This window comes from Leopardus geoffroyi, chromosome C3 (genome assembly GCF_018350155.1).
Source record: "Leopardus geoffroyi isolate Oge1 chromosome C3, O.geoffroyi_Oge1_pat1.0, whole genome shotgun sequence".
Lineage (NCBI taxonomy): Eukaryota > Metazoa > Chordata > Mammalia > Carnivora > Felidae > Leopardus > Leopardus geoffroyi.
In genome coordinates, this window is record NC_059338.1 from 33,723,502 (window position 1) to 33,792,720 (window position 69,219).

The 69,219-nt window shown below is 48.9% G+C and overlaps 4 protein-coding genes across 7 annotated transcripts in view; 1 reads left to right on the top strand and 3 right to left on the bottom strand.

Moving 5' to 3' along the window:
- Positions 1 to 9,469: 9,469 nt before the first annotated feature.
- Positions 9,470 to 13,517, top strand: IL24 (interleukin 24). Its single transcript, XM_045456693.1, has 5 exons — positions 9,470 to 9,727; positions 10,855 to 10,917; positions 11,570 to 11,728; positions 12,421 to 12,495; positions 13,434 to 13,517. Exons 1-5 carry the CDS (start codon positions 9,470 to 9,472, stop codon positions 13,515 to 13,517), a joined length of 639 nt encoding a protein of 212 aa, XP_045312649.1.
- Positions 13,518 to 15,201: 1,684 nt separating this feature from the next.
- Positions 15,202 to 30,137, bottom strand: FCMR (Fc mu receptor). Of its 2 annotated transcripts, XM_045456691.1 has the most exons (8): positions 29,972 to 30,137; positions 22,691 to 23,026; positions 21,807 to 21,938; positions 20,632 to 20,854; positions 19,063 to 19,193; positions 18,525 to 18,691; positions 18,235 to 18,282; positions 15,202 to 15,920 (listed from the first exon to the last, which is right to left on the bottom strand). In XM_045456691.1, exons 1-8 carry the CDS (start codon positions 30,006 to 30,008, stop codon positions 15,744 to 15,746), a joined length of 1,251 nt encoding a protein of 416 aa, XP_045312647.1. In that variant the 5' UTR covers positions 30,009 to 30,137; the 3' UTR covers positions 15,202 to 15,743. The 2 variants fall into 2 exon arrangements, with proteins under 2 accessions (XP_045312647.1, XP_045312648.1); XM_045456692.1 differs by lacking the exon at positions 22,691 to 23,026.
- Positions 30,138 to 35,599: 5,462 nt separating this feature from the next.
- Positions 35,600 to 54,568, bottom strand: PIGR (polymeric immunoglobulin receptor). The gene is made up of 11 exons (XM_045456694.1): positions 54,424 to 54,568; positions 45,802 to 45,898; positions 44,748 to 45,092; positions 42,724 to 43,377; positions 41,112 to 41,444; positions 40,223 to 40,546; positions 39,113 to 39,287; positions 38,644 to 38,765; positions 37,864 to 37,995; positions 37,682 to 37,740; positions 35,600 to 36,654 (listed from the first exon to the last, which is right to left on the bottom strand). Exons 2-11 carry the CDS (start codon positions 45,842 to 45,844, stop codon positions 36,559 to 36,561), a joined length of 2,283 nt encoding a protein of 760 aa, XP_045312650.1. The 5' UTR covers positions 45,845 to 45,898; positions 54,424 to 54,568; the 3' UTR covers positions 35,600 to 36,558.
- Positions 54,569 to 64,392: 9,824 nt separating this feature from the next.
- Positions 64,393 to 69,219, bottom strand: part of FCAMR (Fc alpha and mu receptor) — a 13,383-nt gene continuing 8,556 nt past the window's right edge. For 2 of the 3 annotated variants that reach the window (XM_045456696.1, XM_045456695.1), the window contains exons 5-7: positions 67,459 to 68,218; positions 66,709 to 66,827; positions 64,393 to 66,102 (exon numbers count right to left, since the gene is read on the bottom strand). In XM_045456696.1, coding sequence (XP_045312652.1) covers positions 65,921 to 66,102; positions 66,709 to 66,827; positions 67,459 to 68,218 — 1,061 coding nt within the window. In that variant the 3' untranslated portion in view covers positions 64,393 to 65,920. The remainder of the gene's footprint in view (positions 66,103 to 66,708; positions 66,828 to 67,458; positions 68,219 to 69,219) is intronic. The other variant, XM_045456697.1, reaches the window with a different exon arrangement.

Consider the following 69,219-nt stretch of genomic DNA (forward strand, 5'->3'; position numbering starts at 1 on the left):
GGCCATCTTTCTATCATCTTTCTATGTCAAGGTGATAGGTGGTGGTTAGGGTTTGGCAGGTGGTAAGGACATCCCAGATTGTGAACAGAGAGGTGGAAGCCAGACGTAGGGATGAGCAGCTCAGTTGGGCTGGGATCACAGGGTGCAGAGGTGTGGGAAAACGAATGGACCAGGTCTCAGAGATTGTACATTTCCAGGTCAGGGAATTTCAGTAATTTTCAGTGAGCAATGGTGAAACTAATGATTTATTTAAATTAAAAATAACTTTAAAGTTTCTTTAATATTTATTTTTGAAAGAGACAGAGCACGAGCAGGGGAGGGGCAGAGAGAGGGAGACACAGAATCCGAAGCAGACTCCAGGCTCTGAGCTATCAGCACAGAGCCCAACGTGGGGCTCAAACTCACGAACCATAAGATCATGACCTGAGCTGAATGAAGTCAGATGCTCAACCGACTAAACCACCCAGGAACCCGCAAAATAACTCTTAAAGAACCTTGCACTTATATTCAGCTTGTACAAACTTGGAAAATACAGAAAAGCTATAGAGAAGAAAAGCACCCATTATCTCACCACTCAAAGATAATTCTGTTAACATCTTTGTATTTATAGCTCTTGGTCATTTTCAACATATATGCCCACTTTTTTGTAAAAAAAATGGGATCATACTGCATATATCATTCTGTTTTTAAACCTAAAATGTTATAAAAATTTTTAAGATGGTAAATATAAATTATTAGTGGCTGAACAAGCATTCCATTACATGGACTTTTACCCATAAATAATCAGTTGAGAATCACACAACAGTTAAAAATCAATTTAATTTAATTTATCCCCCCCGCCTTAAATGCATTCCATTTACCTGATTTTGAAATTAATAATTGATTATAGAACAATCACATTTACTGGATGCTCAGTAAGTGGAAGTGCTAGGCACCTGATGGGATACAGAAATGGAAAAGAAGAGTGATGGGTGAGAGTGGGGAAGGGAGAGCGTTCTTACCAGAAACCAAAGATGATTTGAGGAGGAATACAATCAACTTGTGCATTTAGAAGGATCTCCTAGAGTAGCAAGCATTCTACCTGCATTTAGAAGGATCTCCTAGAGTAGCAAGCATTCTACTTGCTTTTTACTTGCATTTTACTTGCATTTTACAAGCATTCTACTTGCATTTTAAAGAGGAATGAGACAGGAAAAGTCTGTAAGACTCCCTTTTTCCTCACTTTCTTTTTCCCTTCCCTTCCTCCCTCCTTCCTGCTTCCCTCCTTTCCTTCCTTTCTTAAAACAAAAAACAAAAAAACACCTCCATTTGGAAAAGCCACTGGGGATATGTGAAAGACAGAGTGACACAGGAGAAAGGACAATCCGACACCTGGATCTATTCAAGAGACCGTAACTATCATTTTTCCCAACCTGTGTACTGTCATGTCTTTAAAGTATTCACATCTTTGGGACTCAAAGTTGATGTTTTGCAGGCTGTGGGAGGGTACAGGAGTCTGGCTTCTGGGAAGCAGGGGCAGTTCTCAGGATTGGATGTCTCCTGTGGTTCTGTTTCCTGTGGTTGGCCAAAAACCTTGGCTTAGAAAGTGAGGACCTCCCTCTTCCTCCCACTTGTCCATTCTTGCCTGAAGCTCTGAGGGATCAGCAGCACCCCAGGCCCCTTTTCATGCTCTTAAGTGGTATTGAGATTGCTGTTCCCCGTTGATTTCCATGAATCATTAACCAAAAGAACTATCTGTGGTGGTACCTCTTCTAGCAGCTTCCAGATCCTTCTTTTCCTTGGTCCCCTACAGTAGTTGTATGGCCATGGGATTTGTGAGGGTCACAATGGTCTCAGGCAGGTACCCTCCCTTTGTTTTTTGCTGATAAACTCCTGCTCAAGCTTCAAGCCTCAGATGAAACATCACCCCTACTGGAAAGACGCTCCACCCCTTCCAGCACTGTTCCAAGACTGTGGGAGATTCTGCCTCATGTGACATGATGTGTCCATGAGGTCCATCCTTCTGTTCAGGGCACCCAAGACACAGTGTGACAGTTATTCTGCTTGGTAGTGTACCTCCACTTTACTGATACATTAGAGCCCAGAGGACTTCATCTGAATTTATTTTTTAGCAGCTTTATTGAGATATAATTTATACAACCCTAGAGCTCACCTATTGAAAGTGTACAATTCAACGGCTTGTAGAGCGTAACTCCATAATCAAACTTTAGAATATTTTCTTTACCGCCCAAAAGAAACCTCGAACTCGTTAGCAGTCACATCCATTCCTCCTATCCACCCAGAAGCCAAATCCAAACCCTAGGCAACCAGAACTCTCTTTACTGTCTCTATAGATTTGTCTCTTCTGGACATTTTTATAGAAATATTGTTATGGTAATTCTTTTTTTTTTTTTTTTTTTTTTGTATAGCCTCTTCTGGCACTCAGGAGTGGTTAGGAAATGTTCGTTCGGTAAATGAATGCACGACTGTGTGATTGAGAAGTTGCACGGAAGGGTGGTACAGGGCAAGGAGTTGTAGACTAAAAGCCAGAAGACCTCTAATCCAGTCTGGTTCTGTTGTTTATTTACATGTCCTAGGGAAAATCATTTGACTCTTCTGACTCTTAGTTTTCTTTTTTTTCTTATGTCTATTTATTTATTTTGAGACAGAGACAGCACATGAGCATGAGAGGAGCAGAGAGAGAGGGAGAGAGAGAATCCCAAGAAGGCTCTGTGCTGTCAGTGCAGAGCCCAATATGGGGCTCCATCTCATGGACCCGTGAGATCATGACCTGAGCTGAAATCAAAAGTCAGATGTGTAACCAACTGAGCCACCCAGGCACCCTCTGACTCTCAGTTTTCTAATCCACAGAGAAATAATACCTGTCCTCCTTATCTCAAAAGGTTACGGCGAATGTCAGATGAGAACATTCATTTGGCAGTATTTTGTAGATCTATGCATGCTGTATAGATGTAAAAAGAATTTGCTTTTACTTTAATCTCTTGAAATGTCTATAATAATAAATCATTTACTCCATCAACTAAAAAGGGGAAGGTAGAATGGCAGAGTGCCAGTCTAAGGGGATTAACCCGTGGACACCCATGTTTCATCTCTGTGTCTGGAATGGTAGCAGCTGAGACAGAGAAAGAGCTGACAAAGTGCCCAGGTATCCCACATGTATTACTGCATAAGTTTCCCAGCCAAATAGGGAGATAAGAATCATCTGAAGAGCAAAGATTAAACTCAATTCACTGGAAGAAAAATGGTGATGTAACTTTCTTTTAGCTCCTGTTTATCAAGAAATCCTAGTCCGGGGGCTCATCACTTCTCTCCTGCAGGGCATTTCCACCGATCAGAAAGAGGGGGTATTCAGGTGTAAGAGTGAGTTCTTTATTGCTTCACCTGGGAGTGTTGATGGGACCCTTCTCCATCCCAGTTCAGTCCCTTTCTCTCCCTATAGATGTAGAGGAATTTATGGGAGATGTGCGGTAGGCGTAAATTTATTTCTCAAACATAATATTGAAACTCTGCGGAGAGATATACATGACAGAGGTGATACGAGACAAACAGAATACACCCTCTAAATCTAATACAGAATTTTTTGGGGCGGGGGAGTGGCCTTGTAAGTCAAAGTTTATTCTCAAAGGACCTTTTCTCCCACCCAATGTTTTTGTAAAAGAAATTCCCCAAGTTCCAGAGAGTATGGAGGTTAGAGAGATTAGAAGAACCTCTGGTCCTAGTCTGGTCCAGGATGGAGTTTGGGTAAAAATACATGGATCTAGACCAAAGGACCAGTCCCACTTTCTCCAACCTTTTGAAGTCTGACACTTGGAGCTTCCCCAGGGGTGAGCCAGTGGGCCAGCCCTTGCCCATCTGCTCCCTCCCAGGAGCCTTGGGGCTCTGCCATCCAAGTCGCCATCTTGCTTTCTCCACATCCCTGACCATGTTATCTCTCCACTCCCCCTGCTCCAGTAAGGGCTCCCTTCTTATCCTTCTTTGGTGTTATTTCAGCTGTTTCCCACACAGCCACTACTTTCCTCTGATCCGGATTTCTTAGCCTCAGCATTGTTGGCATTTGGGGCCACATAATTCTTTGTGGTGAGGGGCCGTAGGATGTTCAGCAGCATCCCTGGCCCATTCTACTCCATGTCTGTAGCACCTCCACATCCCATACTTCCCAGTTAGGACACCCCAAAAATGTCTCCAGACGTTGTCAAATGTCCCCTAGGGACAAAATTGTACCATTGAGAATCACTGCTCTAATCCTTCTGCTTTCACTTGAAAACCCTTGTTTGGGGGCGCCTGGGTGGCGCAGTCGGTTAAGCGTCCGACTTCAGCCAGGTCACGATCTCTCGGTCCGTGAGTTCGAGCCCCGCGTCGGGCTCTGGGCTGATGGCTCAGAGCCTGGAGCCTGTTTCCGATTCTGTGTCTCCCTCTCTCTCTGCCCCTCCCCTGTTCATGCTCTGTCTCTCTCTGTCCCAAAAATAAATAAACGTTGAAAAAAAAAATTAAAAACAAAACAAAACAAAAAACCCTTGTTTGTTATGCATTTACTACATGGAAGTATATATTTATTTTAATCTATTTTAATATATTTAAGAATCACCTCGGAGGGGCACCTGGGTGGCTCAGTTGGTTGAGCATCCGACTTCGGCTCAGGTCATGATCTCACGGTCTGTGAGTTCGAGCCCCGCGTCGGGCTCTGTCCTGACAGCTCGGAGCCTGGAGCCTGCTTCCGATTCTGTGTCTCCCTCTCTCTCTGCCCCTCCCCATCTCATGCTCTGTCTCTCTCTGTCAAAAATAAATAAACATTAAAAAAAATTTAAAGAATCACCTCGGAGTTTCTTAAAATGCACATTTTGGTTCAGTAGTCTGGGGGGAAGGGTTTGAGATTCTGCATTTCTTTCTTTTCTTTTTTTTTTTTTTTAGTGGGGAGAGAGAGAGAGAGAGAGAGAGAGAGAGAGAACATGAGCAGGGGAAGGGCAGAGAGAGAGAGGGAGAGAGAGAATCTCAAGCAGGCTCCAACCTATCAGTGTGGAGCTTGACAGGGGGCTTGATCCCACGACTCAGATCATGACCTGAGCCAAAATTAAGAATCAGATTCTTAACCCACTGAGCCACCCAGGCACCCAATATTTTTCATTTCTAATGAGCTTCCAGATACCGCTGTTGCTGTTGGTCCACAGACCACACTTAACAGGCTGTACGTCATTGTGTCTTTGTGGCCCTAGATAGGACTTGACTTTATAGATAAGGAAAGTGAAACACAGACAGCTCGGAGGCGACTCAATCATGTTTTGAACCCGAGTGTGTCCGTGTGCAAAGCTCACGCAACTCAGCAACCTGAGTTGACATTGGGCCGAGGTCCCTGAGTTCTCTCTTTGTCCTCTTTGCCCAGGTAATCGCGCTATGTTAAGCTCTGGCACGTGTTTGCCTGGAATGTCCATATTATACGATTCCTTCCTTAGACAGAATTAGCTACTCATGACCCCAGGTGGATATCCTGGAACTAGCGTGGTATATTCCATGACCTCACGCCTCTGTTCTAGCCTGCCCTGCTAACAGCTCATCCCTCCTGCCCCCCTGCCTCTCAGCAGACAGTCGGCTAGCGCTGTCTAGTGAGCCCCGGGGCTCACTTTCTCTCTCCGCTTCCTGCTCAGCTGTCTGTCTCTCCAGTCCTCTCCTGTCTCCCCCCTCCCCCTTGTCTACGGTTGCTGCACTTTAACTTTGTGTTCTTTTCTGTCTCTTGAACGCCCCTGGGCATCTTCTTCCCGTAGTAGGGAGGAATTTTTAGTAATGCTCTGGATCCTGGAAGGGGAGGAAAGGGCGTGGTGTGGGCTCCTGCCCAGGACCAGAGGGCAAGATGTAGGTCCTCCAGGAGCGAAGGACTCAAGCTTGGTCCTCCTACAGGCAGCAGCAGCAGACCAGGGATTGCAGAAAGGATTTTGTCTGCTTAAGGAAATAAACACCGTTGCACGTGTGATGAAGGGAAGGGGTGCCGGTGTCGGAGAGATCGGGAAGGGTCTGCCAACTGGAGAGATGGGGAAGGGCCAAGTCCCCCAAGGCCCCCTCTTCTTCCTTCTCCACTGAGCTGTGGAAAATTTTCCCGCCCCTCATGTCACATCCTATGCCCATGTCTCTTGCCTGAACCCGGGTTTAAAGCTGTTTGTGCAGCCGGGTGTTGTATGTAAGCGATGAATCACTAAATCCTGAACTCAAGTTACTCCTGAAACCAATTTTGCACTGTATGTGAACTAATTTAAATAAAAATTTGAAAAGAAAAAAAAAAAACAGATAAAGCGGTTTGTGTGGGAAGGCAATTTAGAGCAGGGCTCGGCAGGCTCTCTCTGCAAAGGGCGAGAGCGTAAATATTTTGGGCTTTGTGGGCCATAGGATCTCAGCCACAACTATTGGTCTCTGTCACTGAGCACGAAAGCAGCCATAGAAAATATGTAAGCAAATTGGGTGTGGCCGTGTCCCAACAAAACTTCGTTATTCATGGACACCGAAATTTGAATTTCACATTCTTTTCATTGCTCAGTTTTTTTTTCAATCATTAAAAAATGTAAAAACCATTCTTAGGTCACAGGTCAGCTGTTCTAGGCTCATTCTTTGTCTGCAGTTTGTCATTCCCTGGTGCAAGGTCCAGTGTTGCCTACAACGTGTCCCAAGGACATGGTCAAATACCCATGGGAACTGCTGCATAAAACAAAGTTCAGCGCGGGTCCCTGCCTGCCCCCACCCCTCCCAGCCCTCACGGGAGCTCTCAGTGTCCCCTACTCTCAGGAGCGAGCCACGTTTCTGAGAGGGGCTGGCAAGTGCCTGCCTTCTCTAACTTACTCACTATGAAGTCTCTTGTCCCTCAGGACCAGATTCGGTGCAACATGCTTTGGGAACACCGCTCCAGTCTACCCATCACTTAAACACGGACTAACTGATGTCTGAACGCCTTGCTAGCTGGACATAAGGTTGGGTTTCTTGACTGTGCTGGTGTTCCGGACATCTCACACTGTCACATGCCCTGGGTGATCCCCGGCCAAGCAGCACAGGCCGTCGCTAACCCACCAGGACACCAGGGCCCCTCAGCTTTCCAGACCTGGCCGTGCACACACTTCTTTTTTTTTTTTTTTTTTTTAATTTTTTTTTTCAACGTTTATTTATTTTTGGGACAGAGAGAGAGAGACAGAGCATGAACGGGGGAGGGGCAGAAAGAGAGGGAGACACAGAATCGGAAACAGGCTCCAGGCTCCGAGCCATCAGCCCAGAGCCTGACGCGGGGCTCGAACTCCCGGACCGCGAGATCGTGACCTGGCTGAAGTCGGACGCTTAACCGACTGCGCCACCCAGGTGCCCCATACACACACTTCTTTATTCTTCCTGCACCGGAGAAGGGACCATCGGTGGCCACATGTCAGGAAACACTCTGAGATTCCTGGCCCTGAGCTATCCTGAGTCTCTAGGTTACTATCCCATCATTAATAGGGCATAATTCCCGAAAGAGTTTGGAGTAAGGAGACTGGGGTACTCTGCGTAGCAATAACGTATTTACATGTGTATGGAATTTACAAAGCATCCTGTCATTTTCCCCGTTTCCTCCTTGCACCTGCCCTCTAGGAGAGGTGGGACAGGTTTTTGTTTGTGTGTTTTAATTTTATAGATGCAGAAACTGAGGTTCAGGGTAGTTGGGAGACTTGCCCCTGGTCACAGAGCTGGTGGCACAGCCAGAACTCAGCCCGAGGTCTCATCTCACCTCAGGGGCTGTTTTTCCCCACCTCCCCATTGTCTTCAAATGAAGGGTGAGTAGGCGGTGAAGTAATTCTCTAGGAGAGCATGACCAATTTCCCTTTCTCCACCTCCCCTTTTTCCTCTGCCCCTCCCCCCAGCCCCCATATATATGATCTCCACCAAGCCTTGCTAGCCTGCACATCTTTACTTTTGAAACGGCTTTCGGGGCTGGGAGAAGAACCTTCCACCCACAGTCGCACCCCGGTCGGTGAACGGTGAGGGTGCCTGTCCAGCTTGCCCCTCCATAACAGGAGCCAGCCACCCCCAAACAGCGAGCCCTCAAACTTCCAGGACCTGGGGTGAGTGATGAGGGGTGGGGGTGGTTCCTGAGTACTTCGCTTCGAAGCATTAGACCGCTGCCTCACTGGGAATGGGTCCTGGGGGATGGTGAGGAGCTGCGTTCTCCTGCTTTAACACCAAGAAGGATCTGGGCTGGATGGAAGGAAGGCCGGGAGGATTGTGAGGTCCAGAGACGAACTGTCAAGAGAGGCTGCAAAACCTGCGGTGTTTGAAGGAACAGACTTTGAGGGAGACACTGAGGCACCGACCTGCATAGCGGAGGATATCGGGCATTCGTCCTGGGCACGTGTTAGTCGTCATTCCAGACACAGGTCGGCTCTCACCTTCCTGCGCAGTCTAGGGCTAGAACTGAGTGGCTTCAGGTTTGAGACCAGTGCCCGGAGTAAGATAGGTTCTTAAATGTTTGTGGAAGGAAGTGAGAAAGAGAAAGAAAGAAAGAAAGAAAGAAAGAAAGAAAGAAAGAAAGAAAGAAAGAAGAAAGAAAGGAAGAAGGAAGAAAAGAAAAGAAAGGAAAAGAAAAAAAAAAGAAAAGAAAAGAGAGAAAAGAAAAGAAAAGAAAAGAAAAGAAAAGCAGGAAGGAAGGGAGGGAGGGAGGGAAAAAGCGGGGAGGAAAGAAGGAAGGAAGAAAAGCAAAAGGCAAAGGAAGCAGGGAGAAGAAACTCCGTGCGTTCGGTTATGATAAACAGATAATGGGTCACCATCGTCTAGCTTGGGGCCTCTACACAGTCATCCCAAATAGAGCTTCAGTGGGAGGTTTTAACGGTGATTCACCTGGAGATCTGATTCCTCCCTCTCATTCAGTTACCTGAAAAGTTAATTCTTAGAGTCAGGGCTGAGTCGCACATTCGAGGTGGCAGAGTCAACGTGTGCCCCTAACCTGCTGTCTGTGCCCCATCCTACAGGCCAGGGTCAATCCCTGGACTCCCCCCATCATGGGGAGCAAGGATGACCTTCTCCTGGGGGAGGAGTAAAGACCCGCCCAAGTGTGCCTCGTGACTTTGGGCAGAGCTCAGACAAACAAATGCCTAGTTAAGGTCCCTTTCCTTCAGAGTTCAGGCTCACATGTTCTTTGGCACGTTAAATACCACCACCACTTGGTCAAATTCTGACGGGCTGGTTGTTGGCTGGAGAGAACTGTCATGGGGTGAGGAAGGAGGTGCTGGGTGTGTGTGTGGCATGGGTGGGCATGGTGGGGGAGGGCAGAGAGAGAGAGAGAGAGAGAGTGAGACCAGAGGGTACGAGATGGAGGGACAGAAAGACCCTCGCCCCACCCCAGCGCACAGCAAGGCCACATGTTTAGAATATTCTAACACTAGGAACTTACCCTGGTCTCAGATTTCACATCTGTGACATCTGTGTGTCCCCAAAGCTGGCCAAGGTAGAGCCAAGGGACATTACTCTGGGAATGCTGCTGCTGGGCAGAAGTCCTTCCTCAGTGGGATGCCTCCCTTTCTTCCAGCAGGATCCACACCTGGTCCTTCCTTCACTGCAGATGGGCTTTCCAGTGCTGAGGACTTCCCTCCTCTGTCTGAGTCTGATTCTACATCTTTGGAGCCAGGGGCCAGGCATCCAGGGCCAAGAGTTCCAATTCGGACCCTGCCGGGTGGAGGGAGTCGTCCTCCAGGAACTGTGGGAGGCCTTCTGGGCCATGAAGGACATTGTGGTGAGTGAAGTGTTGTTCTGGACCCAGCCACAGGGGTTGCCGTGAGCGCCGGACGATATCTTATGACTATGGAGCCCTTTGTAACTCACTTATTATTTTCCTATATGATAACTCAAAGTCAGATGCATCGCAAGCCCACATTCGCTCTTGCACATAAGGAAACAGAGGCTCAGAAAGATGTGGTCAATGTCTAGGAAAATAAACACAGCCCAAGGGGGATAGAGAAGGGAGCCGGATTCATCTGGGCGTCATCTACGGCCCAGGGGGACAGGGGACTTCACCAACCAGCAGTCGTGGGAAATTCTTTGAGACCCACTGAAGTTTTTATCTGCCAGGCTCCTGCTAGTCTGTTCCCATCTGCCAAGGCTTTGGCTAAAGGTAGAAAGAATGGCAAATGCTGAGACGGGAGGGGGTGGCTTGTGAAATGTGACTGTGAATTTCACCAAGTCCCAAAAGTGACCCAGTACTCACACTGGCAAATGTGCTCCTTAAACAATGATTTGGATTCCAGGTAGAAAGAGGGAGCTCAATGAGGCAGCCTGGGGGAGGGGAGAGTGAGGACTGGGGACAGAACACCTAGGTGTGATCTTGACCTTGAAACTGGGCACAGTGCCCCTCCCCCATCAGGTTCCTTGTTTGCACATTGAGGAGGCGGGAAGATGAGCTCTAAAACTCCTTTCTCGCAAGGATGATTTGACTATAATCCAAGATCTGGAGCGGGAGGCGGGGCTTCGGAGGAAGCTCCAAGGGCAAGAGGCAGCTCGAAGGTGCAGCCCCCACCCATGCCAACCCCTATGGAATATGGAGGCAAAACCCTGCCCCTAAGTCATTCATAAACCAAAGAGGCTTATTTCTTCCTGACCAAAGGAATCCAACAAGTTCCTGGGCTGTGAGAGCTCCTGGGATTCCATCCACCCCTGGGGATTAAGCATAGTGATTTTTGTGGCTAGAAATTTGTACCCTCACCCCAGGGGCCAACTCAGCACAGCCCTTCTTCGGTCCTCCCGTGATCCTTCTGGCCTCTGAGATTTCAGACTGGATAGATTTGGGGGGTCAGCGTGCATTCGCAAGGTTGGTGTCTGTGCTGCCTCCGAAGCTGGACACATCTTTTCTTTCTATTCCCAAAGCAAGCTAAGGATAACATCACGAATGTCCGGCTACTACGGAAGGAGGTTCTGCAGAACGTCTCGGTAATCAGACGCTGGGGAAAGACGATGCCTCTGTCTCATGACTTGTCTTCTATAGGTAGTGGTGAGGGGTGGTCTAGGGGAGGCTGACAGAAACTTCTCTTCTGCCTGGGCGTCCGCTTAGGTCTCTTTGGTTCCCATCCTTCTCCCCCACTTTCTTCCCCTCACCCGACTGGGCGGTCAGTGAGCACATGTACTGAGTCCTGATCCCTGCGAGGTGTTGAGCTCCACTCTGGAGCTCACGGGGGCTGGAGTGCAATTCCCGTGTTCCAGGGTGTCAGTTTTGTTTTCTCACTTCTCTTTCCAGTCCTTTCCCTGGACTCTCAACACTGAACCACCACGTGTCTTTCAGGGTCCATCACTCCCCCCTACAGCATTAGAGAGGCCATGTGGTGTAGAGGAAAGAATATTAACCAGATGGGGAGTCAGCGGTCCTGGGACCTAGGTCTGGGTCTGTGGTTCCTGCTGTAAATCAAAGGCACCACTCTGCATGCCCCCGAAGACTCCTTCAGATCTAATGTTTACTAACATCTCCTAGAAGATCTCTTTCTCTCTGTGCTTACCTTGCCTCATGTGGCGCGTGGGTTGTGCATCCAGGGCCCGGGGCGGGGCGGGGTGTGTGCAGAGGGCTCTTAGTGACTGAGACCCTCCCCAGAACGCTGAGAGCTGTTACCTTATCCGTGCCCTGCTGAAGTTCTACCTGAATACCGTTTTCAAAAACTACCAGGATAAGGCAGCTGACTTCAGGGTCCGGAAGTCATTCTCCACTCTGGCCAACAACTTCGTTGTCATCGTGTCAAAACTACAGCCCAGTGTGAGTAGAACAAAGCTGGGACCCGGTGCCCAGAGGAAATGGTGTATTTTGAAAAGATGCCCTCCCTCCCCTCATCTTTTTTTTTTTTTAATTTTTAAATGTTTATTTATTTTTGAAAGAGAGAGAGAGAGAGAGCAGGGGAGAAGCAGACAGAGAAGACACAGAATCCGAAGCAGGATCCAGGCTCTGAGCTGTCAGCACAGAGCCTGACTCGGGGCTCAAACTCACAGAACCGTGAGATCACGGCCTGAGCCGAAGGCAGACACTTATCTGATTGAGCCACCCGGGCGCCCCTCCCTCCCCGCACCTAGTCCTATTTATTCCATAACAGGGATTGAGTGCTGTGGTGGAAAAGGGTGCAGGTTCTGGACACTACTAGTTCTGGGTTCCAGTTCAGATCTGCTTCTAACCAGCTGGATGACTCTTTGCAAAGAAGTCAACCTCTCTGAGTTTCACTTTTCTTACCTATAAAATGTAGATGATCACCCCTACATGGCAAGATGGCTGTGAAAAAGAGAGGAGTCAGCCCCCACCATGGGTGGGAGTTCGGCAGTGGCGTGGCTACCTTGAGAATGTGGGACTCAGGGCCTGCCTTGGCAACCCCTCTGGCATCACTGGGAAGGAGTGGGAGGGGCTTGCCTCTGCTGCTATCCAACACTTGAACTTGACACAATTTGTTTTCTATTATCTAGCAGGAAAATGAGATGTTTTCTGTCAGTGACAGTGCACGCAGGCGGTTTCTGCTGTTCCAGAGAGCATTTAAACAGGTAATCGACGCCAGAATCTGAGAGCCTGCCTATCCACGAGTAGACTAGACAGAACCGTCACACGAGGGTGCCTCAGAGGCCTAATGCGGAATTCACTGCAGGTGTCTCCACCCGCCGTGCCCGAAATCTACCTAATTTAGCACAAGCACAGGCGTATTTGCATTAGTTATCACGTACTTTGCCCAAGCTCCACAAGCTACCTGGTCCATGTTTGTGCCACTTGTCACGTTAACATGCTTTTCTGTCACCCTACAAGATGATTTCATTATCAAGGACTCTCCCTGTGCATTTTATGAATACCTGAGCTAGGCAATTGGAGTCGGAAGGAGGCCCCCTATTCCCCCAAACACAGACTTCCAATCTCCAGTATTTTCCATAATGCTCAAAAGGTCTAGTTTGTGAGGAAAAAAAAAAAAAAAAAAAAAAAAAAAAAAGGCATGGGAAAATCTATTCCTGTCTCCCAAATAAAGATTACAAAGAAAATCCAAATTTCATCCCCAGACCCCTGCTCCCAAAATATGATTTTGATCACTTTTTTGAGGAACAGATATATCAGCCTAAAAATAAATGGTGAAGAGGAATAACATACAGAGGAAAGGGGCCACCAGGGCCTCAGTTTCTTCATCTGCAGTTAGACTCAGGAGGGTATCGAGATCCGCCCTGCACTGGGGTTCTAGAGTTCTTATTATCAGGAACTCCAGTGTTTCTCCCTCGTTCCTTACCCATTGCTACGCACTGGTCCGTTGGTACTCACTGCCTCCCCCACCCCACCCCTGCCAAGGAACAAATGACGGGGCAGGGAGTGAGCTCAGCAGAGGCTATCCCAAAGGTGATACAGCCCATGACTCGGGGTCAGGCCAGCTCCAGGAGTGGTGTGTGGGAAAGAAATGTATTCTTGTGGCTAATATGGTAGATCTTCAAATGTCCTTTCTCTTCAGTTGGACATAGAAGCGGCCCAGACCAAAGCCTTTGGAGAAGTGGACATCCTCTTGACCTGGATGGAAAAATTCTACCAGCTCTGAATGCCGAGACCAGGAAGGCGCCTTGTTCTCCATGTCATTTCAAACGTTCCATGTCCCTTCATGTGATAATATTCTCTGGGCACATCATACCCTTGATGACGGGTTGCATTCTTGGCCAGGCTTATCTTCAAATACTTCATTCTTTAAGTGGCCCCAAAGATAGCCATGGAAGGTTCCCTTGGATGCTATGAGTAATCTACAAAGTAGACTCCTATATTTATTACAACTCTATTTAATTCCAGTCAGTGTTTTAACTGATGCCATATTTATTTGTCAGACTGTAAGTTCTGTGTAGGCAGCAGGGACTGTGTCCCATGCTTCTTTTTTATCCCCCACGATCCTTGACACTGTGGAGCAGTAGATGAGCGCTCAGTAAATGCTTAATAAACTGGATATTTTGTCTGTCTTTGAATTGTTGAGGAGCAATGAGGGGAGCTGGGATATGAAGTTGAACTTCAGGGCATGGAAATCATATATTTTTTTAATGTTTCTTTATTTTTGAGAAAGAGAGACAGAGAGAGAGAGAGAGAGAGAGAGAGAGAGAGAGAGAGAGAGTGTGTGTGTGTGCGCGCGCACATAGGGAAGGAGAGGGGCAGAGAGGGAGACAGAGGATTCGCAGGGGCTCTGTGCTGATACAGCAGGGTTCAAGCACACAAACCTTGAGATCATGACCTGAGCTGAAACTGCAGATTTAACCGCTGAGCCACCCAGACACCCTGGAAATCATATTGTCATGAAATGTGCAGGAACACAGCACTGGAGAGTGGTGAGGAGCACCAGTCTGAAATGTCAACGATGAAAGATACAAGGCAGGCTAAGTGCCCCGCACAAAGTAGGCTCTCCCTAAACATTTCAGTTCTCCCAATTTCACCCCCACCCATCCCTTCTCTTTGGGGACCCTCCTTCCATATCCTACTCATTCTTATCCACCGCTTGAGAGGGTGCCATTATCAAGCTGACCTTGCTTAGATGCTGATGGCGTCATCACACCTGAATATACTGCCCAATCTTTGATGACACTCCCTGTTGATTAAAAAGCAGGGAACTCAATTCTAGCAGCCTCTTCTTTCTAACTGTGGGCAAGTGTCCAGTGAGGCTGTGTTATGCATCCAGGAAAGCTCTTCTTAATAGCAAGACTGTGTGTTCTCTAGCCTCAACCTCTAGCTGAACTTTGTAGTGGACTTTAATCCAAAGATACAATGTCTGCCTATGCCCTTGCCAGAAAAACTTAGGAGAAAGTATATATAGGAGGGGAGATATGTCTTCTTTCACGACATTAAGTGCTATTACACAGCGCCTGGCCCCTTAAGAATCCATTCTCCTGACCCACCTTGCTATAAGCTACCTGGCAAAGAAATGAGATGCGTTTCTGAAAGCAGAGAGATGTAATGGTTTGGGATGGCCAAACTAGCCCAGCACTAAAGAAAGTGCACAAATATCAGTGCTAGGCCATGGAAGAAAGATAAGGAGATGATGACACAAACTATCCTATTTTCAAAAGAGGAAAGACACTGATCAGGGTACTTATGGGCATCAAAGGAGGGAGACAGTAAAGAGGATAGATAGGTAGGTAGGTAGGTAGGTAGGTAGGTAGATGGATGGATGGATGGATGGGTGGGTGGATGGATGGATGGATGGATAGATGGATAGATAGATGGATGGTCACTAACACTAACAAGCATGGTTCTGAAAATTTATAACCCTTTATTGTCATCTCAAAATGAAATGTCCTTATCATAGGACTCAAGATGAATAGAAGCTCACTAGTAAGAGCCAGCCCTACGATCAGGGCAAAGATGTTGCCAGGGGCATTTCATACCAGGCCCCTTCCTAGCTCACAGGCCTGAGGCATGCCCTCATGAGGCGGTCTGGGGGCCTTTGGCTGGTATGAGGCCCAAGACTGAGAAAGTCGCCCGAAGCAACACTTATGTGTATCCTCCAGTCTGATGCCATGTGTCTGGAGCCAGGGCAGCAAAGACCCTGTGATCAAAGACACTCTGCAAATCCCATTGGCTTGGAAGGGAAGCAGGTAGCATGGGAACAAATACTCTGCCTGCCCAGAACCCACCTGAAAACCACAGAGGGCTGTAGAGGTGTGCAAGAAGAAACAGGAGGGGGTACAGAGCTATGTTCAGGAGAGACAGGAACAAGACGTAAGGTTAGTGTGGGAGGTAATAAGGGCTCCAAAAACAGAGGAGGTATTGGAAACCAGCAGATAGACAAGACTCATTGGCACCAAGGTCTGGGCCCAGGGGGACAGTGGGACAGGTGAGTCAGGCAGGGAATATTGACATAGTCATCTGAATCAGTGTCCTCTGCTTTGGCAACAGGCTTGTAGTAGAGGCTCACGTATTCACAGCTGGTCTTCAGAGATGGGGCATGGAGCCAGAGAGTTTCCATTACCTGGGAACAACCAAAGAAGCATCACTGAATCTGGGTAGGGTGATTTTGGTATCTCTCCAGACAGATTTCCACAGTGGGCAATGGGGGGGGGGGGGCGCGGAGTATGTACATGGTTGCTGATTTCTCAAAGACAAAGACACAGAAGTGGCTGAGCTTCGCCAAGTGGCTTAACCTTGGGGAGTTTCAGGGTGGCGTCTCACCTCAGGTAACTGGAAAACACTTAGCTCTGATATGGGCAAGAAATGCCTTAAATGGGGCTCAGGCTAAAATCACACGGTTAAGCCTGGGGCTGAAGGAGACTCAGCTGCCAGAGGAGTTTCCCTTCTAGGATTAGACGGTGTGACTTGTGGAATAAATATGCATCTTCTTAGGGAGTTATTCAAGAGTAGGGTGAGTCATCCCCTGCAGCTCCGTAAGGACTCGGAGGAGCCGTGATGTGGCCTAACAGTGCATTCCAGGAAAGGGCTGGGTACTGAAGAGGAAGAAGGAAGCGTGCCACCTGGGCACAGTGCTGCTCCTCTTCCCCGGACAGAAACTTCAGGATCCTCTGCCTTCAGGATGGGTCAGTTCTTGGGAGGACAGGGTTGTGCCATGACCCCGCACTGTGCCATTATTGTAGCATCCACCCATGAAGGCTTCAGTAGGGAGAGTCACCTATTGCAATACAAGTCCTAGAACCAGGAGTCCGGCCCCATGAACATAGGAGGCGCCCAGGAAGTTCTAATGGGAAGGAACTATAACTTTGCGTACTTTACCAGAGAGGGAATGAGCTGCAGTGTGCTTCAAAAATTTATCTCCTAAGGCGTGTTACAGTTCACCGTTCGAGATTAATTTATTCTGCTTGAATAATTAAGATACTCCTTCTGAAAGCTGAAATATTGAGCCATTAACCCTACACACCTCGTTGTGGACTTGTTTGGTCAAGATTTTGTCCCTAATAGTGGGACTGAGAGTCCCAAGCAGGGAGGAAGGATACGATTTGAGCAAAATACAGACCCAGGGAAGGGTGTGTGTGGCCACAGGGAAGTTCAAGGAAAAGGGCTAATGTAAGGGAAGATGGGTGCTGCTGGATCATACCTAAACTACTGTGAACCTTCTCTAGGAGTGGGTAAGGGCAAGGGCAAGGGCAAGGGCAAGAAGCTAGAGGTAACTGTGGCAGAGCAGTTGCTTGTTGCTGGGTATCACTGTCCCTTCTTAGCAAAGCACACAATTGCTCAATTAGGGACTCTATTTCTCGGTCTCCCTTGAAGACAGGTGTGGCTACATGACTAAGTTATGCCCAATGGGATATGACTGGAAGTGATGTGTGACACCTCAGGTCTTAGGGAAGCACCTTTCTCTTTCTGCCTCCTATGGGCTGGAATGGAGACATAATGCTGGTGGTCGAGCATTGACTACGGACCAGTCAAGACTCCAGAGGATGGCAGAGCAACAAGACAGAAGATGTTTGAGTCCCTGGATGACCCGGTGGCTCTGGCCACCTCTTCCTGGCCCCTGCCTTAACTTGGGAGGAAAATAGCCTTCCATCTCGTGAGCCCTGTGGGTTAGGGTCTGTCGCATTGGCTTAGTCTACACCCTAATTAAAACAGGAACATTTGCCACACTTATTTTTTTCCTGGTTCCTGAGGCAGTAGTATTTTTGACTACTACGGGCCACTCCAGAGAAGAAAATATTTTCTCTTCTTAATTTGGATAAACAAAGATGAATAGACAGTTTAAACACCTTTTACCCATCTGCCAATGGCCCATCAATAGAAAACAGTAGTTCCCTACGTCCCTCCCTAGATTTCCACAGCAATCCTCCTCACCCAAGGGTTGAACCCTATGTACGTCTTGACATCTGCCAAGTCATCCTCGAGGCCAGGCTTCCTGCCTCCAGTGATGGGCAAACTACCTCCTCTCATCCTAGAAAGTTTACTAGAAAGCCCTCCCTCATATTAAGGTAAAACTGGGTAGATTCCACTCCCTTAAGACCTCCTGGAAATCGGAGCTCTTCCACACCAAAGCCCTCCTCTGCAGGAGTTGCCATCTGTCGCCTCTACTAAGCATCCATTTATACCCCCACGGTCATGCTTAGCTAGATAAGCCAGGTAATGAAGTCCACGACCGTTGTTGGGCAGTCAGTCTACTCACACCACCAAAGGACGAAAGTCTTCCCAGACTGGGGGCCCAGGAGCTGCTGGGAAAGCCACGCCCTTCAGCTAACAGGCAGCTCGAGGAACCGCCCCCCTCCTCCTCCTCCCCGGGCCAGACCCGGGTCTGGGGCCGCCCTCAGGGCAGCGGCTACCAATCAGGGGTGGGGGGCGGAGCTTACCTGCGGCGCGGCCGGGGGTGCTGACGCTCCAGGGCCTGCCGGAGGAGCCTCCCGCTCACCTAAAGACCCGGGGAGACAGAGGTGAGGGCGTGGCCGCGGGTCCGGCCCGCCCCCGCCCCGCCCCGCCCCCAGGCCCGCCGGAAACCCCGGGCTTGGGGCGTTCCCGGAGGCGCGGCGCTCGGGGCGCAAACTCGGCATCTGGGCGGTTTCCGCCGCTGCACCGGGCCCGCGGGTCCCGCTCTGCCCGGCACCTGCCCCACCCGGCGGTCGCCCTCCCCAGCTCGCCCCGCCTCCGGCTCACCTGCAGCGTCCGCCGCCCGAGCACGCCGCGGGCAGGCGCTGTAGATGTTCTGGGAGCGTGGCGGCTGCGACGCGCGGCGCCGCTGCTGCGGGGGCCGCTGGGACGCCTCCAGGGCGCGCATCCTCACCGCCACTCGGCGGACCCGCCTGGAGAGGGCTGCCCGGCAGAGCCGCGGGGAAAGAGGAGAAAGGCGTCAGAGGCCCGTGGCCACCCCTCCCGGCCCTCGGGTCTCAGGAAACTAAAGGCGGTCTCTCTCCGCGGTGCTTGGCCGTGTCTGACGCGGAGATGCTCTGAGTGCTTGGGCACAGCCTTGTCCCCCACTGAAGACCAAAGGGCCCAGGCCACCCTCCTCGTTCTCATTTCCAGACATTGACCCCTCATCCCACATTCCTCACGCCCCTGGCTGCTCAACTAAAGCTCCTGCGTTTCCAGGCCGGGGGGCGGGGGGGGGGGGGTTCCAGCGGAATCTGAAGCTCAGGGCCCTTCGGGAAGCTCACCTCGCCCTAACCGAGCCCCGAGCCGCTCACCTTTCCTCCTTTGAATGGCCCTTTTCACCAACAGTCCAACAAGCGCCAGCAGGATGAGGCTCAGGGCGGTGGGCACCAGGATATGAAATCCTTGGTCTTCCATCCCAGACACCGGGCCTTGGTGGAAGGCTCTGAGGAAGGAAGGAGAGGGAGAGAGACAGTAGAGGTCTGGGAGTCTGGGAGGGAGAGAGGTTTAAGGCAGCACTCCTCAGTAGCCAACTTTTGGGGAGATGTCTCACAGATTTGTCCCTTTTTTTTAACACCCCCCCCCCCCCCCCGCCCCGCCATCTGCCCCAAAGAGTCTTGTCTATGGAGTCAAGAAATTTGGATTCAAATTCAGGTTCAGCTTTCCACTGGCTGTGTGATCTTGAACCAGTCTCCCAACCTCTCTGAGCCTCCCATTTCCTGGGAAATGGGTACAGTAAAGCCTATTTCACAGAAGTGTTTAAGGCTGAAACAAAATTGTAGATATAAAGAAGTTAGAACACCTGGTCTAAGCAGCAGTTAGTAAATGTCAGTTCCCTTCTAAGCTTTTGCACCTCTGTTTCCTCACAAGATTATTGCAAATACTAAACGAGTTAAATTTCTTGTAAGTGGAAGAGACACTGTTCTCATAATGCTCCCTCTTGCTTATAAGGTCTTTCCTCCGTTTCCTCTACAAATTGAAACCTTACTTTCCTTAAAGGGTCAGCACATAAGTTCTCTTTTCTTCTCCAGTCATGGCAAACTAGAGTCAACTTTTTCTGTCTGTCCTCAATTCTTGTGTTTATACTGGTTACAACCCTTTTCACAGTCAGACTTGTATTAGTTAGTAAGATAAGACCTGGATATTGCATGTTTTCATCTTTCTTACATTTTCAATGCCCAACACATGGTAGAAAGTAAGAGAATGTTGGTTGAATTGACTTGAATTCTCCACTGGTAGGCTGGTGTAGTTTACTGAGCCAGGAATCAGGAGTCCTGGTTCCATTTGAAACGACAACGTTCTCATGACTTCAGTTGCCTCATCTGTAAAGTCCAAATGATGCTCGAGGTCCCTTTTCTCACTAACATATTTGTCTTTGGTTAGGCAAAATAATTCCAATTATTATAGGTTTTCTTTGGCGTTCTGCTCTAATGCTGCCCCCTAGTGGTCCATTGTCGCACTTTCCTAGGTGCGCCCCAGGCTTTAGACCCGCGCTGTCCTATACAAATACAATGTGGTCACATATGTAATTTTAAATACTCTAGAAGCCACACTGAAAAAGTAAAACAGTGAAGCTAAATTTAGTAGCTAACAGTTTTATTGTTAATTTTATTCTTATTTAGTTCCCCATCAAAATAGATTTGAATGAACGCTGAATGACTAAAAGATTTGGGTCTCATTTCTACAGGGTGTCCTGCTGGGGCATTGACAAGTGGGTTCTTGTTATTGGACTAATAAGTTAATGCGCTACACTCATAGGTAGCCTAGACACAAGAAGGGTCTCTGTTGGTGGACACTGCAGGAAGATTTCAATGGATCTCCTAACTCTAGACTACTTTGCCTGACCTCTAGCCCATCCTGGATGGTGGAGACCTCTTACTTACCTCTGCCTGTGAAGCCTGCTGTGGTAGTTGTAGCTGGCCGTCTGGAGCCTACGAAGCACCCCCGGAGTTGAGGTCTTTGAGGTTGTGGTAGATGGCAGGAAGGTTGGGGGCTTGGTAACTGCTACTGAAGATGCTCTGGAAACTCGAAGGTGGTGAGAGATTTGGGTGGTGGGGGAGGGGTGGGTTGCTGGAGGAGCCTCAGTCCTTTGAGCTGGTGGGGTAGCTGCAGGAGATGGCGGGAAAGAGTGACCTTCCATATATACATTCTAGTCACCAGTAGGATGGGGTCACCCTCTCTCTCTTGAACACACTCTCCTTTCCCCTAGACTCCCTCTATTGCAGTCCTCATGGCCTGAAATGCCTTCTTAGCATGGCCTCTCCACCTAGTACCTTCTATGTATATTTGCTCCAAATGTCATTTCCTCCAAGAAGCCTTCCCTGACTTTCCAGGCAGAAGAGCTTGCTCTCCTCTGATCGTGGGAAAAGGCCTGTTTGCAGTTCCATCCCCACTCTGCTTTATGCTGTAGTTGTGTGCTTGCCTGGTCTCTTCCATCCCACAACCTTGGGTATAAGATATGCTCAGTTAAACGATCCCTCTTGGCACCCAGAAAAGTCCTGTAGTGTCACAATGTTCAATTGATGTATCTACCTCACAAGATAGATGTGAAGATATGATGTAGATAATTGCATGTTAAAGATGCATTTAAAACAAGAAAAAGGTATGGAAATGTAAAAGTACCATTAGTATAATCATCCGACTTTTTATTGCAAAAGAGAGTTGTTAAAATCACTGTATGCCAGAAAATGAAGACAGCCCTGTGGGGAACAGGAGGCATGACCATCTCTGGCTGGAAAAGATCTGCCCAGTCTTGGTTCCCCAAGTCATTCATAAAAGAGGTGGGTTTTGTGAATGGAGCATTACTTGTGGTGCCACCTGGTGGTGATGTGTAAGTTCTGCAATTCGTGCCAAGTGACCAGGCTTTGGGATGGGCTTGAAGGACATAGGACGCTAATCTCCGGGAAGTACCGTCTCCCAAGACAAGGAAATACACATCTGAGACTCAGCTGTGCTTTGCCAACCATTCCATGAACTGAACACATATTCCCCCCTCCACTGTCACAATGCCCCCACATCATCGCCCCCACCTCTCCTACCTCAGCTTTGGTGAACTGACCTTTAGGTATGAATTCAAGAGAATCGGCATGTACAGGCATCTGGAACCAAGGGGGCATCGGTCTATGTAAAAATTTATGAAACCATCTTGGAGGGTCAGGCATCAGCTCGTCTTCCCAGAATGGGTCATACTCTATCAAGGCAAAGGGAATAAATACACTGAGGGGGGGGGGCTCTCGGAAGAGACTGAGACCCCAGGAAGGGATGTTGGTATGAGTTGAAGCTGACTCAGCCAGGGTGGATGGCAGTAGGAGGACAAGGCCAGAGTCCACCAGGAAGAGCAGAAAAAGAATGGGCTGGAGACTTCCCTGAAAGAAATGCTCTTTCACCCTTGCTCAGTGGCCACTGGGATTTTAGAATGGCTGTTGAATTAGTGGTTGCATAGGAGTTAAGAAGTCAGTAGAGGAATGGAGAAAGGTGGGATTTGGGAGACATATGGAAAGGATCAGATCATAAAATACCAAGTTTGACCTACAAATGTGACTTGAAAAATGACTGTCTTTCTTTGATAGTTATCCCTGCTATGTCTCATGGGACAGCTATGTAAGGCAGTTATGTCCTTTTGCTTCCAATTTCCTCCCATCTCAGAGCCTCTCCTTTACCTTAAACCCTCATTCCCCTCAGACCTTGGGGAGTGCGGATAGAATACAACGCAAGGAGAGCGTTAATTTGTTCCTTTCAAATGGTTTGGGTCGGAAATTTGGGGGACTGTGAAGTTAATTCACTGTATGAGGTTTCAACTATGCAAATCCCAATTATCTTTGGACTGGCTAGCATGGTAATAGCATGACAGTCTGTAGGACTTCTGTAGTTCAGTGGTTCTCCCAGCCTTCCCGGGTGGTGACATTTGCTAGGTGCACTGAGCCTCCATGGGGGGGCACCTACCACTGTGGACACTCAGGGTGACCTGCTGGGTCTTGCCCCGGTCTGTGTTCATGCCTGTCCCACAGGCATAGACTCCGCTGTCACTCTTGGTCAGCTCTGTCACCTCCACTAGGAACACATTCAGATCTGGATATGGCTTCAGGGTGACTCGGTGCTTGTATTCTTCCTTGACGAAATTCTTGCTGGACACGACGGTGGAACATACTCCAGATTCAGCCACTTCCCGGCACAGATACAACCTCACATGCTTTTGAGGAAGCGGGCACTCAATGGTAATGGAGCTACCCAGAATTCCCTCCAGCTTTACTTCTGGGAGGTTCCTCAGAGCCCCAGCCACTGCAGGGAGAGGGAGTTAATGTACAGGAAGCCCCATGTCCAGCCACATCCCCAACTCCAGCCCTATTTCCAACCCAGGCCCCGGCCCAGTCTCACACTCATCTCTCTAGCTTCAGCCTTATCCCCGTCATCAGCCCAAGCCTCAGATCACCTTAGCCTCGACCTTCTCCTGATCTCTAGCCCTAGCCTCATCCTCAACCTCCTCCTATCCCTAACCCTATGTACCTCCTCAGTCTGGCTCCATGTTCTTCCCTAGCCCTTTGCCCAAGCCTGACTCCGAGCTGGACCTCTCTCAGCCCAAACCTTAACATAACCCTCACCCTCATTCGAACCCAAACCCCTAAGATCTCAGTTACCAAACTTCTAAGAAGTCAAAACTACTCAAAACTTCTGTCCCACGCCGAGGAGAGATGATATGCCATAGCAACCCCAATCAGCACATAGCACCCAACTGATTTCAGGGCGGTGTTGGGAGGCACAGTGCGATTTTGCTGCAACAGCTTTCCTGTCTAGTTTTGTTTTGCTCAGATCCATTCAGCCAAAACGACTGCTCACCCTCGGTTTTGTTTGTTAAATCATTTTTTTTTAAAGCATTTGTTGAATGCTTTTTATGTGGCAGGAAGATGGCTGGCATCCCTCCCTGCACAGAATGAATCATTTAGTGGGCGGTACAAATGGACACTCACTACAGAGTCATGCGATACACCCCACAACCGAGATATACAGGGAGGCTTGGAAGCAGTGAGCAGAGAAACTGGATCCAGGCTGCTGCCAAGGGATGGTGTAGTTTGAGGAAGGGTTTCTGGAAGAAGTGATGTCTAAGTTGTGACCTGAAAGACTGAGTGTGGAGGGCAACTGAGAGAATGATGGTCTTCACTGAATGAGGGAACGCAGATGGAATGCAAGAGTGTGTGTGTGTGTGTGTTTGTGTGTGTGTGCACGTGTGCACAGGTGTATACACATTGTATGTGTGTTGGGGAGGGTGGGAGCAGGGAGGAATAGAATAGAACAGAATACAATACAATACAATACAATACAATACAATACAATACAAGTTTATGCTTTGGCTGAGAGAAGGCAGATCTAACACAGTTGAGTCGGATGGAAAAAGACGGTAAGTCCAAATATGATTAATTATCAACTAAATGGGTCCCAATAAGTGTCTGCATATTTCTCGAAGGAGGGGCAGAGGGTGAAGTATGTGTGTGGGAGTGGGGCCAGGGAACTTGGGTAGAGGAAGAAAAGACTCTTCCAGGCAATAAGCACAGCGCTCAAAGAGGCTGGGATATGAGAGAGAACATGGCATGGTCATGGAGAGAAGTTGACAGACTTCTTGAAATTCATCCCCTGACCACACATTAAGAATAGCTCCAAGGAGTTTAGTAAGATAAGGAAAGTCAAAGAAAGAAGCAGGGCTTGAGGTTTCTGGACAAGCAGAGAGAGCTGAAGAGGACATTCTGGGGGGAGCAGAGAGTGCGGACACCAGTGAAGAGGTAGAAACAACCATGGGAGTATGAGAATGGGGGATAGGGGCTGGAAGGGGGAACGTTTACAGGAGTGTGTTCAAGTCTAAGAGTGTAACTGGTGTTAACTTGGTAGGGATAAGAGGAGGGTCCAGCCAGAACATGTAACATCTAACATGGAAACTTTCACACAAATAATCCAATGCTGTTTCAAATCTGCTGGAAACCTAGGTGTGTGAGGCAGCCTCATGACTGGAACGTGGCAATGGAAGAGTGACCCATTCAAAAGACAAAGACCCAATCAAGGGGGTGGGGGAATTACCCTGTGTGTCCAGACAGCCCACACCTGTGTGTAAAGCCCAGCATCTGAGAGTGAGCATGTATTTTTGGACCAACCCAGCCAGAAAGGGGCATGAATGCTGCTTTCCCAAGAGCAAGATGCTACAATATGGGCAGGAGCAAGATAGGGCAAAGAGAGGTCATCACCTATGCAGACACCTCAAGTGACCTCACTCTGCTCAGGAATGAGCTTCTGGTAAACCCTTGGCTTACCCAGATCCCCTGCAGTGGGCTGCATGTTTGTGTTCCCCTAGTATTCGCGTGTTGAAGCCCTAACCTTCAATGTGATGGTAGTAGGAGATGAGTCCTTTGGGAAGTAATTAGGGTTAGGTGAGGTTAGTAGAGCCCTCATAATGGGATTAGTGTCCCTCTTCTCTCCATGTACACAAGAAGAAGCCATGTAAGGACCCAGGGAGATGGTGGCTGTCTGTAAGCCAGGAAGAGGACCCTTACCAAGGATAGTATTTGTCGGCACCTTGATCTTGGGCTTCTAGTTTCCAGAACTGTGAGAAATGAACTCTATTGTTTAAGCCACACTATGATGTTTTATTAAAGCAGCCAGAAGAGACAAAGCAAGGCATCCTTATTGTGTAAACCCTGGACAGATGAAGCACAAGAGAAGCTGCTGGGTACACTGAGCTCTGGTCCCAAGGAAGCACTAGTTGGTGAGATGAAAGGACAAGACCCCAGCTCTCCTTGGAGTTCACAGTAGCTTCTACCCGCAACCAGGGTTTAGAAAAACAGATTTCCCAAAGAGAGAAAAGATAGATGTAATTTCCTGGTTTCGAATTTATGCCCAGTGTGCATATGAGGCATGTTGGAGGAATTTAGTAGGATGCTGGTGACCTGATCTTACCCTTTGGCATGGTGATTACATCTGTCTAGGGTGGGGCCTATGAATTTGCATTTTAAAATAAGCTTCCCAGGTGTCCTTGAATTTTTGCAATTCTGAACTACATAACTATATTTCCATATGATTCTGGGGAATAAAAGGAGGGGTGGAAGTAGGTGTCTAAGGGACCCAACCCCTTTAATATTGGTGTTTTAAAGAGGCTACTTAGTAAGTGACATTAATCTCTAACTTGGTGACTTGATTTTCAGTGGCGATGGTAGAGGACAGGGGTATAGGTGATTTAAAAGGTCACTCTCGATATATAGTTAGATATAAATGCATATGTTTAGAACATGGGAGAAAAACACATCATTTCCATGATGGAAATTATGGTAAATGCTCCAAAGGCCTTGGCTGGGGTGGTGCCTTGAAGATGGACTTCGGATTCTGTTGAGCAGTGGTTTTCCGGCTGATGAGAACCCTCGCAACTCAAGTCACAGCAGAATTCTTTCTGGAAGAAGGAAGCTGGCCTGCAACTTTTTTTTAGTGTTTATTTATTTTTGAGGGAGAGAGCATGAGGGAGGGGCAGAGAGAGAATCCCAAGCAGGATCCACACTGTCAGCACAGAGGCCAATGCGGGGCTCGAACTCGTGAACCGTGAGATCATGACCTGAGCCCAAACCAAGGGACAGACGTTTAACTGACTGAGCCATCCAGGCGCTCCTGAGACTTTTATGTTTACCAGATGGAGTGTGAACTTTTTTAAAAGATGAGAAACATTCTACTCAACTTCCTACTCCCACATACACCAACATGTGTGTCCAGGCAGACTGTCTGCTTTTTGTCCTGTCGCAATGAATAGAGTGTCTCCCCTCCTCCCCAAAGCCAGTTCTTCTTCCTGTGTCCTGAGTCCAACCTGCTCACCTTCTTTAGAACTTCTCTTCCACACCGATCCCTCTCTCCTCGCCGTGTCGTTTGGTTTCTTCTCTGCTATCATTGCCATGGCTTACACACTTGCTCTGATATTGGCCATATTGAAAACCTCCTCCATCTACCTTTTGCCTCCCCTTCAGATGCCACCCCTCTTCTGTTCTCTTTCTCAAATGAGTCATCAAGGTCACAGAATCCACTTTCATACCTCCCACTCTTTCTTCCACCTATGCCTGTCAGAATTGTGTCTCCAACATTCCACTAGAACTGCTAGTCAAGGTCAGCAAAAATTTCCTAGCTTCCACATTTGATGTCTTTGTCTTCATTTACTTGCCCTCTTGGCAGCATGTAAGGGAATTGAGCCCTCCCACCTTGAAATGCTTACTTTTCATGGCTTCCCTAACACCACACTCACAATGACTGCTCCTTTTCAATCTCCTTACTTTCCTCTCCTTCTCTATCCATCTCTCAGTATTGGGTTGCCCTAAGGCCTGGTACTTATGCCTGGTCTCTTCTCAGTCTTCCCTTCCTCTCCCCACATTAGTTCATTTACTCCCATGGCTTGTAATGCCAACTGTATGTAGTTTTTTCCAGAACATTTATCTCTAGTCTTGTCTTTTTTACCTCTAAACTCTAGAATCACCTTTCTGATATCGCCACTTGGACTCTACTTGAATATCTAAGATGTATTTCAAACTTACCATGGCAAAACAAATAGACGAACAAAAAAAGAATTCTTGATTTCTCTTCCAAAACCTGTTCTGTCTAAGCTCTTCCTGTTTCAGAAGAGAGTACCGGCATCCACCCAACTGCTGAAACCCAAAACTCATTCCCATATTATATTAAATAATCAAGAATAAATTTTAGGGGTGTGTGTGTGTGTGTGTGTGTGTGTGTGTGTGTACTGGGTCACAACATCACGTATATGAATTATTACTTTTATGGGTCAAGGTGAAAAAGCCTACATCATGTAATACTTTTTTGCTTTATTGTGGAACTTCCCCTAAGGCCATGTGGTCTATGGTTTGTGCCCCATGCACTGGGCTCTTGGAACAAGGACTGTTCCAATATTTGTACAACCTGGGGAAGAAATACAAATAAAGACCCCAATATCATATGTCTAAATATTTTAAAATCATAAATCAAGATAATAAACCGATGAGTAAAGTATGTCCTATGACCCATCTTGACAAATTCACACACCTTAGATGTCCACTCAGAAATATTTCTGTGTTGGGGGCACCTGGGTGGCTTAGTAGGTTAAGCGTCCGACTTTAGCCCAGGTCATGATCTCATGGTTCATAAGTTTCATCCCGGTTTCAGGCTCTCTGCTGACAGCTCAGAACCTGGAGCCTGCTTTGGATTCTGTGTCTTCCTCTCTTTCTGCCCGGCTCCCCCTCATGCTCTGTCTTTCTGTCTCTCAAAAATAAATAAACATTAAAAATTTTTAATAAAAATAAAAATAAATAAAACATTTCTATGTGGGAAGAATGTCTCCAAGTTTCCTACTCCTAGCATCTGTCCTATCTCCCCTTCTTTTCTCATCCCAACTCCTGCCAACACCACAAGGGTCCTAGTATATGTATAGCAGATAATCCAGGTTTCATGTATTAGCTCCACCCATCTCATTCCAAACAGCCTTTTATAGAATAAGATAGAATTCTAGGATAGAAGACCCAGTATGGAGGCTTATATGATCATTGAAAGTGGGCCCAGAGTCATCTGGACAAGGAGCTCAAGGTCTAGAAGAGGGGATATGAGTGTAGGCTTGAGGAGGACAATCCCCTTGGGCCTGTGAACTCCTCACTCTCTGAGGATGGGCACAAAGGGAGATGGACTGGATCCAGAGCAGGGACCCCTCTGGCCCAGCTAGAATGGTGGTATTGCTCCGGACAGACTACAGTGCTGCAGTTCAAGTACCCTTAACTCTTAGAGATCTTCTACCCCCACTGAACCACTCTTTCTTCTCAAGCTTAAGTTTAGTTAACCATCCACTGTGTTGACATAAGTCCTCTCACAGAGTCTGACATTTCATTAAAACTGCATTTCCTTGGACTTTTAGGGTGTTTCAAACTTTGACTCAACAAATATTTGACTTTCTTCCATATTCAAGCCATTAGAAATAAAGCAAATATGAATAAAAAATCATTTGACCTTCAAGGAGCTCACCAATTAATCAACAAAATAAAGTGAATACATGCCAAGTCACAATATAAGGCAGAATGAAGTCAGCTCTTGGGATTCAGAACACAGGGCTCTGGAAAGCGTACAAGGAGGTGGAGGTTGAAGTGAATTCTGAAGGGCTCATAAAAGGTGGAGAGGAGAGGAAGGATGTTATCAGCAGAAGGAATGGCATGAGTAAGAACATGGTGACAGGAATGTCCAGCACATGTTTAAGGAGGAGTCCTCTTTGGCTGGAGGTTAGGGAAGCACAGGGGAGTGTGGTAAGCTCAGAGGGTAAAAGGGGAGCACAAGGTAGGAGTTTGTAGGCAGTGGGAGCCATTGAAGGTTTCTAGGAAGGGCGATCCTATGATTAGAGTCAAGCATTAGAGAGAGTAATCTGGATTCACCAGTGGGTCAGTTTGGAGGAAGTGGGATAGTTATGAGATGACTTTGAGTTCTGTTCCTTTCCATTCCCTCTGTTACCTCTCTAGTAGAGGCTGCTTATCCCGGTCATGCAAATCCAGAAATTACATGAACTGGCCATTAATTGGGTCAAAGTCAGGGTGGGAATAAGTGGTAAGAGGTGGTAAAAAAAAAAAAATCATTCTGGCATTTGCACCTGATATCAGAGATAGTTAAGATGGATAGAATAGCTTGTTTGGATGGGGGCCAAAAAGGAACTTGAATTATGGTGCTAGGTATGTTGCATTTCAGCTCTTGGTGGGAGACTAAAGTGGGGGTTCCCAGAAGGCAGCTATTGGGATTCAGAAGACAGGGCTGAAGATATTAAACTTGAGGAATGGATTAGGGTTACTGAACTGATGAAGGAGTCCTCGTTTAAAGCTGAAAGTTGAAAATCAGCAGTGAAAGAGATTCAAAGAAAGAGAATGTGGAGGTAAGAAGAAAGAAATTTGGAGGCACTTGCTTTATGATCCCATATTATCAAACTAATATGCCTAGGAGAGGTAATGCCTTCAACACTAGTGGGTCAACACCTGAGCCTCACAGGAGATGTGTCTGGAGTGGAGAGCGGGGCACTCACAGAGAGTGGGGAGGACGTCCAGAACTTCACATGGTCTCTATCCTTATCCTGCCCTGAGTACTTATCTGCAAATAAATCCATCCAGGAACATCAGGGCTAGAGATGGCCAGCAACTCCCCTACCTGTGGACAATTCAACCTCATAAAACGTCCAAGGTGTTTTCCCAGGGCACTTACCTGGCAGGAAGCAAAGTGACCAAAGCCAGAGGTCCATGGCTCCTTCCAGAGCAACGTCCCATCCAAAAGCCCCTGGAGATGGGGACAGGGACCCACTGCTCACCCAGGAACCCTTTACAATCTGGAGCTTGAAAGAGATTTCTGGCCCCCACGAGGAGCAAGACTTGAAAATGAGGAAATGACAACTTGTTTTGTTTGCTAACTAGTTTTAGACTAAAAAAGAAAATACCAGCAAACCACAGCGGAAGTTAGGAATTGAGAAAATATGTTATGTTGAGCACGAATGGGTCACCAGGGTTCAAAGGGCCTCTAGGTAGGTAGCTCCAAAAAGCTATTAGAAGCTCTCAGGCATGATATTTCTTAGCCTTGGGCATGTTTTCTTGGAAGGGCCTCCCATGCATTATGAATATTCATTGACTTCTGAGACAGAGTCACTTGCCTTATCCCTGTTTTCAGGATAAAAGAGACTTGTCACCAATTTTCTCCATCTGAGGAGGACTGTATGGGTAGAAACTTAGTCCTGAAGTCAGAAGATACTGGTTGTAGCCCTTGAATTTACTTGGCAAATAATTTTGTGCACCTACCATGTGGGAATACTAACCATTGGTTTTGAGGAATTCACTCCCTTTCTCTGAGCCTAGATCTCCTTATCTAGAAAAGGAAGGTGGGACTCAATGAGCCTGGCATTCCCTCCTGTAGGTTACTGTTCCTGGAGTCTTAATTAACCACAGTTTGCCCAGAACCTCAGATCAACCACCCTTCATCTCTCCCAGTTCTGCCCCTGAAGGTGCTGCCCTCTGGCAGAGTCCCAGGCAACCTCCCAGTGGCCACAGAGGCATGCCAGACGATCACGTGACAGTGTCTGAAGTCACAGCAACCTGGCAGAGCTAGTCTCCAAGCCCCCCAAGGGTCTATGGGAAAGGGCCAGTGACTGATGGAGACGGGAGATATGCTGAGGCCATCAGTCACAAGGTATCACAGAAAGAGCTCTGGGTTCCCGTCCAAAGACATGGCTTCTGGTCCTGGTTTGGTGCTTCCTAGCTTCGGGCCTCAGTTTCCTCATTAATAAATAGGGGTGGTCCCTGCCCTGCCTACATCACAGGGCTTTCATGAGGCCCAGCAGAAACCATGGCCATGGAAGGGCTTGAAGGGCTTTTAAATGTGGAGGTGCAGCATGGAGCGGTTACTTAATCAGAGGATCCCTAGGGCTTCATTCCCTATGGTTATATTGTAGGCACCTGGCCAGCATCCTCATTTCCAGGGCTGCAGCCTCTCAGGGGCACTGAGGACTGAGGCCATTTCCACCCCCTTTCTTACCAGACTGGTCACATGCTCTCCAAAACACAAAACGACAACATCCGCAGTAGAAGTCAAACGCGAGGCTCAGGGCAGGTGCAGAGGAAGTGGGGGGGGGGAGGGCGGGCAGCCTGTCCTGCCCACCCCTATCTGGGTTTCCATCAGCGCAGGGCCGCTGCACTTCTGATTTCCTCCAGCCACCAACTGGGCCAAGGTGTCCGGGGGCAGCCTCAGGCCTCTGGTTAGAGTGAGTGACTGCCAGAGGCCTCGGTTCTGGTCAGCCTCCACCCTTCCTACTTGGAGGGCTCGTCCCAATTCCTCACAGCTGTCCCCCAGCTGGGCTCTGCCATCTGCTGGGCTCAAGACCTGGGACTGCCTTGGCGAGAGAGGGAATAAATGACTGTGGTGGGTGGGTGTGTGACTGTGGGTGTAAGAATGTGGGAGTAAGATGGGTAGGTGTGTGTGTGTGTGGCTTGTGAGTGTGAACATGCTGTGTGCGTGCACACGTGCATCTATGGAGACGTGGGCTGGATGTGCTGTGGCTGCAGTGCTGGGAATGTGTGGAATGAGATATTTTCACATCGCGGGTGGCCCAGATGAAACCCTTAGTAACATCACACTGGGGTTGTTACGAGCGGGAATTGGGGGGTCTCAGAACTCCTGGGTAGGAAGTGAACGCTTGAAATCTGAGGAATCAAAACTCCCAGACCTAGGCGATCCAGTCTCTACCTCCAGTCTCTACCCCAAGGTCTCAGGGTAGGCTGGGTCCCCAAGGGAAGGCTGAACCCTGGCTAAGTGGAGGAGTTTACTGTCTTCATTCTCTTCTCCCTCTTTTTTCACCAACCAAATTTTATTTCTCTTTTCTGACTCACAGGGCGGCGGTGTTGCCCTGGTGTTCCCACGTGGGAAAAGATACGGAAAGCTGAAGCCCACTGACAGGCAGGGGACTCAGTGGCCTAACATCCTCTGGGGCCAACGCTTGACCAGAAGGGAAGAATGCAATGGGAAAAAATTCAGAGTCTGATGACAGGGAAGTGGATATAATAAATAATGCCAGATACACTGGGAACTGTCCTAAGTCCTTCAGGTGAATTCATTTAGTCCCCATAATGACTTGGGTTTTTATTATCCTCCCTATGTTACAGATGGGATAAGAAAAATATTTCTCATAAGGTTGTCGTGAAGATTGCCTGAGGTAAGCATCACAAAGGGCTTGATACGATGCCTGGAATATAGTGTGAGTTCAGTGGAGATTAGCTGTCTCCGTTAAGGTGAAAGTTGTCATTATGGATTGTGCTTGTTTGTAACATCACCCTCCTTTGACCTCCTGGAGGCTGTTTGACCTCCGAAACAGCAATCTCCTGGGCCTTTCCAGACTGAGGGTTGAGATCCTAAGTGGCCCTCCCCGGGACCCAACACTACTCTCCCCAAAGACAGATCATGAGCATCCCCTCACCTGCTAGATTCACCAAGGAGCCCACTCAGGTAGAGGTACCCGGCTCAGGCACCCCGTGGTTCCCATTTTCCGAGAACTTGGACGAGAGGCTTGCCTGACCCAGACTGAGCCACTCCACAGGAACAAGGCTTTGGGAAGGTTAACCTTTACTGTGAGCCTACTCATGGCCTTCTGCTATAAGAAATGGTAAGACTTCTTACCTAAATATGGCCACACTTCTATTGATATTCTAAGGGTAGAACCCAAATATGTAGAATTTTGGATGAATTTTAATGCGATTTACCAGCAAAAATCTGGAGTTTAGAATATTCACCTCCACACATTTAATCAAAGACTTCTGACTCTAGTGAGGGTGGGTCAGCTGCCCATTTTTTTATCAGCCTTAGGAGAGGCTTACCAAGCCCTCAGAACTCCTGGAATCTAAGAGCCTGACCATCTTTTTTCCCTTCCTATTTCAGCACCCTAGCTAGCTAGGAGCCATTTGTCTGTTTTATATCTTTCCTTTTGGTGGCCCCTTAGATATGTGGTCTTTCTAAGATGATCTCTTATTATGTTTCTTATATAGACTCCCTAGTAGAGTTCATTATTTCAGAGAAGCTTGTGGGGTCGGTGAGGAGGGGAGTGTACTTGTTTCTCTGCTTTGGGGACCAGATTCATTTACTGCTCTTAGGACAAATGTTCTGTCCTGACTCTTGGGAAAGTCTTAGACAAACGATATGTATGTATTTGTATATGTATATGTATGTGTATATGTATGTATATATATGTATGTGTATATGTGCGTGTATGTGTATGTATATATGTATATATATAGCTTTACAAACCAAAATCAACTACTGTAAGCAGATTCTCGGCCACTATTGGGCCTTAGTAATGTGTAATCATTATTACCTAATGGATTTTTTAAAGGAAAAAAATCAAAATAATTCAAGAACTTGAGGAAGATTTTTTTTTTTTTTTTTTAATCATCAGAAAGAGTTAAGTAGTCCTCTGAGTCATTGCTCGGCACTGATCATTGCTAGTTGGTTTATCATTAACCCCACAGTCGATTGTTACTCCCAAGGCCTGGGCTGAATAGTGTCCCTCTGAAATTTATCGTCATAAATTTCAGAAATTCATATTAAAATATGAATATTAATATGAATAAAATATTCATATTAAAATATGACGTCATTTAGAAATGGGAACTCTGTGGGTGTAATTCATTAAGATGAGGCCAAACAGGATGGGGGGGAGCTAAATCCAATGGCAGGTGTCCTTGTACAAAGGCCATGTGAAGACCCAGACAGACACATCAAGAAAAGGCCACGTGAGGATGGGGCAGAGATGGGAGTGATGCAGCTGTGAGCCAGGGAACACCCAGGATTGCGGGCGGCTGCCAGACGTGAGGAGAGAGGCCCGAACAGCTTCCCCCTCTCAGCCTCCTGAACAAACCAACCCTGCGGACATCTTGGTTTCAGACTTCAAACCTCCAGAAAGGTGAAAGACTAAGTTATTGTTATTTTAAGTCACCCAGTTTATGCTGTTTGTTATAGCAGGCTAGGAAACTAAAACCCTCCCCCAAATTGTTGACCTTTTAAGTTATTAGATATCCCATTTCAGCCACAGACCAGCTTCCTTATTCATGGAAGGATTTCAGGTGGGCTTTGGGCAGTACATTATTATACTTGACCACCAGTTTATAACATCAGTTAAGAATAATACAGGATCGTCTACGACTTTACTGGCATTTCTTGGTCTTTGATTCTAGGGGATGGGATACGCTGCCTGAGCTCCGGATTGGCTTGCAGGTTATTGGCATTAATATAGAAGCTGCATCTAAATCTTACTGCCCCAGGAAAGATACTTTGGTCGGAGAGTAGCTTCCAGGGGGAAAACATAGGTTCTGATGCACCTTGTAGTTTTGGTTCTCCTGGAATGATTTGCTGTCATTCCAGAAGAAGCTAAATATGCATCCCCATTACAGAGAACAGAGAGAAATAAATATTCCTGATGACCGTCTCTCTGGGCCAGAGTGCAGCCCAAGACTCTGATCCAGGTCAGGGTCCAGGAATCAGGCCTGGACATGTAGAGCAGGAGGGGAGACTAAGGAGGACTGAAATCTGAGTCTGGTCAAGGGCAGGCTTGGAAGCACAAAGCATCAGAAGCAGTATGATCAAGGCCCAGGTGGAAGCAAATTCTCTTCCCCACATCAGGCAGGATAGAAGCCTGGGAAGAACTTTCTCCCAGAGAGAACTCTGATACACAGAGGCCCTGAGGAAGAGTCTGGTGTGGTGTGAGGGGTTGATACGATATGATTAGGTTTAGTGCCAGAACCTAGGAATGGCCTTGGCAGACAAGGGGGTCCTTTATCTAATCACTGCCCCCCAAGAGACTTTGCGTCGATTATTCTAAAAGCTAAGTTATCATTTAACTAGCTTCTAGCTGAAATTTCTGTGGAAGGAGTTTACTCATTTGGTTACTTGAGTTTTGATTAATAGCCTCTCTATCTGGAAGGATACCCCAGGAAGATATAAGATCCAAGGTCAAGAATTCCATGGATACTTAACCAAGATTTTTCCTTAATGCCTAAGAGAAGCACAGTTATACTTGCTTTCAGTTTATTTCATTATAAATAGTCTTAATTAAGTTCTGTAACACAGAATTTCAGGTTCTTGACGATTGGTGTAGACCCCAAACAATTCTTTTATTGATCATCTTGGTCCCACTTACAGGCAGTCTCCTAGTCCCCTTCAGTCCAGCGTTGGAGGTGGGGGGAACTTTGGTTTAGGCACACAGCCTAGAGTGCCTGAAAGTGGTTACCAAAGCAAAACACCCTGAAAGGGTTACCTGGGAAATAGAAGGTATGGGGACAAATGCAGTCTGAGCCTCCTTGATGGCAATCATGGTCTTTAATTATTAATTAAATCACATCTTTGATTTGGAAGCAAGTTTCAGCTGGTAGGTGCTGGTTGAAGTACAGAGCTCAGAGGGAAAAAGACCTTAAACCTTAGTTCTTTGGAGATCAGCCCCTCCCCAGCATCATCAAACACCCTCTTTCCTTCCTTTGGTTCAGAGCTCTTCGAATAAGTGGCTTTATGCGTATTTGACTACTCTTTTATCCCGTTAGGTCCATTTGAGTGACAGAAAAAGACAGAGTCCTCTTCCCCGAGGTGGGGCTTGCGAAAGACTAGTCTCCATTACGTTTTTCTCTTCCTCCTCCTCCTCCTCCTTATTCTAGAACTCTGCCTCCATCAGGAGTGCAAGGGTCCTTGTAGAGAGATTCCTGGTCAAGAGGACAGGTAGAGGTACCAAACCTGGTTTTGACACTAGTTTATGCTACATGGTGCCCTTGAGCAAACCTCTACCTCTCATGTGTGAAAGGTTTGCATGTGTGTGATTCCTTGTATGTAAACCCACGTTACATGATCCCTAAGGCCCCACGACTCCAGACAGTTTATGATTTCTCTCCCACTATGGGCAGAGGTGAGTAAACCTGATGAGGATTTCAGGTCTTGGTGAGTATAACTGCACCAAAAGGAGCTGCAGTTTCCAAGGATTCCGTGATGTTTACAAAAATGCCGCTGGCCGGGGTGACGGCCTTTCTGTCCCAGTGTCTAGAAGGCTGCCTTGGTTCTGGTGAATATCCAACTATGTATTTTCAATGAAGGAAAGAAGAAAAGATGAAAGAGAGGGGGAGATGGAGAGAAGGAGGAGTGGAGTGAGGAGGAGAATCCCTTTGAGAATCCCGTGCAGTGAGGGGGCACGCAGTGAGGCACCCTGGAGCTGAGGGCTCCGGGGATCAACATGATTCTGAAGGTGATTGTCATGGATGGTGGGAGGGCACAGCTGGTGCCTAGGCTTCACTGGGTGCCCCCTGGACGTCGGCAGCCATGTTGTTGGTCTGGAGCAAGAAGGCAGTGTAGGCCATATCAGCTTCCTCCTTGGAGGACTAAGGGGGCAACAGGACAGGAGTCAGTGTTTGGGGTGTTGGTTCAGTGGGTGGGGGTCGGAGGGAGGGTAGGCACTAAATATATTGAGTACATAATCCTGGCTTAAGCAACCCCAGACTGTGTTGACCTGCTGCTCTTAATCTAGCTCCCCATGCTCACCAATGATGCATTTTGAGAAACGGAAAGTTGCAGTTTCTAAAAATATCTCCCTCTGTCTCACTACCGCCTTCCGACACATGGAGTGGAACCACCCCTGTTGCCCGGGCCTGTCCCCGGAAGCTCTGCCCACACAGTACATGGGCAAGGTGGTCTAGGCTGATATCAGCCACAGGACCACTATCTTAAAGATGGAGCTTTGCAACGACACAGGGCTGGTGGGGAAGCCCGTCTTCAGGACTAGCTTATTCCCCTAATTGTTCCAGATTCAGGGTCTCTGCTGCTTCAAGGGAGAGTAGATACGGTAGCAAGCATTTACACGCTGGGGTTAAGGAGGCACAGAGGGTGGGAGGAGGGTAATATGTGACCCAGAGTCAGAAGTCACCTCTGGTAGGATTTTAAGTCATATGGCATGTGGTTGGAGTGGGGAAGGGCTTCTAGTGACTATCAAATTGCCTGCTGCCAGCAAATGTCTTTTAGACTCAGGCAAAAGGCTGCTCCTGAGCGCAAACTCTTAAGGGAGGGTGGGTGGCCTGAAGTCCACAGGTTCCACAGCTCAGGAAGACAATTCACCTAGGCACTGGCATTTGACATTTGACCTTTCTTATTCTGTGGCTGAAGTTTCTGCGCACTTCCTTCTGAACCCCCAGTCTCCCTCCCCGCTGCATGTTCACAGCCTATAAATGGAGCTCATCTCCTGCACCTCGGCCACATTAACACCACGACCAGTAGGATACGTCTTGCTCTCAAAAAGTTGACACTATCTTCCCTATTCTGACATTACCCCCAACTCTGAGATATGACTACAGACCCTCATGCTATACTTCCTTGTCACACAAGTGGGGCCGCCATCTCCCTCCTCATTCTTACCCTTTTTGGTTTCTTGGGTTCTTCCGTCTCCATGGTATTCCCAGTGGTGGCGCTGAACTCTATGTGAAGAGCAAGGTGGGGGGATTAGCCTTCACTAGCCTCATATTCCCACCCCAGAGGCAGAGTCAGGTATAATTCTTGCTCTCCCAGGGGTTGGGCATTCCCTTGAGTGAGGGACGTACCATCTTTTCCTCCAAGAGATGTTTCCTGAGTGACTTGAGAGGCTCCCATGTTGTCATTGGCACCAAATTCCCTGGAGTTCTCGAAGTCCGACATGCTAATGTCTGTCCTGTAGCTTCTAACCGAAATCCGGTCTGTCCAGGAGAAAGAGGAGTCGGTGTAGGGACAAAGGACAAATGTGAGCAGGACATGCTGCCTCTGAGGGAGCCCCAAAGGATAGCTGGAAGGGGCAGTGTGGTAGGTTGCTCACCTCTGACTCTGACCCAGAAAAGAACGGAAATGATCAGTCTCCTTCTCCATCCCTTCTCACAGATAATCAAGACTCAACAACCCCTGACCCTTCAACGCACAGTGTCTCATTCTGTCCTCACATCAGCCCAGTGAGGTGGTTATTATTATCCCTGCCTTGAGCCCTAAGGAAACTGAGGCATGAAATGGGGACACCCAAAGTCATATAATCAGTCAGTTCTCAAACTAGGGTAGAAGTGTAGTTCTTCCTGAGCTCCTCCTCCTGCCAATCCTGCCTCTAAACTTGAACCCTGAGCCATCAGAGATGATGGTCCAGAGATAGCAACACTTTAATGTACATTTTGGGTAGGAGCTTATCTTTCCCCATCCTGCTTTCCCAGAACCCTTTCTTGGAACCTATGAAAGAGAAGGAACTGTAGCAGCCCCACCCCCCCCCCCCGCCCCACCCCACACACACGAAGGGCAGATAAAACCCCACGGAGGTCCAAAGGCTCAGGGTTGGAGATGGGGGGCAAGGGATCTCAGGCACTCACCAACATTCTTCCTGTGCCGTGCTCTGAGCACCCCCACTACCACGGCCCCCAGTGCCAGCACCAGGCCCAGGGGCACCAGGGTAGAGACAAGAACTTTGGAGCTCCTGCCTTGTCCCGCAGAGCTGGAAGAAAGACTGAGTTAGTCACTGGAAGGGAGACCTGGGGTCCCAGGATGTGCTGACAGGTTGAGTCTCACTAGTTCCTTCTTTCAGTCCCTTCTCTTGATGTGGCCCCCTAGCTCTACTCTTCTAAGGATACTTCTCAGATATGGCAAAAGCAAAGACTGGGCCTTCTCTGCATCCCAGGCCTGGGAAATTAAACTGAATGGTGGATGCCACTCCAGCCACATGAGAAGGGCAGAGGACCCTCCTGAGCACAAGCCAAGACAGTGAAGCCTTCTTCACTATTGACAGGTAGACAGGCTCTCCTCTATGGTCCCCATGGCCCAACCTGAGGTCCTTGTCCTCACCTGTCCGTGTCTGCAGATGCTCTGCTCTCACCAGCGGGGTCTCCAGTATCCTTCACTGGTCTGTCCTCCACAGAAAGCCTGGGATCCTGAATCACTTTGTTCTCAGTCTTCCTGACACTTGACTCTACTTCCTCTTCACCAGGAGCAGCCCTCACTTGGCTGACATCTTGGGACCCTAGAGAAAGACGAGTGGGACTGAATGATTGTTCTTTGTCAGTTTTCACTCCCTGGAGTTAGGGAATCCGTGGAGTGGGACTTCATTAGCAATCACAGGGTCAGGGTGAGATCTCAAGGCTGTTAGAGTGGAGTCCAGGATGACACTAGAAAGAGAGGAGTGATGGTCCTCTCTAGCTTGTCAGATGATCTCTGTCCTGTTCACACCAAACCCATGTCCATCTACAAGGATCCATGGCATAGACCCGGCTCTGTTTCAGGGCTAACCTATCATTTGAAGACGGAAGTTTTTCTCAGCTTTGAAACCCTGCCCAATGTCCAGGGACCACAAGACTGGGTGCAATAGTGCTGCTCCCTGGTGGTAGCTTGGCAATGGGTCCCTCAGTGAACCAGATCAGCTGCACCCAGACGCAGTAGGATTTCTAGCGGGACTAATCACACCCTCATTAGGAATAAAACATTTTATGTGACATTTTAAAAAGAGACTTAAGATGCAAACTTTCTAGAAGGGATTGCCTTAATTTTCTTTACCAGATCTTGTACATGAAGATATCTGGTTCTCTTTTGACAGTAGGCTTTGGCAGAGCATACTGCATGTGGTAGTGACTTTGAAATTTCTGCATATAGAACGTCTCTCCCATAGAAAGGGCTTCAAAATGGCCTGAAGGGACAACTACGGGACTTGTCTTGAAGCTGAGGTCATATGGCAAACCTATTAATATTTATTTATTTATTTTTAGTTAGTATGTTTATTTCAGATGCTCTTTTTAGAGGGTTAAATGAGACTATATAGAGGCTAAATCTCCCCCTGCCTCTAGTCTCTTATAACCAAACCTAAAGGCCACCCCTGTTGGAGAAGCCTGTAGGCAGGAGCCTTTCTCTGATGTCCCCGGTGGGGGGGGGGGGGCGGCGTAGGCCTCGCCCTCAGAGACTTACCCCTTACCCTCTCCTCGACTGCCACATAGACAGCCATGGTCTCCCCGTATCGGTGGCCTTCCTTCACCCCGCACCAGTACCAGCCTTCATCCTCCTTGGCAACTGGGTTCAGGGTCAGGGAAATTATCTGGCTCTTCTGGTCACAGTTCACGAAGGCCTGGCTGGGGCCATCATCTTGGGTGGGCAGAGTCTTGCACCCTTTGTTACTCCACTTGCACCAGTATTTCTCATAGGAGTAGTATTTGCATGGGAAGTGGCAGGGGAGCTTGAAAGTCTCTCCCACCCAAGCAGTGACATTCTGGGGTGCCTTGAGGCTCGGTTCTCCTGGAGCAGGGAGGGAGGGAGAAATAGGCACACAAGTTGGCATTGGTAATGCTGCAGGGAAGTGACTGTGGTGAGGACATTTGTCCACAGCCCGTGTCCTCTCTGGATAGCATTATAAGTAAATACATGATACTGAATACATCAAGAATGCAATCATGTACCTATGTAATGATTATTGTTGATGACCCCCATACATTAATCTAGTCTATCATAAAACACAAACTCTTGACTTCAGTTTGCTTTCCTTGTTCCTCTCTTCTCTTCTAGACTCCATACAAAGAGCTGCACTCTACTTCAGCTGATGCCATATATACTGTGAAAGAAGCCAACGTTCTTGATAATAAAAGGTTCTATGTGTGGTGGTCTGGTGAGTGTGGGGTTTTCTCAGGAAAGGGTGGTTGTTACAATTATGAAAACATGACATCTCGGCAGGGGGGCTCTCTCCCGAGGTCTGTCCCATCAGCATGAGATGAGATAGAAAGAAGAGTGGTTCCAGGTGATGTCGCTGTTGACTGGATGATCCTGGGGATGCCTCCCCTCTCTTTTGCCCCAGTTCAGCTCTTACCTTCGACAATCTTGAGCTCCACTGTGGACCTCCAGCGAGTATCGCCACTGGTCAGACACCAGTAGAAGCCAGCGTCCTCATTGGTGAGCTGGTTGAGTAGGACTGTATAGGTGCCATTGCCTGGCTCTTTGTATAGCGCGAGCCTGCCCTCATACTGTTCATTAACCAGCCCCTCACTCTCTACCAGCTGCTGGCAGCGGCCATTTGAAGTGTCTTCCCAGCGACACCAGTACTTTAGGCTATCTGTTTCCTTAGGGTTGTAGGGGCAAAGTACTGCCACGGAGCCTCCGACCACACCTTTCACCACAGAGGGACTCTGGGGCATCGTGGTCTCTGAAAGTACAGACAGAGATGGAATTTCAGAACATCAGCAACATGGTCTTGGCAGTCTCTTCCCCATGGTCTCAGCCAGAGTGGGGAGTGAGGTTTAGACTATTTACCTCACTCTCCTTAGAAAATGGGAAAGACTGTCCTAATGTCACAGAGCCTATAGCTGGAGCCATCCAACCAGACTCCAGTGATCTTCACCACTAGCCTGGGCATCTCATTTTCTTTTCCCACCTTATTCTGGGCAGAGAATAGAAGGAGTTTAAGGAGAGGCCATCAGTCCTTGAACTCCTTGGGCTTCTTACAAAATCTCTCCCTATGTAACAATTTTCAGTTTATTAGCTCATACCATAAAAATGGTCAGATGGTTTTTCTCCAAATTAAGAAAATAAATTTAGAATGGTATGATTTAAAATATAAACTATGTAGCACAAAAGGTTTAATTGGTTAGGACCCCGAGGGCCATCTCAGAAAAGGATGGTCATTCTCCAATAAGCCAAAGCTGAGGTTCAGTGGGGATGCTGAGCTATGAAGATGCTGAAGAATGTGATGAGGACTGAGCTGGGTATAAAAATGATGGGCAGAGAATGTGAGCCCCTTAAGGAAAGGTCACAAGAGCAGGGACACTGAACTGCAAGTACTGGTTTGCTGTTTCTCATGAGGGTAACTTTATACAGGATGCTCCCAGGTGAAAGGGAGCAGGGATTTAATTATTTCACCACCCTCCTGGATTGCCAAAGTACAGCTGAGTAGGCCAGATGGTGCAGAATAAAAAATAACCCTATGAGCTGTTGAGGAGGAAATTTAGAGGCTGGGGCATTGCCTTCCTGGGAGAGCTCTGAGACCAAGAGAAGCCAAACTTTCTCCCATTTGAGTGTGAAGGATGAGGTGCCATTCTGCTCAAAAGACAAAGAGAAGGGACAGGTGGCCCCTGCAAGCCCAGGGTTCCATGCTAAGTCCTTATTGTGGCTCTCGGAGACCCAAATGATCTACAGGTTTTGCCTCAGTCAAGGGCTTCACTCTCCTTTCTGTTAATCAGGGACAGCCATTGAAAGGCCTTTAATAACCTAATTAGTCATTACACAAGTAATAGGTAGTAGGTAACACAAGGCAGAGGCCGTGTTTTCTAGCTCTCCTGTCCAGCTGTCCATGGGGACATGCAGTTCAGAGTTTGTCAGGGCGCAGACATCATCAACTGACTAATCGATACTGGATAGACTCATAGGGTGGGAGCCAGGTGCCCTCCTGCTGGGATGACTCTTCCCCTCCCAGTCTCAGGTCTCACCTTCATTGACAAAGAGTTGCCATATCTGAGTGGGTGAGCCTTCATGAGGTTGGCCATCAGAGTGGGCTCCACACAGGTAGTACCCTGCATCCTCTTTCCTCAGGCCGGTGATATGCACACTGAAGAAGCCTTGGTCCCTGGGAGTGAGCAGGATCCTGCCCTCAAAATCCTTAGACTTCTTCCCCAGGGTGTTGATGACCACGTCGCAGTCTTCCCCATTGCTCATTCGGCACAGAAATTTGGACACATCTGCCACCTCAGAGCCCAGGGCACAGTCAAAGGTCACTGAGCCCCTCAGGTCTCCATAAAGCAGTTCAGGCTCAGGCTTCAGCACTTGGAGGTCAACATTGTGTTTATCATTACTGGAATCATCCCCAGCCTGGCAGACGTATATCCCAGCATCGCTGAGCCGGATTCGTTTGATAATGAAACTGAACGTTACTTGACTGGTACCATCAATATCGATGCCTGCTCTGTTGCTATAGTTGGGGTTCACATACCCATTGGAGTCAATGACTAGGACACAGAGCTGGCCTGTCTTCTTGCACACAGACTTCTTTTTCTCAGAATTTTCGGACTTGAAAGGGCAGTTAATGGTCACTGTTCTGCCCAAGTCAGCTATGTAGACTTCAGTGTCATCTCCGACTCCAGGACCTGCAATACAACAGACAGGTGGCAATTTGTGATTTCACTCTCTTGAAACATAGGGCCGGTCAGCATTCCCAGTGAGGGCCTAGGTGTGCCTCTCACCTTCAGAGCTCTCCTCCCCGGAGGGACACTGTCAGAATATGTCTTCCAAGACTGAGCCTCATTGCTGTCTCCTCTGGGAAGCCTTCCCTAAAACTGACACTACTCTCTTCCTCCTTTGTGCTCTCTTGACATTTATAGCTGTATCTCTTTTACATCTGATCTTGCATATAGTTAATTATGTTCCCCACAGCGTGGAAGTCCCTTGAGAGCAAAGACATCCCTTACACACGTTTGACTCCCCTGCAGTGCCTAGCACAATGCCTATACATAGGTGCCAAAATTAACGTGTGCTGAAATAAACAGAATGAATATAAGTAGAGGGTGATGGATTTCAGTGTGTTGTGATAGAAGTTTCTAAAATTTATAACAGTCCAAACATGGAATGGGCTGCTTTGTAAAGGAATGAATTTTTGCCATTTGAAATGTATACTCATGGTCTCCAGTGTTCTGGACATCCTGTATAGAGTCAACTCCAAGCTCTCCTCAGCTCTTAAAATTCTCCCATTTTATGACTCTACATGACCACTTGAATGAACTCTTCATTTAGTCCACAGATAATAATAGGCACATCCCAAAGGAGCAAAACATATCTTTGAGAACCCCTCCAGTTTTCCTCCCTTAAGACCTCTTTCTCTCTTAATTTATTCTTGATTATCTAATACGCCTTGATCATTGAACGTGGCCAGAAAGATCTTTCTTATTTTTCTCTTTTCTCAGTTAGAACAGGCTTGGTCAGTGGCCCACTCCTTCAGAGCCCTGGTCTCTGGGCAAGAACTGATCATTTAATTTATGCTGAGGGTGTTGATGGACTAATGGATCCCAGGTAAGAAATGCATTTTGAAAGAAGCCTTCTGGTGTCGTAAGGTCTTGATCTGAAGGGTGCAACAATGGCAGGAATTTAAGAATCTCTACAAATCTCTCCCTGCCTTTTCTGTCTCCCTCAGTTCAAAACCCCTTTGCTCCACCTGCCACAAACCCGGTGACAGATCTCTTCCTCCTGATGGTCTTCTAAGCTATAGTCTTAGTAAAGCCCTAAAATATGATAGGCCTTGAAGACCTAAAAAGTCCCCCCACCACCCCCAAGTAGGTCCTATAGGTCTCATTTCCATGTTCTATTATGTAAAGTCCTTGCCTCTGGAAGGAGGACACACAGCCTTCCCATCCCAGGCCAGACGCGCTTCCCTCTGAGGAAATTCTTCCTGAAGCCCTCCAGTTGCTCCCGACATGAGCCCCTCTCACTTTCCCAAAGGAGCCCAAGGAGCCTAGATTCTTACCCTGGCCAACCTCCAGGCTCACATCAAAGTTGAGGCCTCGGCTACTAATGCCCAGACCACACTTGTAGCGTCCAGAGTCATTCCGGGTGAGATGGCCAATGTTGACCACAAATGTGCTGTTCTCGGGGAAGTTGGTGAGCTTGGCTCTGCCCTCGTAATCCTTGGAGATGTAGCCCTCCGAAGAGATGAGGGTTGTGCAGCGGCCCTTGGCTCCCTGCCGGCACCAGTACTTCCGGGTATGCCGATTGACAGAGGTGGCCGGATAGTAGCATGTGATGGATGCTGAGCCACCTTCCACACTGCTCACCTCCTGGGGACCAAATATGGGACTCTTCATAAAGACCACTGTGGGGAGAGAAGACACAGGTTTTCTGAGGCCCGAGGAGGTAAAGCCTGCTGAAAGGATCCTGACGGCTCACCCCGAGGAGATGAAATTTTCCTCCTTTCACATGTACTTTCGGCGGGTTATTTGCTATGTACTACAGCAGATAATTGTTGTGATTGGGTAAAAAGATGGATTAATCAGTATTAAATTCTAACTGTAACTCATTAAAAGTAATCACTGTAAGGACAATGGAACGGCAAACTTATTTAATGATAGCCTTTCTCATAAAAAAGCCACTTTGTAGGATGCTATGCCATTGCCTTTATTATCTATTATTTTCTTATATTTCTAAAAACACTTGGCAGATCCTTTGTTTTTTCCCCAGCAAAGATACTGACAGCCAAGAAGGATAAGTCATTTCCCCCAAACCCCATAACAACTCTTAGAGATGCCTGGTTTAAGGTCAAGATCTTTTTTTTTCCCCCTCCTGGTGAAGACCTTTCACCAGACTTCCTGGCCTTGAAGCGAGGAACTGCCATTCCTGTCCTTGTCCACCCCCAACACTTGGTCATCCATCTGTGTTCAGACATGACCTTTCTGTGTCATCTGTGAGACTTCCTCCTCGAGGGAGTGCAAATTTTGAGAGTGGCATCCCTGCGGATAGAGTTGATTTTAGTGCTCCCAGGGAAATGGATCCTGGAGGGGTGGGCTGGGGCCTGACAGACGCACCTGGGAAAACCGCCAGCAGGCAGGTGAGGAAGAGGAGCTTCATCGTTGGTGGCTCTCACGGGGCTGTGCCACCCAGGCCAACTTCTTTCGTGGGAAGCTGAAAGACAATAGCACAAAATATGAAGCTCTTGCGTCTTCCAAGACTAAGTTGGCCTTAAAGTTCCTGTAACACCTGTTTGGTTTTGTAGCTCCAGTAACTGACATAAATTCTGTTGAAGGAATGAACGGCTCCGCCTTCCCCATTACGGCTCAAAGTCCCATTATCCCCCAGTACTTTTTGTTCCTTAATAGTCGTGTGTAGATTTTTGTCTTCTCAACTATGCTGCCTGCTCCTTGGGGATGGGGACACAGGTGCCATTGTTTCTATATCCCCGTCTGGGAGGCATGGTTCTGGGCAAGATCCATTAGGTCTCAGGAACAACTTGCTGGATGATTGGTTACTACTGAGTGGCCCCATCTCTCTGTTTCAGCTGCGCTCCCTACATCCCTGGAATCTTTTATGGTGTGTTCATATATGTAAACTGAGACCCATAAAGGAGGCCTGGTAAGGATTAAAGTTGTAAATGTAACAATGGTGGTGTCTTACCATGATCTCTTTCCAGGCACTGTGTTAAATAATGTATGTGTATTATCTCATTTAAACTTAATATCTCCCATTTGCAAATGACATATCAGACAAAGGGCTAGTATCCAAAATCTATAAAGAGCTCACCAAACTCCACACCCGAAAAACAAGTAACCCAGTGAAGAAATGGGCAGAAAACATGAATAGACACTTCTCTAAAGAAGACATCCGGATGGCCAACAGGCACATGAAAAGATGCTCAACATCGCTCCTTATCAGGGAAATACAAATCAAAACCACACTCAGATATCACCTCACGCCAGTCAGAGTGGCCAAAATGAACAAATCAGGAGACTATAGATGCTGGAGAGGATGTGGAGAAACGGGAACCCTCTTGCACTGTTGGTGGGAATGCAAATTGGTGCAGCCACTCTGGAAAACAGTGTGGAGGTTCCTCAGAAAATTAAAAATAGACCTAGCCTATGACCCAGCAATAGCACTGCTAGGAATTTACCCAAGGGATACAGGAGTACTGATGCATAGGGGCACTTGTACCCCAATGTTTATAGCAGCAGTCTCAACAATAGCCAAATGATGGAAAGAGCCTAAATGTCCATCAACTGATGAATGGATAAAGAAATTGTGGTTTATATACACAATGAGGTACTACATGGCAATGAGAAAGAATGAAATATGGCCCTTTGTAGCAACATGGATGGAACTGGAGAGTGTGATGCTAAGTGAAATAAGCCATACAGAGAAAGACAGATACCATATGTTTTCACTCTTATGTGGATCCTGAGAAACTTAACAGAAACCCATGGGGGAGGGGAAGGAAAAAAAAAAAAGAGGTTAGAGTGGGAGAGAGCCAAAGCATAAGAGACTCTTAAAAACTGAGAACAAACTGAGGGTTGATGGGGGGTGGGAGGGAGGGGAGAGTGGGTGATGGGTATAGAGGAGGGCACCTTTTAGGATGAGCACTGGGTGTTGTATGGAAACCAATTTGACAATAAATTTCATATATTGAAAAAACAAAAACAAAAAATAAAATAAAATAAAATAAAATGTTATCTTGTATCAACAACAACAACAAAAAAGAAATGTTAAGTGGTAGAAGAAAATCATAGAATTTGACTTCACAACACCGAAGTCTGCCACATCCTCCAAACACAGATAAAATTGTTTATTTAGAAACACTTAGTATATCTCTAAAAGTTTCCTGAAGTTTGTGAAAATATGCTGAGCTGCTCTTAAAAAAATTAAAGAATGAAAATAAGCAATAAATAAATAAATAAATAAAAATAAACTTAATATCTCCCTCTGAAATGGATGTCCTTCTCCACATTTTACACAGGAAGAAATGAAAGCTGCAATTTAAGTGCTTTCCCTAAGGAGTTAAGTGTGAGGGTGGGCAGGGTGAGGGGTGGGGAATGGGCAAGATCTGAACGCAACCTCATCAGACTCCAAAGTCAAAGCCCTTCACTTTTCCCAATGTGCCGCGTTGCGCCTCAACACGGCAGCAGGCTTATCCTCGTGCTCATTCCTGTTACTTGTAGAGCCCCCATTGTTTATCAAAGCATTGTCATTTATCTTTTTACTGGGGCTTTATAACTTCCCTTTAACTAAAACAGAATGGATATAATTACAACCATTTTATGGATAAGAGAATCAAGATCTTGAGATGCTGAGTGATAGGCCCAAGATTTCCCAGGGACTTGGCTTCTGTTATCCTACCTTGTGGCTTCCGTTATCCTGCCTTGTGGTTCAGGACAGATGAAGCTGGAGAATCCAAGATAAGGCCACTTGGAGGGTTCAGTGCATGCAAACCTTGCCACATCTGTGGATGTAGCCCTGGGTTGGGGCAGGGAGTGTGGTTTGAGGGTCCCAAGGTTCAGTCTTAGGACCCAAACTGAGGCCCAGAGGAGGAAAGAGGTGGACAGAGGAGTCCCACTTTCCCAAGGATTTCAACAGGTTTAACCTTTGGAGTGGTTTGACAATGAGAGCATTAAGGGGGAAAACCATGTCAACAAGCACAGGGCAATAATGAGCACCCATAAAGATAAGGAAGCTCTAAGCAGTTAGGAGCCCAGGGAGTGATCTCTCAGGCTCCCCTTGCCACCTTCACCCTTGTTCCGGCTCCCCGAGACTCCCTTCACTAGCCTGAGCCAAAGGCAATAGAGTTGTTTATCTTGGTTATTTCTTTTCCGTGGGGGAATTTCCCAGCCAGGAACCTTTTTATTTCCTTGTGGAGACAAAGGTATTCTGTTTCTCCAGTTCTTTGGAAGAGTAAGGAGAGTGGGTTAGGGAAGGAGGGGACAGACAAGGGTGTCAGGTGACAGCTTGAGGTTCTCTTGATTCCAGTTAATTGCCCCAGACCTTCCACACCAGGCCAATGGTTAATTTCTGGGATAGGTCCTTAGCCAAATGCTCAGGAGATGCTGACTGGGGGAACCCGGAGTGGACACTACAGGTCACCATGAGAGAGACTCCCAGGCGGCACCAGGTGGCAGAAGGCTGGGAAGTCTGTCTCCTCTGGAAGGCTTGGGATGCGCTGGCTGCAGAGTCCCAGGGAAATTACCACCTGCCATTTGCACCGGCTTTGGGTGCACTGACAAAATGCCACATGCTTTAAGAGCCTAAGCCAGCAGTATTTTCCTTGGTTCTGGTTCCTCTTCTCATCTCTAGATAAGCAATCTCCCTAATATGTCTGTGAGACAGGAAGGGGTCTTCGCATGGGCTGAGTTGAGGGGTGCAGTTTCTCCTCTGGATTGATCAAAGCGATTTGCTCTGGGTCACAGAGAGGTAGAGGCCAGGTTTTCCCAAGTGGGGGTCCCCACTTCTGCTCCAGGCTTCCTCTCATTTGTCACCTGCTTGGATGGCTGCGAATGGCCTCCCGGAGAGAGGATATGCAAGTGGACTCTTTACGCTTTGCACAGCCTCGGGCCAGGGATGAGAGCATCGGGCATGCACAGCTAGCTGGAAGGGCAAACCTGGCCGAGAGTAACCTTGGTGAGGAACACACAGTTTGGCTGCAGGGTAGATCATGGGCGTGCAAGGGCACCCCCACTCGGAGAAGCAGGAAATCGTCTTTGTCCAAAACTAAACTCGAAGCACGCTTTCTCTGCTAGAAGCTGAGAGGGTCCTGGGCTTTGAGAATCATTAGAGATCCCTTCCTCTCAAAACCAGACATTCCCCCCAAAGCGCATCAGGTCTCAGGGATGCCCCAGTCATGGTGGTTGGAGTTGGTTTAAAGCAGTTGCAGAAGGAAAGAGCATAATATTTATTGGCCACCTACCATGCACCAGATGCTTTGCTAACTGCTTTTCTTATATGACTTCATCATCACAGCATCTCAAGAGGTAGATCATCGTGTCGTAAATGGGAGATCTAAAGGTTAGAGAGATGCTTGGCCCCAAGACCCACAGCAGAATTGGATCACTACCCTATTATCACTCCTTGGATGAACAGAGGGACCCGTCCTTTGGGGATCTACATAGGCTGGGATATCACAATGAAGGCATTTTTTCTCACCCTTAAAGATGAGAAAACCACTTAAAGAGGAGTGGTTTTGTTTGGTTTTACTAGCTAGGCTAGGATATTCTAAATCATTCTCATGTTACCCAGTTACTACCTCTGACATATTTATAACATGCCCACACAGTTGTGGATTGGGGCAGGATTTTCAGCTGGGCCAGAGAACAGAGTTTGTCTCCTTATGAAATTACTCTAGCTGGCTCCCCTTCGGTTAGAGTGGCTGAACTTCAGCTCTACTGGCTTGGAGTCCAAACCTTTGCCCATCGAATTCATAGTTTCCTTTTTTATTCAGAGGGAGACGGATCTCCCAGACCGGGTCCTAGCGTGGCTGCTGGTGAACCACATGCTTCAGTCACTCTGAGCTCTTCATCTGTTGAGTACATAACAGCCCCCGGGGCTTCAGAGATGACAGACAGCACGCACTACGGGGACATAAAACCAAGCTGGCAGGTTCTGACAACTTCCCATGAGTGTGATCTCGGAGAAGCAAGAAGCTTGGAGCTCAGAGAAGTGGTAGACCAGCTGGCCTGGCTGGGGATGAGGCTTTCCTTGGCCTGGACTGAGTGGCCCCTTCCCCTGCCTCCAGGAGAGGCACTGCCTGAGTCCATTCGGGACCACCCCTTTAATCTCCCTTGAGTGGTGGAGCCAAGCACATACTAGAGTGATCCCGGAAACCGCGTTATCACTGAGGGAGGGAGAGCGGTCTGTGTGCTTTGGAAGGGCCTCAGATTTGAAATGACAAGTGGGAGTTTATGAGAGTTTATGTCGTTTATGTAAGCCCCGGACTGTGGAACAGTCTCCAAGCAAAAGAAACGTTCAGGGAAGCAATAAGAATTCCCTTCTTGCCCATTAGAGGGCAAGAAGGTGGGGAGAGGACAGGCAAGGGAATCAAAGAATGTACGAGCTGGAAAGATCCAGGACTTTCTATTCCCATCCCTGTGGTTAAAGCAAAATTTAAGCGGAAATGAAACATTTGAATTACCAGCTCCGTGAAGCTCTGGGAATAAGCCTCATGGATTTCCAGATGCCCTTTTTGCAAAAACTTAGAACCCTATTACTGATTCCATCCCATTCTGCCTTGATGCATAGATGCTTATCTCACAGGCTTTCTCAGATAGCTAGCTCTGCAAGGCAGAGGCCAGCTGAGATCGGCCTCCCCCACACAGAGGGGCTTGCATCGCAGCGTCTGGCAAGACCTGGCTGCTCAGCAAAGCCCGATGGGATCGGAAATGGTTACATCCCCATCCCCTGTGTGGGAAGGGCAGAGTCAGGGTTGGTTTCTTTCACTTTGCCAAATGCCTTCTTGGTTCTGGGCTCGCCAGGGACAGTTGCATGAAAAGGGGCCTGGAGGATGGAAGAGAACCCAGAGGTCCTGAGTCCTGCTCTGTCACAGGCTACCAGAAGAGCTCTGCCACTTGGGCAAAATATGCCGGCTCAACTCCTTCATCTGTCAAATGAACATCACCGTCCCTCAACTCTTCTAGAGACAAAGGCTTCTGTGGGGTGGAGGGCGATGGAGGGGATAACGGGACAGGCATACAGAAGTGCTTTCTGTAGTACAAAGCGCCCTTCAACTGTAGGAGGCAATAGTCAGTTTAAGGATAAGAGTGCGGGTCTGCGCACCTGACTTTAATGGTTGCCGGGCGCTTGGAGAGCAGCACAGATCATGGGCTCTGCAGCTTGGTTATCAGCTCTCGCACTCGGGGTCTGTGTGGTCTGGGGGTAGGGGATTTAAACTCTTTGAGCCTCAAGTCCTCATTTGTAAACTGGAGACAATTGTACCTAGTATAGAGAATCGCTATAAGGACTAAAGGCCACAACACAGATATGTAAAGTCCTTAGTATGGTGTCGGGCTCAAAATATGTTAATTCCTTTCCCAACTCCTCTCTAAAATCAAAACAGTCCGTGTGCCCGGATGACTCAGTCAGTTCAGTGTCCGACTCTTGCTTTCGGGGAGGTCACTATCCCAGGGTCATGGGATCAAACTCGGGCACCACACTCAGTGTGGAGCTTGCTTAAGATTCTCTCTCCTTCCCTCTCTCTGTCTCTCTCTCTCTCTCTCTCTCCCTCTCCCATCCCCACCACCGCTGTCACGTGTGCTCTCTCTCTTTCCCTCTCTAAAAGAAAAAAAGTAATAAAAATAAAATGAGCACATTTTAATAAAATGAGTCTTCTCTTTTTCACGTCCTAGAGTGACAGGGGAATAGAAGCCTCTTCACTGGGCAACCTTTGAAGACCGGGGGGTGAGCTACCCAGATTGGACCAGCATGGCCTGACGGAAGAGAGTAGGTTAGAAGCAGGTGATGTAATTAGAGCTAGCACGTATAGAGTTATTCTCCAGCGTTTTACATGTGTTAACCTCACTTAACGTTTTGCAGCCACCCTAGGGAGGGAGAATAAAACAGGCAAACCCATTTCACATATGAGACAATCGAGGCACAGAGAAGTATGAGATTTGCCCAGGGTTACAAAGTTGGTAAGCAACCGCCACGGGATTCAAATTCAGGTTCTCTGGACCAAAAGTATAAGCTCTAAGTCACTACGCTGCACCAGGAGGGTCTTGACATTGAGGGGAGCAGTCAGGAGAGGAGGGAGCAGGAAATCCACTCGTAAAGAAGTTAGTCCAGTTCTCTCCTCTCCACTTGTCACGGGAAAGATAGTTCCTGGGAAGAGACACTTGAACCCAGAGGTGGGTGCCAACAGAGAAATTTCTTCCTGAAAAAGAATACTAGCTGCTATTTATTTAGCATCTACCATGTGTAAGTCATGTTATGTTTGTTTCCGATAACCAGACACATTGCCCCCAATTTTTTTTCTAGGTGACTTTGGAATCCCAACCCCAACCAACCCAGAGAGAGGGCAAGACATATGTGAAGAGGGTCTCTGCTGAGCGCCTGCATGCATAATATTACTCTCTTGGGTCTTTTGTTTTCTAGGTGATGGCAAAATGTCCCCATGATCATGTTACAATGACTGTACCAAAATGTTATCATTCACACTCGCTGGGTGATTTTACACCACTCACATTAACTCGGGGAGTCTTCGTTTCCTCGACTATAAAGGGGATTGTGATCCCTACGTGGCCCGACCACCTGGATTTGTCTCAGGAGGGGACGAGAGGAAGCTGCGAAAGCCCGTGGAAAGTGGATTTGCTACGTGCCAGCCGCTATCTTCGCGCTGTCAATAAAATAAAGCCACCGAGGTCTAGAGGCGCTAAGAGAGAGGCAATGATTACAGAGCTAGTGGCTCCCCTGACTCCTGGTTCATTGCTCTCTCTGCTACATCTCCACATCCAAGGCCAAGGAGAAGGACGGATGGATGAAGGGTTCCGGAGCTGGCTCCGGTGGGCAGATCGCTGCCTTCTACCCTAACCCATGAATGGGCACATCCCCTCTTCAGAGGTGGAAGAAGCTAGAAGTCCCCCAGTGAAGAGGCAGAGGGATGGCGGAGGCTCTGGTGCAAAACAGCACCGGCAGCTCAGGCGGCCCCAGTCCTGGGGGCAGTTACATAAGCGGAGCTGGGGGTGCTGGGAAGGGAGCTCGCACAGTGCAGCAGCTTGCGCACGACGGTTCCGTGGCCGGCTGGGGAGCCGTCAGGATGGACAGCGGGAGAGCACGGGGGGGGGCGGGGGGTGCTCCTGGCTGCAGGGCCAGCAAGACCATCAAGACGCAGAATGCCGTCTGTGCCTGGAAGGGGGCTCTGCCCACCTTGCCCACTTACCCCGAGGGGACCTCATATGCCCCACCATGGCGAGGGCAAGGTGATAGGCTGGCACACATCATGCCTCCGTGTGGCAGGAATCACCTGGAACAAAGCTAGGTTGAACCCGGAAAGGGTCCCCGAGCCTCTCCTAAAAAGGAGCTGCGTGTACCCTCCCCAGGGAGCTGGATGTGGAAAGCTCCGGGCCTAGAGGAGTACCCGCTCTGTGCCGGGCACTCTGCATGCGGTCTCTTACCCAGGAGCGCCTGGCGCTTGGTTAAGTCCCTGAGTAACGGAGCTAAACTGAAAATCACCAGGCTCTGGTTATTTTTGCTCTGGAGGTTACAAAGCAACTTCACACGTATTTTCTCGTTTGCACCTCACACACCCGAGGGATAGGGATTATTTGTATCCCCACTTAACAGATTTAGGAACCTCGGCGCAGAGAGCAATCACGTGACTTGCCCAAGGTCACACACTACATGTGTTAGACTGTGGAGGAGTTGGTAGGGAGTTCTGGAGGCACGCTTTAGAGCAAAACTACATATGCTGACCACAGACATTCCTTCTGCCCACCTGCTGCCGTTTCACAGACATGGCGGGGGGGGGGGGGTTCCCCACACACGTGCGTCCTCGCTCATCTCTGGGGGCCGCGCACCTCTGCTCCCCGGCCACGTGCTCAGCCGCGCAGGCTGCGCCCCGTGTCCCCCTCACCGCACTCTCTGTGGGCTGGCCGTTGTGAATGTAGAGGGTTTTCTGAGCCGCCGTCCCAGTCCCTTCCCAGAGGGCATCGTGCTGCAGATCCCAGAACAGGCACACTTACTTTAAGCCACTGTCTTCTCTCCCGGCAACTCAGTTTCAGGGGCACAGCCTGCTGGCCAGTCCACAACCTGGGGCTCTCCAGAAGTTGCCAGCAGGACACTGGATGCGGCTGCCAAAACCGAAACTGTGTGCAGTGCTTGACCCACACCTGGGCTCTTAAAGGGACACTCTCCCATAGGCATGGCGGCCGGCCAGGGGCACGTGACTCTCAATGATCCCTTGCTCTCCTTTCCTTTTGGCTTTTCTCACTGGTTCCACTTGCTTCCCCTTGACCTTGGGGAGACTGTTAGCAGGGAACCCTCCATTATTGCAGCTGCAGGATGCGAGACAGAGTATCAGGCATGAAGAGCCTATTCTGCGTTTTTCTAGCTGCAAGATCCTAGGCGAGGCCCCTTCATGTTTCTTCCCATCTCAAAACTAGGGATAGTAATCCCAAACCTGCAGGTTGAGGGTATAACCAGATACCCCCGGTCCAGGTGTGGAATGAAGTTGAAGTGCATTTGATGGGGCACAAGTGGCAGGGACGGCTCTCAGTCCATGGCCTCTCATCTCTGCTCACTCTGGAAACCCCCCTCCCCCCCCCCCCCCCACTTTCTAGGATACTTAGCCTGGATTAAGTCCACTCTTTACATACATCTTCCAAAGAGCCCCCTTCTACCAGCCCCAGTGCTCTCAGCAACTGGGGGGGCTGCGGATCTTCCCATTCTACTCCCCACAGGGATTAAACGCTGGCTGCTTCTGGGCTCCCCTAAAAATGGCGGACCACGGAGTCCTGTTGGGACCCACGCTCTGAGCCACAGCAAAGTCGGTGCTGATCTACTGAGCTGGTGGCAGAGGAAAACCTCTTTCCCTATCTCAGTTAGACCTTAGTGGTCTTCCGGACATGACCCGGTTAGGATTCCTGGGGTGCCCCAAATGCAGTGCTGTGTCACACAAGTGACGCCCAGTCCCCAACATGCACACATATGTCCCCCCAACACCCCTCACCATACCCCCTCCCATAGAATCCTGCCCCATCCTACCTGTGCAGGACTGACCCAGGCTCTCCCTACAGCGTCCTGCAGAGCAAACCCCAGAAGGGGAAGGAGAAAAAGAGAAATAGAGTCCCGGTAAAAACACACGGCAGTTAGAGCCCCGGGTCTTATGTTAGCTAACCACTTACTCACGAGTGAACATGAACTGGCAACCAAGGAGTTGAATGGCCACAAAAGAAACGGTATTTTCTAGCATGGAGCTTCATTTCTGACCCCAAACCTACAATCTGACTCATGTAAGAAAAAAAAATCACCTAGTCGTTTCCAGGCAAACTGGGTTCGATTCAGTGATCTCGCTGTCACTTCACTCTCGATTTAAAACTCAATCTCATTCTGGATTTACTTTCCTTTTTGTCTCCCTTCTCTCCTCTGGTTTTGTGTGAAGTCTGGGCTAAGTGGGCACGGACAAGGGGGCGGCTTATGTCAAGGTTACTGTCGAGGCAATAGAAGGAAGGCCCTATTATTTTGGTCTTGCTTTGTTGTGGTTGTGCGTTGGCCCCGTGCTGGGAAGGAAAGAGCCCTGTCTTCTGAAAGGTACCTGGTACTGAGGATCCGTGGCCTTTATCCCCGCTCATCCCGAGACATCTGTGGTCCACTCTGTGCTCCCCCTGTCCCTACCCCTGGGCTCCTTCGGGTAGGACCCCTGCGACCTCTCGGCCCTTCCTTGCCTTTCCTGTGGACGCAGGGCGAGTTGGGCTCATCGTGAGCCTCCTGAGGCCTTTGGGAGATCCCGTGAAGCAGAGCCTCATTCTCCCCTAAGCGCCTTGTAGCCTTCTGCGCCCCACTGCTCCCATGTAGCCAGAGTTGCAGTGAATTCTGGCAAGACTGCCGACCACCGAAGTTCTATACAGGACAAGCAAGGTGCAGTTCCCCCGGGCTCTGGCACCTCCAGCCTGTTCTGGATATCTCCATCGCTGTCCGTCTCCTCTCCCCAGCTGCAACCTGTGAATAAGCACCCCCCTGCCCCCGGTAGTGGGTGGGAGGGCACACAGGTACCTCAATAGCTATGCAATCTTTCTCCTCCCCGGGTCCAGGGTTGCTATCAGTGGGAGGATGTGAGGGAAGATGGAGATAGTGTGGGGACAGGGATAGGACAAGCCTGCTTCTGCCAGATTACAGCTCCTTTCAAAGCTTTGCCATCTTATGCCTCTCTCCTTTCTGATTCAATCATCAGATATTTGTAGGCTCTTGTTTTCTTGTTTCTCATTAACTCACTTCCCCCGAAGCAGGGCATATCTTGGGTCTAGTTGTTTGAGCTGGAGTGGGGGTTAAGGGAAGCCCACTGAATACTAGGACAGAAACTTGATAAATGTAGGCTTGCAGGGAGGGAGGGAAAAGCACCCCTAAAACGGTTGCTTCTCAGGCTGCCTCCGGGGCCCCAGATCTCCCACCCAGTTTCCTTATTCTATACTGGGGAGAATTTCCTAGGTTGTGTCCTGGTGTGTGCTCCCAGAAGTCCCCAAAACCGTCTTAGCAGATCGTGTCAGGCGCACACACACACACACACACACACACAGCCCACCTGGCCTACTGATCCAGCTTGGGGGAAAGGGAAAACGAGAAGCAGAACCCAGGGAAGAGCCAGAAAGTCAAAACCCTGTGTCCTATTTTGGGCTCAGCCACATGCTAGCAGTGTGTTCAGAGCTACCTAACTTCCCCTCTCTCACTGTGGCTTCCCCATCGGGAACTCAGTGGCCCTAAAGCATAGCTCCTGCCTCCCAGTCCCGAAGGCGGAGGGACGGCCCATCACTCAATAATAACAATGATGACAGCAATAATCATACCTTTCAAAACTTACATCACGGCATCTACTTTAAAGTTCCCCCCTCCCCCCCCCAAAAAAAAGAGAGAGGTTAGAGTGGGAGAGAGCCAAGCATAAGAGACTCTTAAAAACTGAGAACAAACTGAGGGCTGATGGGAGGTGGGAGGGAGGGGGGGATGGGGGATGGGTATTGAAGAGGGCATCTTTTGCGATGAGCACTGGGTGTTGTATGGAAACCAATTTGACCATCAGTTTCATATATTTAAAAAAATAAAAAAAAATAATAAAGTTCCCCCCTCCCTCTTAAGAGACTAATAGAGAAAAATATACTAATAAGAAGAACTAAAGCTTCTTATTTGACTTTCACGCCCCTGGGACTTGGCAGGAACACTGGTCTGGTCTCAGAACACATGTACGTGTCCTGCTTCCGGCCCTGCTTCTAACTTACTGAGTGGCCTTTGCCAAATCGCTTCCTCCTTTAGGGCTGCGGGTGTTCCTTCTGTTAAATGCGAGGGCTGGGCCGTGTGGCTTCCAAAACTTCTAGTCCTCGGATTCTGTGTTTTGAGGGAGCACTGCATTTGATTCCTGTGGCTATTGTAACACTGCCATAACTGTGGTGGCTTAAAACAACCGCAACGTGTTCTCAGTTCTGGAGGCCAAAAGTCTGAATCAGGAGTGGACAGAGCCACGCTCCCTCTGGAGGCTCTAAGGGACAATCTGTCCCCCCCCCCCCCCCCCCCCCCCCGCTTTCCTGGCTTCTGGTTGCTGTCGGGTTCCTGGACATTCTTTGGTTTGTAGCTGCATCATGCCCCTTTTGCCCTTGTGCTCATTTTGCCTTCTGTGTGTGCCCCCAAATATTTCTCTGTTCTCTCTTACAAGGACACTTGCGATCCACATGTAGGGTCCATTTGGGTAATCCAGGATGATCTCTTCGTCTGCAGTATCTGGACTGAATCACATCTGCAAAGACCCTTTTCCCCAATAAGGTGACATTTACAGATTCCAGGGATCAGGGGAACACGTCTTTGGGGGGCCATTTTGCAGCCTTCCTGCAAGCATCTACTATGCCCCTGACCAGTTTGGGTGAGGTCCAGGGAGATTGGGAACATCAGGAGAGTGCGTCTCTGTTCCCCAAGGGCATATGGTCTAGTTGAGGAGTTATCCCATACACCACTGCCAAGGATCAACACCAGCCAGGTGGTAGTCGGCATGAAGAGCAAGTAAAGCTCTGGGGAAAGCTCACAGGCTCCAAACGCAGAATGCCTGGGGTTCACATCCAAGCCCTGCCACCTGTTGGTCCAGGGGACCCTTGACAAGTTACTCAGGGTCTCTGGACCTCAGTTTTCTCATTTATCAAATGGAGCTAATTATACTTACACTGTGTGTTTGTGACAAATACCAAGTATACTGTGGGCAGTGACTGGCTTCTAACAGGTGCTTATGATTCAGCTTCAGATGAATGGGGCAGCATGGGCTTTCAGAACAAAGAGAGATTCCCCACTGATCAACGAGCACCCAAGGGCAGAGAAGTGGAATGACTTGCCCGACTTCACACCTAATGGCATAGGTGGGTCAAGAACCAAGGTCTTCCAGCATTGGGAAGTTTCCTCCACTTCCCAAAGCCTTCACTCCCCAGATGGATCTTTTGAATCGTGTTTCCACGGGCTGCAATGGACTTCGATTTGCATCTTCAACTGATTCAGGGAAGATTGGAGAGGACTAAGTACACAGCTTCAACCCTGCATCCTTGAGTGGATGCTCCAAGACCCTGGGAAGCCACCCATAGAGAAGGGGAGGCCTAAGCCATTGCATCCTTCCCCACACTTCCCCTGCCCTTCTGCACTCCTGGCCGCTGCGGATGGTGCTTAAGAATGCCGATTTTGCCAGACCGATGAGATAAGAGCGGACAGATGAAACAGCCTATCGCTGCTGTTTACCGCCAGCTCTCTGCTCCCCTTTGCAGATCTTTGGCTGAGTCAATGGTTAACCCCAGCCTGGAGTCGATGTTTACTCCCAGGTCAGCCAGCCCTGAAATCCAACATTCCTCTGTAAACCAATAATATGGTCAGTTTAGTGTCGATCAGGAGAAAATAGAATTGTGACAGCAAATCTACCAAACTAAATATCAATCCCTTCTCTCCCATTTTTTGAAAGGATAGTTACTATTTGGGATCATTATGTCCTAGCAGCCCTACCCTCGCCATCAGGGGGTAACACTCTGTATTTCCTGACCCTAGCTGTCCTGCCTTGGCAGGGATACCACGTGTACTCTCCCTGCCCTGGGCTGGAGAGAGGCCATGGGTTGGGGACTATTGTCCTTGGTGCCCAGCTGAGTGCTGCTGGCTGGGAAGGTGGTCCCTAGTGTGGCCACTGCCTGGAATCCCACCCAGAAAGTAGGGACTGCAATAGTCCAGTTGGCTGAGCTCACCCCCACCTGGGGTGAGTTTCTGAGTCCTTGGGGGACTCCTTGGGGGAGTTTCTGAGTCCTTAATTTGTTTGGAGGCCTGAGCCTTTTCACAGGTGAGCCTCCCTGTTAGGGAGTAAGTAGCGGGGGGAATAAGCTAGAAACGCTCCAAATCTGCCTGGCTGTGGGGTGATTTCATAGGAGCTCCCCAGGTCCTTCTTAAGAAGCGTGGAGCATGACATCTGTGACTGGCAGCATCGTGCCAATGCCAAGAACAAACTTAAGGAGGCAGGCCGGGTAGTGGACGCAAGGAGGGTGGGATAGAAGTTCTGGTCACCGGAGAGTGTTGGACAGGGAGGCTTACTGGCCACATGGACCCATGAGAGCCTCAGAGCTCCTCTTTTTTTCTCCCTGAACTCACTGGGCCACCTCCTTCTCCCTCATTACCTGCCTCGCCTTGTCATTGCCCAGGTGTCTGATCCCTCACCTGTTTTCCTAGTTCTGTTCACCCCCAATCAGAGAGTGAAAACAACCTTTCCTCAGGGGCTTCTGGGCCGGGGCGTCTTCGTCATTTGGGTGGTGGAGTAATGAGGGCAGGAGCTGTGGTGGGAGCCCCCCGAGACCGGCTGCGTCTTACTCTGAGGAGCCTGTTGTAAGGAACAAGGGATAGCAAAGCTAGGCTGGAAAGTTGGCCTCGGTCCAGAGGCTCTCTGAGTTTCCACCGGCCAATCCCAGGGCCCCAGAGACTTTTCTTCTCTGGTTCTCAGAGGCAGGAACAAAGGAGCAAACCTTTTCTGAAGGTACCACACCACTCTCTCGCCTTCTCCCACCTCCATACCCTGGTCAGGGAGAGGCGGAAGGAGGAAGATTTTTAGAGTAGATATCCAAAGTCAACAGGTAGAGTGTCAGGTAACAGGGCCCAGCCCCTCTCATAAGCCACTGGGGTCCTCCCGAACCTCCTGAACACTTGTTGTTTCCTTGTTCCTGGTCTGGCCTGGCCTTCAGCCCAAGGTTTGCCTGTCAGACTGCCACCGGAAAAATATCCCCTGTGATCCCCAGCAACCCATGCCCATCTGAGCCTCTGCATTCCCAACTGCGCGAGGCTGTATAATCCGCTTCTTTCTGGTGATGTATACCGTAATTAATTTTTAGCGGGCTGCACTGCGCGGGTGGAGCGGTGTGCTGGCAAAATGGAGAGTTGAGGCCAAGTGCATTCACAAACCAGTCTGCACTTCCCATGCCAGGCCCTAAAAAAGCAGACTCCCCGGCGCCCTTTCCCTGAACTCTTGTCTGGGGAAAAGTACGACATCTGCACTCATGGGGGGAATCAGAAAATGCTTGGGCCACGGCGGTCCTGGCTCTCCTCCTCCCAGCTAAGAGACTCAGGTTAGGGAGCCAGGGATTGGTGAAATTAGGGAAAGATGTGGCCCTTGTTTGACCTTCTCCTCTCAGAGCTGAACTGGGAGACCTAGATCAAGGCAGCAAACAAGCAAAACTCGGGAACTCAGCCAGAGATCGGAAAAGGCAGAACACAGAAGACTCCAGAAGCTAACCAGGGAACGTACACCCTCAACAAAATGGGGCCAGGGAGCAAAGAGTGGTCTACTGGCCTGGAGCCTCGGTGTTCATGATTTCTACCTGCCTCTGGAAGTGTGGCACAGTGATCTCTCCTGCCTCTCTGCTGCCCTTCTGGGTTTCAGTTGGCCCCTTGGAGAGTGGGCACTGGAGTGATGGCTCGTCCTCCTGCTGACAGTGAAGGGGGGGGCGCCAGGGAGGGCTGGTGCCGGCAACCCAAGCCGCATCCTTTAGGGGGAAGTGGAGAGTTTTGTGGTGGCTGGACCCCGCCAGAGGGTCTGTTTCCTTTTGAGTAGAATCTCCATCTCCACCCGTCTTGTCAGGCTCTTAGCCCTGGAATATCTGTACCAGTGGAAAATAACCACACAACTCATGTTTACTTGCCTTCAGTGCTTTACAGGTTTTTCCATGGAAATACCTTCCTCTTTGTGTCTGACTGATGCTGTCAGTAAGCTAATTCTGTCTGTCCGAGACCACACTGGCTGCTGGAGGAGAGGAAGAAACCCCCAGAGTCCTAGAGGAGAATGGCGACAAGTTGGCTGGGGGTCGAGCATTTGCCCTGGGTTACCTGAGATGGACGGACATCCCCACAGCTAATTGAAGATCTGAGCTCTGTTTATACAATGCCAGCACGGACCTCTGGGCAGCGGCTGAATTTTTAGCGCTCATTTCCAGCTCCCTGAACTTTTATACTTCACTTAGCCAGGACAGGAGTAAGCCAGCTGGGTGACCAAAGAAAACAAATTACTGGAAATGGTTATAAAAACTTCTATACACTGGGCCTCCCAGAGGAAAACAAGGAAGGTTCTAGAATATTAAACAGGAAAGGACCTGATCAGATGCCAGGCCATAAATCTAAGTGTCGAGCAAGGCAGTGTGGTGCACCGATCAAGGATTTAAGCCTGGAGATAGACTGCTTTGTGTCCAGTTCCCGGCTTGCCCTTTCCCGAAGAGCGTAACTACTTACTTCCTCTGGCTTCGGCTTTCACATCTGTAAAATGTGAATCATCATACCTGCCTTACAGAAATGTGGTATCAGATGCGAGGTGAAAGCTGAGGGTAGCCCCTTCTGTGCAGAGATACTAGGGAAGGAGCAGCAGCGTTAAGACTTGTGCCCTCACGGGGAGAATCTGCTCGATCGTAGGAAAGTCAGTGCTTGCCTGTGATGAGGTTTTTGGGGCGATAGCGGGGTGCGTGGGGTCCAGAGCCGACGACCAAGAAAGAATTCTTGAAGACATCTTTGGTGCGAAAAGGTGATTTTATTGAAGCACAGGGACAGGACCCGTGGGCAGGAAGAGCTGCCCTGGGACCATGAGGAGAGACTGGCTTCTATACTCTGCGTTTTTGGGAGAGGTAAAGTCCAGGGGAAGTTTCCAGTGAGATTTTCACAAGCTAAAGAAGACTCACAGGATACTGGAGGCCTGGTTCTCATCAGGCTAGGGTTGTTATTCCCTCTAGCAAAGCAATTAGCACTAAGGCAGTTAGGAGTTCCTAGAAAAACAGTTTACTCTTCCGGCCTCAAGCATTTGCCAATGGGCTGCAGGAAATTATAATTATAAGGAAATTATAATTATAAGGAAATTAAGTTCTATCCAGGTCTCCTCCTGCCTTTGTTTCCCACATCACTATGGAGGGGTGATGGAGACTTAGGTCCAGCAGGACTATGATCTCTAACAGTTAACCATTTGTTTTTTCCCTTTCCTTTGTTTTTAGGCAGTCAGGAGTGCCTGGGAAATATCACACATATCCCACCTGGGTGGGGAGCGGGGGTGGAGGGGGCAGTGTTTGCGGCCTCTCAGCTTGCCTTAGGCTCCCTCATCACCTGTATCTTGGATTAGAAATTTCCACGAAGAAAAAACAAACAAAAAAAAGAGAGACTTCCTTGATTCCAGCCTAGTGATGGATGTTTCCCTGCCTCGCATCCCAGTGATGTACCGTGCTAACGGGGGATGGAAGAGGAAAAACAAGTCACGGACAATACCGAGTGGTGGAGCCCGCCTGCTCTGTCTGTCTTACTCCCGCGTCACACCAGCTTATCAGGTAGCCCATAAAGAAGAGCTGTAAAGACATGGGGCTGCCCCATTTCCTTCCAGGCGAGAATTTCCCTCAGATCTTATCTCTGCCCGACTCTGAACAGTAGGCCCTGAGACTCTAATCTTGGCTCTGGTCTGACCCTTTGAACTTGTACTAGCTCGTCCCCTGCCGGTGGACCTCAGCTTTCCCTAATGCACCTGGTCCTACTTCTAGAAGCCGCTCCCGACTCCAGCCACGCGGCCAACACCCTTGCCGAGCTGGTCCCCTCTTTCCCCAAGATGGGGCAGTCAGGCCGGGTGCCCCGACTGCTGAACCCCAAGCAGAAAGTGTTACAGGGGTTCGGAGAAAGGAGAGGTCCCTGAGCAGCGTGGCAAGGGCAGCTTTTGAGGAAGAATGAGGGTCTGATCCCTCACATCGGAGTCTTGTGAGCTAGTTCAGGGCTTGGCAAATCGTGGCTCTGGAACCAGAAGCAGCTTGCCACCTATTTCTGTAAATAAAATGTTGTTGGCACACTGTCAGAGTCATTGTTTCAGTGCTACAACAGCAGAACTGTGGAGTTGCAACAGACGCTGTGTGTCCTACAGAGTCTAAAGTGTTTCCTATCGTGCCCTTTACAGAAAAAGGTGTGCTGACCCCTGCCTTAGTGCATCCAACTTCCCCAAGCAGTAAGTGATCTGAGGATCCCGGTCCAGTGAGATTGCTTCACCAACACACAATAGTCCAAAACACTGGGAAAACACTCATCATGTCCCCACACCCCACGGCTATTTGCCATGCATCTTAGTGGATTAGAGGCTCCAAAAAGTCCTACGCAAAAGAAACTTGTTTATCCTTTAACCAGCATTTCCCAAACTTGTTTGATCTACCGAAGCTTTTTTTTCCCCCCCTCAGAACACCTCTTAACAATCTTGAGAAGCTAGCATTCTGCGGACGCCCCTGGTAAACACCAGTTAGGTGGGGTGATCCTGCACTGAGTGATCCAGGGCAGGGGGGGGAGGGTCTCAGTCTGTCCCCACCTCTAATAAGCCAAACGACCTTAGCTGTATTACATACCCTCCAGGGCCCGCTTCCTTATTAGTTGAATGGGTTAATGTGGCTGCCTTATCTCTCTATCTCTTACAGGTTTTTCAGCATTCATGAAAATGGTGTGGAGCAAGCCCATAGTGGTGTCATTGATTTATTTTTAACTAGTTTTGCTTTGATACATTGTTTAGCAGTGACGAAGTGGAGAAAGCACTAAATGAAGGTTATGAGCTCTCTTTTCTGAGCCTTCCTCTATTCCTAACTGGGTTTAAACAACTTCCTTCTCCCCCACAAGGCTTCAGTTACCTCACCCTAGAGTGGTTAACTTCTAAGGACCTTTTAGCTCTGAAATTCTGTGATTCTGTTTGGTCAGATGTTTTCAACTTCCCTACGTATCCAAAACATTGGGGTCTCTCTCACCAAACTTGAAGACTAAATCTCCATGGTTTTCTGGGGAGAGTGTCCTGGTTCAGCACCAGCTGTGAGGATGTGTTAAAGTGTTTCTGGTGTTGCTGACAGCCTAGGAGGCAGGGCTGATCCTTCTGGAAATGTCCACTTGACAATTCTCAACTTGACGTTGGAGCCTTCCTTTTCTTTCTCTTCCATTGCTCAAAGGCTGCTTTGCCCAAACATGAAGTTCAGACAGTTGGTTAACAGATTCGGCAAAACAAAAGAGCTGATATAATGCCTGAAAGACAGTGGGACCACGGATGGAGTGAAAGTTCCCCAACAGGCATGGGATGAAAAGGTTATAAAAGCAGAATCCACATAAAATTCCTTCTGGCCACCTTCTCTGTCATCCACCCCCCTCCCTCCCCCAAATGGTCATTTCCCAACTTCATCAACAGTCCTTGGTCTCAAGGATTCAGAAGCAGTTGAACAAGAGGAGCTTTATGAAAAAGGTGAGAATCTACTGAAAAATACCCTCCTCGCCCATGAATTTAGGAAAATCCCAGAAAATTTTGCCTAGGTCAAAAGGTCTGTAGCATGATGACTATGGGCCCAAATGTGGAGGGATGATTTGAGGAATGAGGGTTGTGCCTTTTCGTTTCTATGGAGAAAACGCCTGCCTATGGAATCCTCCGGGGGACTGGAGGGGAGTGTAGGGGGACTCAGAATACCTCGGAGGCCACTGAACCCATGCCCTCTGGTCAGCCGTTCAGCACAAATACTTACTTGGCGCCCTACTGAATTGGAAGTTCTCTGGGGACATAGTGATGTGGGTCAAACACAATTACTGCCCTAAAGGAGCTTAGAATCTTCTTGAGAAGGCAAGCCTCGTGTACGTGAATATGATTAAATAAATGTGTGCAGCAGGCTGAATGCTAACAGACCTGAGAAAAGGGAATGCCTAGCAAGGAGTAGGAATGATGGCTAAGAATTCGTAGCAACTGGAAGCCTCCTCTATTTTCAAACTCCCGGAAATGGAAGTTCCACGCTCTCCTAGGTGACCTCCGCCAATGTTTAATGAATCCTTTCTTGCAGCCTCCTTTGAGTCATATACCACCTTTGGCTGTGGGAAATGCTTGACTTTCCTAGGCCCAAGGACGGCCAGCCTCTGTTTCCCCAGTCCATTTGCTTCCCTCTGTATAGGTGGAGGAAGGATGAAAAAAGGCTGAAGTCATGCTGTTTCGTCCTGGCTCTCTTTCCATGGGGACTGAACAGCTTATTGCTCCATTCCTTGGGGGCCAGGGTGCCTCTCGGGGACAGTCAGACGGGCCTGAGGAGGAGACTCATCCCGGAATATCTTCCTCTCTACGTGGGGCAGCTGGTCTGGCTGGAGGCTCAGCTCCAGGAAATGTGTCATCTGAATCAAGGTGACCCCTGCTGTCCCTTCTGTCTCCTGAGCTGCACAGACACAGAGCATGCCGTGAGGATGACTGGGAACTGAATGCGATTCCCTGAGTACCCCCCACTCCCCAACCCCTACAACCTTCTGGGAACTTCCTGACACAGATGAATTGCAACCGAGCCCTTGGATTGAAAAGGATTGGGCCAGGCCTTCGAGGTCCTGGGTGTGAGCACCTCAGCCTCTTCTGCTTGCTCCCGGAACATCTCGCCCTCTCTTCATCAGAGCTAAACACCACGGAACACTCCCTTGAGGAGTACTGAAACCTAGCCAGAAGAGGCTTTTGGCTGGGCCATGAGGCAGAGGGTGCAAATGTGGTCTGCTCCCCGCACCTGGTCCCTGTGCTCCTGTTGCCTGCTGCCGGCATGGCTCATGCAGTTCCCATGCCCACCGTTAGCTTATGGCTTGCCATCCTCTGAAAGAGCTTCTCCTTCTGCCCCGGGGGTGCCTTTGAGGCATAACTGATTTTCCCATTTCGTTGAGAAACCAAGGCCAGGACCGGTTAAATGGCTCTGTCTAGAATTTAGCACTTTTACCAGTCGGGACCCCACCCAGTCCGGAGGGTGTCCGGTGGGAACGAGCACTCCCTCCGAGGCTCAACTCACAGGTCCTGTTTATCCGGAGCCTCCTTTGCCACAGGACGAGAGCCACAAGCGTGAGGGGGAAGAGCACCGTAGAGACAGGAGTCAGGATCCGAGAGATGTTTCTCTCTCCTGGAGAAGCCCTGGAGTGGAAGTAACAGGTGGGGATGAGAGGAGTGCAGGGGAGGGCGGGCGGGAGCTGGACAGGAGACCGAAGGCCATTCGGCCCTCGCCCCTCGCTTTACAGGTGAGAAGCTGAGGTGAGGGAAGTCGGCTCCCCTTATTCCCGCGGCGGGGTCGTAGCAGAGCTGGGACGGGAGCCCCCGTCTTGTCCCTACTGCACCGAGTGTGAGGCAGGTGGGGGCCACTCTGTGTCACCGTGGGAAAGAGGACTGAGTGAGAGGCAGGGAATCCACCCTGGGCATGGGGCTCTGCCCCATGGTTTCACGGTCTTCCCCTGTGGCTTCAGCAAGTACCTCCCCTGTCTGGAGCTTTTGTTCCTCATCTTTTACAAAAAAGTCCCAAAGGTTCCACCTAAATATTCTGTTACTCTTTTCTTTTGATCTTTGCTTGAAAACCACATGAAAACACTCAGGGTTTCTTAGCAAGGAGCCTTGAACGAGGGAGGGTCTGTGATGTTTATGGGCCTTGCCCTTTGCTGTCCTGAGGTGACAAAGGGAGAGAAGTGAGCGGGTTGGGGGGGTGGGGGCGCAGAGGTCAGCCCAGGGAGGGGCATGCCTGGAGTAGGGCAGAGAGGAGGGGCTGGGAGTTTACCTCTTCATGGAATACCCCTTGCCCAGGGGCCTCCTGGGCCCAGCTGCCAGGACCTGGCTCGGTGTTGCTTGGGGATCGCTGTATCCAGCAGGCGTGTCTAGGTCCCCTTCGGTAGCTCCCTCCTCAGACGCCACCTGTATGCTGGAGGGCCCCAGGGTCCACACGCCTGCAGCTGGGGTAGTTCCTTCAATGGAGCCCAGGGCTTGGGGCTTAGCAATGGCTGTTGCTTCTTGCAAGATTTCCTGCACCCGTTTTTCTGAGACCAGAGTTGTTGGCCTGATGGTCCCTATGACCTTCCCAACTACATCCAGAGCTGTTCTGACCCTCTCTGCTTCTTCTTGTGGCCTATCGGCCTCAGTAGTTGTTATCTCCCTCCCTTCCTCGCTGGGCCTGCCCGAATCCCCTACCGAGCCGTTGGTGTCCCACACCCAAACACCTTCTGTCGTATTGGACATATCTCCGATGGTTGAAGCCGAACTCTCTGGAATGGGGACTGTTGTCCGGACAGAACTCTCTACCCGACTACCTGTCCCTAGAGCTGCTGCCCCATTTGTTCCTGGGGTCTGCCTGATCTCAGTGGACGCTGTTGTTTTCCTGGTTCCTGGAGTCAGAGCAAATCTGTGGAATCCTGTCCCTTGTCTTTCTGTCATCCGGGAGGTTGCTGGGGTCCATCTGTTGGCCACCGGTGTTGCTGTTCCAAGGGATGCCACGACGAGCTCACCCGCAGCCAGAGTGGGTGGGGGGACGGCGCTGGAAAGACCTGTCAATGGCGGAAGGAGACCGCATAGGAAGGCTATCCCAGCTGCCTACAGGATTTAGCAAAAGATCCCAGGCTTAAAGTGTTTGCCCCAAGGAATGCACCCTCATTAAGCAACACAGTCTTGGGTCAATATGTTGGATAAAATAAAAATGGGGGAAAACCGGGTGGAATCTCTAATCTTTTTGCAAATGTTGACATTTTATGGTCCTTTCTCTCTCTCTGTTTTATGCCCACAGTCTCTACTGAGCTGTCCTGCATGCCCATACTGGCCTCTTTCCCACAGCCCACCACATACTGGTCCTTAAATAGAGCAGCCAATCTCAGCAGATGGTTAGAGTGACATTGAACAAGACAAATGCAATCCCAGGCGCTGCCTCTCTCCTCGTCTTCCACTGCCTGGGCGCCCTTCCCCAGGCTCTGGGTGCCCGATTCTGGGTCACTTCTCTGGAACCTGCCACACAGAGCATGGACCTCGAAGCTGTCAGATGTCTGCTAAGGGGCTCGGTCTCAGGAAGAGCCTCTTTTGTCCCGCATCTCTTACCTGCTCTGCTTGTCTGAACAAAGAGACATCATGCGCCTAAGAAGCCATATTATTCAATTCAACTTCTTGGAGTCCTCTCCAAAAACACATGCCACAAAATGTGGGGGGATTTGGGTGAGGCAGTCTGCATGCATTCATTTTGGAAGTTTTTCCTAATATCTACCTTCCCGAAGGTAATTTCTTTCTGAAATGAAAGCCTACTTTTTTTTTTTTTTTTTAGTTTATTTATTTATTTCGAGAGAGACAGAGACAGAGCAAGCAGAGGAGGGGCAGAGGAGGAGAGAGAGAGAGAGAGAAAGAGAGAGAGTCCCAAGTAGGCTCTTCACTGCCAGTGCAGAGCCAGACATGGGGCTTCAACTCACGCAACTGTGAGATCATGACCTGGGCCGAAACCAAGAGTTGTATGCTCAACCGACTGAGCCACCCAGGCGCCCCTGAAAGCCTACTTCTTAAAGTCCTT

What these genes read in the sequence shown, in the direction of transcription:
- IL24 (XM_045456693.1), top strand. Translation starts at nt 9,470, where the DNA reads ATGCTGCTGCTGGGCAGAAGTCCTTCCTCAGTGGGATGCCTCCCTTTC. An exon ending in GGGCCATGAAGGACATTGTG is followed by an intron (nt 9,728 to 10,854) that starts GTGAGTGAAGTG and finishes CTATTCCCAAAG; the next exon opens with CAAGCTAAGGATAACATCAC. An exon ending in TGTCAAAACTACAGCCCAGT is followed by an intron (nt 11,729 to 12,420) that starts GTGAGTAGAACA and finishes TCTATTATCTAG; the next exon opens with CAGGAAAATGAGATGTTTTC.
- FCMR (XM_045456691.1), bottom strand. Translation starts at nt 30,008, where the DNA reads ATGGACCTCTGGCTTTGGTCACTTTGCTTCCTGCCAG. An exon ending in TCTTGAATTCATACCTAAAG is followed by an intron (nt 20,855 to 21,806) that starts GTCAGTTCACCA and finishes CATCTCCTGCAG; the next exon opens with CTACCCCACCAGCTCAAAGG. An exon ending in AGCAGGCTTCACAGGCAGAG is followed by an intron (nt 19,194 to 20,631) that starts GTAAGTAAGAGG and finishes TTCCTTCCTCAG; the next exon opens with AGCCTTCCACCAAGGCCCGG.
- PIGR (XM_045456694.1), bottom strand. Translation starts at nt 45,844, where the DNA reads ATGAAGCTCCTCTTCCTCACCTGCCTGCTGGCGGTTTTCCCAG. An exon ending in ACGGCACAGGAAGAATGTTG is followed by an intron (nt 37,996 to 38,643) that starts GTGAGTGCCTGA and finishes TCTCCTGGACAG; the next exon opens with ACCGGATTTCGGTTAGAAGC. An exon ending in ATCTCTTGGAGGAAAAGATG is followed by an intron (nt 37,741 to 37,863) that starts GTACGTCCCTCA and finishes CTCTTCACATAG; the next exon opens with AGTTCAGCGCCACCACTGGG.